At 43.3% G+C, this 72,089-nt stretch overlaps 1 protein-coding gene across 1 annotated transcript; it reads right to left on the bottom strand.

Annotated features, from left to right (window-relative positions):
- Positions 1-37,660: 37,660 nt before the first annotated feature.
- LOC128309373 (neuroligin 4-like) lies at positions 37,661-64,894 on the bottom strand. The gene is made up of 11 exons (XM_053045741.1): positions 64,461-64,894; positions 64,052-64,215; positions 52,137-52,298; positions 51,865-52,062; positions 49,872-50,114; positions 49,600-49,750; positions 49,324-49,536; positions 49,029-49,167; positions 40,043-40,194; positions 39,377-39,483; positions 37,661-38,610 (listed from the first exon to the last, which is right to left on the bottom strand). Exons 1-11 carry the CDS (start codon positions 64,892-64,894, stop codon positions 37,661-37,663), a joined length of 2,913 nt encoding a protein of 970 aa, XP_052901701.1.
- Between the last annotated feature and the right edge of the window lie 7,195 nt (positions 64,895-72,089).

Genomic DNA, 72,089 nt, shown 5'->3' with positions numbered 1-72,089 from the left:
AAGTCATTCATAGTTTCAGTGATTCTGTCGCATGCCAGTCACGTATGAAAGCGATCTTTGCGTTAAACTTTCCTGCTTTTCAATTCATAATACCAGCAAGCTTAACAGGTAGTCGACAAACAAGAGCGTGGCTACGCCTTTGAAAGCCACTTTTGGTTATAAGATTAGCTGAAATTAAACAATGGTAAATGTATCTGGTTTGCGTTTGATGGCAATACGTTCCATTCATTTAAAATAAATTACTTTATTCGCGGTTTCTAGAAACTTCTCGTGAGGCATCAGAATCATGGTAGCGTTTCCATTCGATACTTAGCATTTATTTGATGGGAATGGGTTTGTTTTTAAGGAATAGTGCTATTTAGTTTTAATTAATGATTCCATAAAACGTGAGTACGTCCATATTTGTGCAGGATTAGCGTACAAAACTAAATGTTTTGGTCTGGGCTCTTCATTAAAAGTTCTACGATAGGAAAATGCATCTTTGACACTTTGCTCCAAAGAAGTCGGGAGAGGAATACTACACAGAGGCACACTTTTCGAACTCTAATTAGCTTTAGTCTGCATTTCTTCAGCGGTCGCTGCAGACGGAAGAGAGTAACCGTACAACTTTCCATCTTTGGCTGCTGTCTTTTGCTTTCGTATTTTGCTGACAGTTGAAACTGAATGAAAAATGATGGAGTTGTTCAGAGAGTACTTGCTCGAAAGAGGAAAAGCAGAAAAGAACTTGTATAAGAATACGGCATTTTTCTTATGAAACTTTCGTTCGTTGAGTAAGTGTTATGAAAAACACAAATAAGAAAAAAATGTGTTCCAATTATGGAATTAGTTTTGATCTATTTATATTTTTGCATGCTAATGATGCCGCATTTCTATTCATTTGGCTTTTATGCTTGTTTCCCTGCTGGCATGGCAGACATTAGGCCATTAAAATAGGCATTTGACTCTTTGTTGTTCAACAAAAGCTATGGAACACTAATATATCGAATGTTGTGTGTCAGGAAAGAAGCGATCTCGGTTTTCTATTTGAAATGCATTCTTAAGACATGATTCATTCAATATGATCAGGTTCATCAACACCTAACAACAAATATCATAAGTTAGAGGCGTTCGAAAGAAACACTGAATAAAAATCAAATTTGGTCTCATTAGCAATAAAAACGGTAATTATTTCAAATTTTTCAGGAATCAATGGAGACGCCTGGTACTTTTCGTGAATGAATGGCGTTTGAAGATAAATAAATGGAATGTAATTCGCACAACGGTAGAAATCATTTTATTATGAATGGAGCTCTTTAAAATATGACTGAAATTTCCTTTCCAACAGTCCACAAATCTAAAATCTGCAAATGGTAATATAATTGCGGTAAACTGGTTGTATGCGAACAGGTAATCAACACACACAGCGATCACAAATATTTCGAAGCGAAGTGTTGTGTGTCAGGTAAGGGACGATTCGGTTTTCTACTTGAAATGCATACTTAAGACATAATTCATCCAATATGATCAGGTTCATCAACACCTAACGACAAATATTATAAGTTAGAATCGTTCGAAAGAAACGCTGAATAAAAATCAAATTTGGTCTCATTAATTACACCCAGCATTAGCTAATTTCTTAACAACGAAAGACGTCGTAATCTTTCGGACAAAAGAAATCGCTAGACACTGGGAAATGCAAACAAACTTCCTCTTATTAATGGGACTTTTTTGATCCACCCATGCCCAACCCTCGGGCCACCTCGGGCCATGCTCTGGGAGGCATTATTTAGCAGAAATGTTTAACGTCGCGGATAGAATAAAATTACAATTATTCACCTTCAGAACGGTTCCGAAATCTACCACTTCCGGTGCATGCTATTAAATCGAGCCCAACGGAGGCCAACGTTACAAACCGTACTTCCGCCTGCCACCTGCACGGGTTGCAGGAAGTCGATTCGGTGAATGGAAACAACAAAAAAAAAAATACATGCTTCGGATACCTTGAGGTTGTTCTCACCGCTTTGCATTGTGCGTTGACGGGCGGTGGTGCTGTCGGTGGTACACACCTTATTCGGTAACGGTAAGTTTAATTTCGTATTCAAATTGGCCACTTTGTTACTTACCGGATGGGACCTTTTCGCTTCGATCCTCCGACCAACCCAAAACTTGGGATCTCTCCCGCGCAAGCTAGTTTGATGGCCGGTGCGAAGGTGTGAGGCATCGTGAATTTCATCTCGGTACCCTCGGCCGGTATTGTTTGGGAAGGGAAAATTTTGTAATTATTTCCAAGTTGTTTCGACGGTGTTCGTGGCCCCTCTCTAACCTAGACGGTCCTTTAATACGCTGTATAGAATTTCTCATTCCCATTCTTAACGAGAAACCGTTCGTGTGGTTGCCTTTTGATTGTCGGCACCGGTAGTTGGTAGGATATGGCTTCCTTTTCTATTGTTTGCAAAGGTGATTTTCGTTCACTCTAGTATATGAAGAGTAATTTTAAAAGTTGCGGTTGGAAAAAGTTGTCCTGGGCAGATTTAACATAGACGAAATAGAATAACCATTAGATTGAAATTCATGATCTTAAGAATGGCGTTATGTCTAATTTTAAAATAGATTTAAATCTTGTTTTGGTCGACTTTGATGATATTTTTGGAGTTACTGCATCGAAAAATGAAAGTCGAAAAGCTGTTGAATATCTTTGAAAGCATTAGACATTGAATTTCGAGAATCTCTTGGTCTAAAGATAGTATGGCTGCAGGAAATTCTCAGCAGTGGAATTTGTGGCAGAATTTAAAACAAAACCTCTATTCAAACCTATTTAAATAGGATTTGAATGTTGTACGTTGAGTAGGCTAGTAGGCTGCGCTATGTGTCGTCTATCGCACAGTGGTTGCTAAGAAGCATAAGCCGAAATTCTTAGGGTGCATGCTACTGTCAGGTGGCTAAGGATTGTGAATCGATAGAATATGTGCTGGATAGACTCTACACTATGGGATGTTAGGCCTTGATTTAAATGCTTTCAAATGCATACTATAGTAATGAACGGACGACACTATCGCATCACATTAGAAGTTACAGAGAGTTTCTTAAGGATACAATTAACTTGATGAAATTTGAAAATTATTTAAAACTTGTCACTTTTAAACTGAAAAATAGAAAGTTATTAATGAGAAAGGAACACAAAACACTGAGTCTATTCGTCCAAAATTATTAAGCATCAATAGGTTCAATACGCAAAATACAATGCTATTTCTGATCAATAAAACCATTCGATACAAAGCCGATCCGGCACTAACATCGTTTGGGTAGGTTACGAAACGATCTGGGTAGCTTCCTACGATGGTAGAAGAATGGGGCATCGTTCACCATTTTTACAGTGACCCGGTACTATTCAATGGATATTCGAGCCTGTTGTTGTTTTCGCCAGAGGGTGGCACGGGCCGGCTTCTGTTGCCAACTTGCAATCGTAACGTTTTCGGCTAAGCCAGGCTAAAGTCAAACAGTTTTGCAGCAACGGAAACTATTGGATCCGGAGGCATCGGACCGTTTACGAAGAAGTGGTATTATCTTTATTTCCTTTATTCGGGTGCATTTTCTCCGGGCTTACGGTCAATCCCGTGTCGGATTGAGTTGGTTGGGGTTGGATTGAAGTTTAACAATGCTTTCTAGCCCTGGTACTGCAGTAATCGAGCATTGTTGCGCTCAAGTAAATCGCTTCCGAAAAGAAGTCAGTGTTTTGTTATCGTTTTGCGGTCGATTCAACGTTCTGATGGTTGATGGTTATGGAAATATAAGCTTTTTAAAGTGGAATTTTGTGAAGAAAAAACGATTTTAGCTCGGTTGCAACTCGGAAAGGAAACTATCTGCAATTTTTTTCTGTATGGTCATTCTCACTGGTATACATTTGTAGGTTTTTATCTGTTCGAGTGTATAACTAATATTGATGTTAGATAGTGCCCATGGTCCAAAATGTGAGTACTTCAATCCAAACGATGATGAGTACATGGATTGCAGATAAAATGCAGAGTAAAGGTAAATTCTAGGCCTTTTGGATAAACGCATCTCCATGTGAAGTAATCATTATTGATTTGGTGCAACCATTTATTCTGTTACTTACTTGATTTTTGCCCTGGTAATTCACAGTACTTTAGAGCTCAAAATTTGGTATACGTTCGAGAGTTATACTCTAACTGCTTTTTCCTCGCTTACTGAACCTATAATGCTTTATTCCGTAATTCGTTTTTTAACGAATTATTGCTGAAAGGGTGTCGTGGTTGCGACTGGTTCTGTTGTTATGCGTAACTATATTGTATTTTTTCGGGTACTATATGGATATCATCTAATACATAATGAACGATAAGCAATTATGCAATAATATTTTGAATTTGCTTTTGATTATTTTGTGATCTGCATAGAGTGGTATTGCGCATTGAATAATATAAAAAGTGTAGTAATCCCAACCTGCAAACAACCATTGAGCTTACTCGTTGACAATGGCAGATCGTTTGGTTTACAGAATTATACTGAAAGCTTTCAATTAAAATTGCTTCCATCCAGACAAGCGTTTTATGCAGTAGGATATCGAGGCGAGATATCCGTGCTATCATCACCACGATTTTTTTATGGCAATAAACTTTACAAGATCCTTTACTGTATTAAAACAAACAAAATTAAGCAAACATTTCTGACGAGGTAGGCGTACGAAGGAGACGCACTGTTAATAAGTGTCTTTCCTTTGCTACTTGGCCGGTTTCAACCAAGTACATCATAACAAAACCGTCGATAGCCTCGAAGGCCCCGGTCGGCACGAGACGGTTGCCATGGCCCCTCTTACCCAGCCACAGATTGGTGGTAGTATGATCTGAACTTAATTGAATTTGAAACGGTATTTTAACAAACAGCAACGTACGAGCTTCTTGGTCGTCGCCATGGCCAACAGCACGACTGTGTGTATGTGTGAGGCAACGCTGTCAAGACGGACGGCAGGCAGTGGAGGGTTGCGTCCGAGCTGCTTTTTCGTTTGGGAAACGATGCACGTACGTTCGAAGGGAGGCTGTTGCAGAAACCATAAAATTGTAATCTAAAATCTAATATATTCTGTAATGAGAGTATGCCGCGGGTAGTCGGCCTTGCAGCGAACGCTGGGTGCCGCCGGTTTGGAAAAACCGATTACGTCAGGTGACGGTGTCACCAGTGCCAGTGTATCAAATTACGAGATGAGTAGAAAAGCTAATGGCTTAAAATGCTGGACGGAAAATTGGACCAGCAAATTGGAATTCATCTATCCTATGGTTGCCTTCATTCTCTTGTTCTTGTCCCTTATTTTTTCCGTACGTTACCCAGTTGAGTTGCAGTTCACCGCAGAAGAAATGATGCGAAGTCTAACATTAAAAAAAGACATCGAATGGGAGTTTTATTTTTCAAATTAGGGAAGGCAATGTTGTATAATTTATTTCAAAAGTGATGCTAGCTTTAAAGTATCGAAAATAGTATTCAAATTAAAATGAGTACTTCTGGTGAAGATTATAGAATTAAATGAAAAACTTAAGACACAATTTTGTTTGACCTTCACATTACATTCACGATTCTTCATCATGAGCGCACGATTGATTGAATTTTGACGTTCGTCGCAATAAGTGCAGGTATTCATGAGTTTTTCGTCTTTTGAAATATATTTTCCCAAGCTACTTCTTGCTGCCCAGTGTGTATGGGTAATGAAATACTGATGTGAAAGGTTTTTTTTAGCTTTCATCCGTTATATATAAAGCAGGCAGATATGAGTTACGGTTCAGTTAGATGTGTCTCAAGCGTGTCGGGTTCAAGATCGGGATAAGAACCAATCATGGCCATGCATAATCAGTGTATCCGTATGTTTGCCAAAATCAGTCACCCGAAGAGATTTACTGAGTCGAACAATTTTGCCCAAGCGATGGGTACATTGCTAAAATAAAAAAGTATCTTACTTCTTCGTTTATCAAATCACGCTTATGAATCGAAATCGAACCGGTCGAATAGCGGATAGGGAATAGGGTAAAAGTAGCAATGGAAAAATGAAAAGAAGTAAGACATGGCTGCATGATTTCACGTGCTTTGTACAGACTGAAAGCTTAAGCAGCGCTTATGCGGGCCTGCTTAGATTGTCTAGCCGATTTGGTTTGTTTGCTCAGTAAATGACGTCATTGCAACTGGAGAAATTATGTTATGTTTTTTTGTTGTTGCTTCCATGCCTATCGTAATAGATAGCGAGTGCTCGCTTTGACTGCCTTGCCTTGCGGGAAGAATACCCGTGCCGGTTTCACGTTTGCGTAAGCCGCCCTAAGCGCTGGTGAGGTTGACAAATAAGATCGCTTATTCTCAGATAATAAATCGTCCTGACCACCCTTTAGCTCACCTTTGCAATTTGCAACGCGTAAGCACTTCCGGTGTCATGGCGTTGCGCTCGAACGGAAGCGACGGACAAACGTGCATGCGAACCTTGACGGCAGGGCCAGCGGGGGGTGAGGGCGATGGGGTTTCGGCACGAGTGAGTGTTTGAAAAATTTCTTCGTTAAGTTCCGCTCTAACAAGCTTCATTTATCACTTACCGGTTTGACCCGCCGGTGGCCGTGCGCCATTCGTGCTGGTTCCGGGCGACCGAGTGAAAGGTTTGCGGCCCCCGACATGCAGCCCGTGACGATGTACGGCTTAAGCAGTCAATCACTCTGACAGAATGATTGTCGTCTGTGGTCACTTTATTGGAAGATGGTTCAGCCATGGTAGCAGCAGCAGCAAACGTACGGCCAAACAGTTTTACCCTTTTTTGGGCTATAATGGTCGGTATAAATGTGGTGTGAATGTATTGGAATGTTTATCAAATGGTACCACATTGAACGAGGGAACGTCACAATCGATCAAGGACTTCCCGGACTTTGTACGAAGTGTAATTTTGTGTTAGCTCCGGGTAAAATTATTCACCGAAAACTGACGAAATAAAAACTTAATTGTTTGAGTGAACAACGTGACGCGTTCAGAGTGGTCAATGATTTCGCTTTAAATTAAGGTTCATATGTAAACGAACGAAATTGATTTCAGCTGGGGCCATTAAAATATAGAAAATAAATGCCAACACAATTTACATAATTTATCTTGCGTAACACGCTCCGATTGGGAACTGATACGTTGCATCATTATCATTTAAAACGATTTGATTTGTAACGCAGCAGAAAAGCAAACAGCGAACGAGTTCAGTTTTGCATTCCGCGCACAATTTGAATTAATCGATCAACGATCGCACACATACACAAAAGCGCTGGTGAAGAACTCCTTGCGTGAAGCAACTGCTGAGGTACAACCACCAAGCCCCCGGTGATCGAGTGTGGATGAATTTATTTCACGAATGGAATAAAACGTGTCTCTAAACGTGTGGAACCGGGAAGCAGGCGGAAGGAAGCAAATAAAATAACAAAACGGAAAGGACATCGAACCAGAGGTGGCAGTACTGATACCAACCACCATCTAGCCGACCGTATCTCGCGGAACGGGTTTGGTGTTTTACTGGCACGAAAACCATAAACCAAATTGAATGACTAACTAATGTTGTGCAAAACAACACGGCCTGTCGGTGACTGTTTGTGTGAGTGTTTTTTTATACAGATCTCCGTGAACACCTTTCGGTGGCTGAATGGAAATGTTACGCTTCCGGTGCAAATGTGTGCATTGTGTGGCTTTTGGACAGGGAAGTGTGTGAACATTAGGCATAGCCCCGCACATGCACCGATGCACATTTCATGGTTTTGTGAAAATTATCTAAAATTCCATCGATAGCGTTGTGGTTTGAGGTATTCAGTGACCGCAGGGTGAACCCACAACTGATATTAACCCTAAAAATTTTCACCAGGTATTTTTTTTGCATTTTTAATCGATTTGTGTGTGTGGTTATATAGCCTATTTATTCGTGGTTTTCCTTGACTTTATTGGCTAGCAGCTGGATAGTCATTCGAGTTCATGTACGAGGTCACAGTTCGGATGGGATTTTATATACATTGTCTTGTGAAAGATTGGCGCTGCCGCTGGGAATTAAAACCGTACGACGCAACTTTCATGAGTTGATCCGTTAACTATTTCACTAATATTCGTGATGTTTAACGAAAATGTGTGTTTGCCACACTTCTGTTATTTATGTTACGGTGATAGCCTCAAGATTTTATATCGATCCTATTTTATCCACCAGGTGCTTCCCAGCAGAGTCTATGTCATAAATAGACAGAGCAACATATTAACATATTGTTCGCAGAACGTTTCAACTACACGAGCTAAACTGATGCTCTTGTCGGCAGAGCTCAGACGGCTCTTGGAGTTGACAACCGTAATGTCCAGGCGAGATCCTCCACTTCCTTTTCTTGTTGTGGTTTTTAGAATGCCATTGAACTGTTATTAAATCTTAATGAAAGAATCGCAATGAAATGAAATGTAGAACCCAACGTGTAGAGATATTATTTATATTATTTGACTTAAGTACTTACCCTGTAAGACTTGCCTTCTCAATTATTTTTACAATTTAACAATGTGGAAACGAACTCTTGACTTAGTTCACTTGGTTCAACCTTGAATCCTAGCATTTATTTTCGCTTCAGAATGAAGAGATTTCGTATTTCCGTTCATTTTCCATTTTCCATCTTGGATGTGAATTAATCTCTGCAGCCCTGGAAACAAATTTATTTCTTTTGGTTGTTTGGGACATTGCTTCGCTTTTCTATTTTTATTACGATGATTCGCCATTTACAAAATCAGTTTAAAAGTTTGTAATTCAGCTTGCAGAGAAACACCTTTGCGGAGAACATTCGTTTTGGCAATATTTATTTGTTGAAATTGTTATAAAGAGAGCTTTTTGCAACCTTTTAAAGTTAAGTTCATCCAATCGGTGTGTATTCTAAAGTGCAACGTTTGAACTGGTAGTGTAAAATCCATTAAAAGTGTTCAGTGTAAAAGCTTCAAATTTCGCTTCAAATATCATTGAACAACTTGGCTACGTTAGATTCCTGCCTGCCTTGTGATTGATATTCCAAACGAAGGATACCGCTACTCGCATTCAGGTCGAACGAGTTCTCAAACACGAATAAACAATAGCGACAAAACCCGTGACAATCCTTATCCAATCATAGTTTTGCACCAATGGTTGGTACAACTTTAGTTTCGACTTCTGCTTTTCCGGTGCCGCACGTGCTTTATAGGGCGGTTTGCGCGGGCTGAAATGTAGCGCGTTTTTCAAGTCTTGGATCGATACTTTTCTCATTTATTTTCCTTTATCACGAGGACAATCCGGTAGTATCGGGCTACCGGCCGTGCCTGGGTCTGCTGCTCGACGAGTTGCTCTCCTGTTAGCCTAAATGCCCTTCAGCAAAACTTTTCACCGATCCTGGTACTGTTTTAGTTTGTGTGTGTGTGTGTGTGTGCGCTAGCAAATGCCCACAAACCGTCATTCCAGCTCATGAATATTAAAATGGCAGAAAGTAGGACTATTGGAAATGGTTGACAAAAAAAAAATACAGTGAAAGAAAAGAAAAACATTACCGACTGTTCGCACATAGCAACACTTTCTCAAGTTGCCAGACTCACGTGGCGCTGCATATGTATTGAGAGCGGTAAAGAAAACCTCGGAAAAGGAAATACAGGAAAGACCTCCGGAGACGAGCGAACGCAAGGAGCAGGATGTGAAGTGTTATTCGTTCAGTTCTCATTTCTTGTTTCCAGTGCTGCAGGCCCTTTTCTTTCCGGTGTACATTTGCCTTGCAATCGGAGCACAATGCAAACTACTTCCGACGCAACAACGAAGCGCAGGGAATGTGTATGTGTTGATAGCTGACAATCAGCACCACTGAGAAGTATGGAAATGCCATGGAAAGCGATCCAACATGGTTGGTGTATGGGCGTTCGTCAATACCTCAACAAGCGAAAATGGTTGTGGATGAGTGTTTCTTTTGCAATATTTAGCCTATTGTTTTGATATACCTTGCTAACAAATGGGATTGTGACCACAGCACAAAACGATCTCATATCTCTTACGAAGCATAAACGCAACATTATGTGATGAAACAAAAGTTCTAAATTTATAGCATTACATGATTTCGTAATGGCTAACATCATCAAATAGTAAATCAAATAGTTTAAATTAGAATGAATTAGGAAGTGTCTGTCTTTTCCCGCAGCCATTTTATAAGCGTACCATTAACGGTAAGTAAAGGACGAATTTTAGACGACGGACTGTAGCTACTGTTGCTACTGTAGGTGTCGTTGCATCGTAGATGGTGATTGACTGACAAATGAATCACAGACTTGTGCAACGAACATAACAACCTCGAGGGGCAGTAACTTCTCGCAGAACAGCAACATTGTTTCTACTTGGGGGTAAAAATTCAACCAGCACACCAGCACAGCATAAGGACAAAAACAGATAATCATCATTCACACAAAAACACGACCACGTGCAGCAGTGCAATGGCACACCATCCGGGATTATGCTGGCATTCTGCACTGTTTCAGTGTGGTAACGGAACCACCACCCCAGTCGTGTCTACAACCCCATTCACCATTTGTGCGGAAGTGAAACCAGAGATGCAACCGAAGCAACAAAAAAACACAGCACCAACAATGGTATATCATTTCGGTACGCCTTGCGCCAAACAAAAGAGCGCATCGAACGGTGGCTGTGCGGTGCAACGATCGTTCCATCGGATGTGCCGGTGGGGTTGGGTATTGTATTCGTTCGGATTTCTGCTCTGCCCCGCAATGATGCACACACACAATGGGTCGATTTTCATCTGGTTGAGTCTTAGGGAGCCTTATCACCGCTTCACTTGCCCGTGCTGGTAAGGTGTAGCTCATTAAAGGACGCCGAGTTAAGGATATGCAATTTACACATGTTCCGGATAAAGTTCCTGCCGGTTTTAATAGCTCATTGTGGATGATTATTGGGGCTTGTTTAAGATTCGCTCACAATGGAGAAACCAATAAATATACCGGAATGAAGCGAAAGTAATGGGTTTTATTGCTGTTTAGATACGTTTACTATGCAATTGATAATTGAAGGTATTTTTTTTTATTTATTCAGGGACGGCCAGGCCGTATTGCTGTAATTGAAGGTATTAATTATAAATTTGCAATTCAGGTAATTGTTAAAAGTGTCATAAAGCTGTTCGAAGTTTCAAGAAACGTTTCTTTTATTCTCACAAAAAATACTTTTATAATAATGAAGAAAATACTAAAATATCTTTGTGACGATCTATCATCAATTTTTTTTTATCAACTCAAAGACGACGACTACGAAGGGGACTTAAAAGCTTCCCATGAAAGTTCAATTATGTATTTACTGTTTTAATATTAACGATGTTCTTATATGTGTTCATTTAATGTTTGATGATAATCTGCTGGTTACGTTTAAATACTGTTCATATGAATGAACCGAAATCTCAACCCTGACAGTATTGCTTTGCAAAATTCGTAATTACTCCGTTAACTTCTTAAATTGGCAGAACCGAATGGAACGGGTAAATAGAGAAAATTGAAGAAATTAATGGAAACATCTGAACGACCTCTGGCTAGGTACGTATTTCTCGCAAGGCACTGCCAGAACCGATCCGTTAGCACTGCGTTCCCGTTCGTCCGTTCATGCTCAATATTTTATTTCATTAGTTACAACCGGTACCGGAGGCGGCCTTTCTTCCCCGGGTTAGGGCGTAGCGGACTCCAGTGCCTCCAGGGAAATCAAGCCGGCATGTGCAGAAGGCTAGAAAAAGGGCACGGAAACGGTTCATTTAAAATCTGTTCGCAAACGGTTGCGACTACGGAAACAATCTGCTAAATTATGTATGCACTTCTGATTTTATTTTACAGTCACCGTGCCTGGACGTAGTGGACGATGCATAAGTTGGCGGGCGGTAGTGGATGCCATCGATGGCGCAGCACTGGCAAACCGTGTTGGATGGGATCGTCTAGTGTGTCGCCAAATTTATTTCACCTCGTTGAAAGCACCATAAATTTTTACGAGTGATGGTACAACGATGCTGGTCGTGTTCTTGAGCGGTTCCGAGATGTCATGTTGCGGAAGAACCCCGACCGTAAGGTGCGCAGATTGAAAGTGCACGGCACGACTTATCGGGATCGATTTTACCCGTAAAGTGGCACCTTCATACCATACACCATCATAACAGGCAGCTTTGGAGTAGATGGGGTTTCGGGTAGCTCGAAAGGAAATTCATTGCGTTCCGATTATGGAACAAAACGGGTACTGTAGTCCTTGAGCTAATGCATCGCCCGGGCACTGTCGCTCTGCCAGACCCAATTCCATGGTCTGTCATTAAAGCTCAAAATAATTTACCGGGAACCGCCTCGCACATTAACGCAATAAATGTCTGTTGAAAAGGTATCCATTAGAACACGAAGCATCCGGCCTGGCAGATGCATGCTGGCAGCCGAACCGAGTTGAAGAAGGATTAGGTCAGACGGGCAGAGCTTTTTCATACGGTATGCTCGCAAACCATGATACACAGGAATTGAATTTGTGAAGCATTGTCGGAAGGAGTTGAAGGAATTGAAAGGTGAAAAGAACCATGCTAACAGAGTGTTGTTCTCGTCTTTAATGTGATCAAACCATAGGGTATTGGAAATGACAAGTGTCACCGAAACAAAGGATAGATGAACTGTTTTAGCAAAAACTCGTAGGAAAATCATGAAGGAATATAGAACATCTTATACAAGCTTCTTTGTGCAGCTTTGTAAATCTCTGACAATAATTTGCCAAAAACATTATTGAGAGGGATCTATTGTGAAGCAGGGAACGAGAGTTCCAATGATTTTTATGCCGTTTGAAAATTATCTACTGTACAATATCCGTTTGGTTGAAAGACGTACCATATTCCAGCGCGTAACACTGATATCCGCCACCAAATAGCAAAGTTAGAGCATTAAACAAGTGGCACGTACCCAATGCGAACACAAATCACTGTAATCATAGTTAATTTTAATTTATGTCACACTCACCTAGCAGCCCACGTTTGGACATGGCTTTGAAATTCCCCGGTGGCTCATACTATTATCAAATATAATTAAAATTGATTATCAACCAACCGTCTTACCGGTGGCGTTGCGGAGTATTTCGATTTCGGCTGCTCGCTGTCCCCAAGCGGGAGTCGGGTGTTGCAAAAGTTAGATCAGCAGCTCGCTCCCGGTGGTATCAGCATTGCATGCCATTTGTGCTAGTTTGTGCTACGCTTTCTTCCGGCTCGGTGGAAACCTCAAATAGTTAGCTGCTACCAATTATTGATTGCTATGGGGTAATTTGGACACTTTCCTGCTTTGATTGTGGTCATACCGATGACGGATGTTATGTGATTTCAAATACCCAAATTAAGAGTTTGTCATTGGTCACATGGTCACGACAACAGACATCGATGATGTTGTTAAGCGAAAATTTAAACATTGAATTAATTTGCATATGTATATATTTTTTGCATGCACGGAAACATTAAATAAAAAAGCCAACGATAAGCATGGAAAAGCAAAAAAAAAATACATTAATTCTGCTCGCCGTTAAGGTAGAGCTCGCGATAAGATCTATACCATTTTCGGTTGAATTTATAGGCTTTATAACTTTCACAACACACATACACTCACGCACACACACACCCACACGCCAAATATCAAGGCCGTTTGCCGGAATGAAGCTTTCGGTGGATATGCGTTGGCTGTGGTAAGCCGAATGCAAAACGCACTTACTTTCACGACTGTACTAAAACTGGCGGACTTTATGTGCGTATCATAAATGGGAACGTGATATACTGCGCGTATCGGCATGCAAATAACACAAATTCCACCAAACTAAGATGTATGTGGTACTGTACGCGGTATTACACCAGTACACTGATGTGTGGCTTTCTACGTCCGACCTTGTTTTATGGCTTTGGCTCAGAAACAATTTCTGCAAAAGCTTTTTTCCTTTATCTCATTAAGTTTGCTTTACGATAGTGACTTTAAAAGGCGGTATGATGTGTTTTTACTGCTGTGTATTAGATGCAGATCCAGTTTCATCGTGCATAGGTTCAGGTTTGGGACATAATCTTGCGCAAATGTACCTGTGCTTCAAGATCCGTCCTAGCTGGTGCTTCTTGATTCCAACGGTCAGCGCCGAACCGTCCGGCAGCCGTACTTTAGGTGGCGTACGATGAACAAAACTATTCAGCTGAGCTATGCATAATAAAAAAATGCTTCCGATGGATGGGATGGTTCGTGGCTCTGTATAGCAAGTAATAATATTCCGCATATTTAAAAAAGTCTCTCAGCCAGGAGCATTTTTTGCTCGTTTTTGGAATGTTGCAAAATGAAAAAAGTGGGAGGTTGGTACAGTAAGCTCGTCATAGTAAGCCCGAAAAGGTTTGGCAGGTGGGATTAATGCATAATAAACGATGTTTTTAATTTAAGGAAGTGTACATTTCACTGGGTACCCAGAAAAAGCTTATAAGCTTGTACATGGAATGTAATATATAAAATTTTGTCAGTAATGGGTTTTTCAAAAATATTTCATTACAATCAGCAAATTTTGTTCCTATATTCGCTAATAGCACTACACTATAATATTAAAAGTAATTTAAAATTATTGCAACATTTTTCTTCGGTCGATTATTAAATCGGTATATGCTAAGCGAACCGCTCACACTCGGATGCTCGTCCAATATTATGAATTTAAAAATCCTTCGCCCTCGAAATGTTCGCTCGCAGCAGAAAATAAACATTCGTATAGATCTGGTATATTAAATCCGAAATGTACCCTTCGCGTGCCAAAAACCTCTAGCATCGATTATATCGCCCGTGTCTGTTGCTGTACGGCGCACTGGTCGGAAGGCGAAGAGTTCTTACGGTTGGGAGAAATTGCTGCTTCCAACGTATTATTGCTAACGACCCTCATAACAACTTTCATAAGTTCATTATAGCCAATATGATGAGGTCGTTGAAGTAATGGTTGTAAGGTACGCGAGCAGGTAAACGGGTAGTAAGTGCGGCCAACATTTTGTGGGCTTCGCCCATTCCGTGGGAAAGGTTATGTCGTTCATGATCCTTTCGAAAGAGGACTGATATTGATTTTTCGGATGAACACTTCCGGGCATAGTGATGCTGAAATTTATGAAGCTTTTCGAAAAGCTGTTCCAAAGCTTTTGCACATGCAATGAATAAGTGGGTTCAAAATGCATGGGAAAACTTTTCTCTTTGCGGAATGGTATATAATTCTATACATAGAAATTTATTTGTCTTTACATAAATTGAACAAAGAATATGTAAAGTTGAAAACTCAGAAAATACTTAACGGTAGTATTCGATGGAAGCAACATAAAAAAACACACGGTTATGCAGTAGTAGTAAACTTTCTTTGTACAAGTGTTACCCTTAAAAGTAACCTGTCAATTTGTAACTCACTATTTGGCACCAAGCAGACCATGGTGTCGTGGTGTGAAATTTAGGCAACAGCTGTAAAAAGCGTTGATGGCTCAATTTTTAACATATCGTTTCCCTCGCCTCGAAAGGGATGGTTCATTAAATGCAGCATTCCACGGTACGGTTATTGTGTAGAAACGTGCTAAGGCTTCACTCGTTAGTGACAAGCAGCTTAGCGGAGGTTGCTTACGGGATGGCTATAAGCAGTTTCCAGCCTTAACCATGATAACACCCATTCCCATTCGACTTGAGGTTATCCCAATTTCCTATCTCTTCCTTCCAAAACCCGCTGTTCCTCCGTGAAGTCGATCAATAGTTGTTTCGGGTAGGCGGATGGTTCGTGTGCATTCCACGGTCGTCGAAACGGATCACACGGCCAAACGAGGGAAAACCTTGTCACATACCTAATAGGCGGCACAGGTAACGGCATAGAGCTCGGTGAACGATAAAAGGACGAAATGAAAATTACCAACCTCACTCAGTCGGCTTCCGGTGCTTTTTGAACGGTTGGTCCCATTCTTTCATCGAGGATGCCGATCCCAGAGCCGATTTGAATAGCCTACAAAAGGTAAACGAAAATGGCTACATCCGGTCGCAGCTTGCGACAAGGGCAAGGGCATGTAATCTTGGCTAGGTCCAAAATTTCCCATAATGTTGTACTCCCTCCCCCTTCGGAATGCTGCTGCGAGAGATCTTCCTTGGAGTGGCTGTAGGTTTGAGTGCTTCCCATCAGTGATAGGTAGGGCCGGTGCGTCATTTTGCGTCTTAAAGTTTATTTTTTGCTCTACCGGACGTGCGCTTCACACATAATAACCTAAATATGACAAATGATAATTTTACCTTTCTCTCGCTAGTTTCAGCACGCTCGAGCCCTCTTTTAGGTGGAGGCAGGTTCACGGAGATTTTACATCTCCATGTTTTCTAAGTATTTGAACAAAATTCCACACTGCAAGTGAATTATTTTGACTGGGAATTTTTTTCTCCTTCCCACTTTTGCTCATAATTTTAATTTGTCATCGTCATCGCGCCCGACCCGCAGCACACAAAGGATGACTCATATGGAATAGAAGAAAAAAAAAGAGCACCCTCTAATACCACCGAAGGTTATTGGGTTGCATAAATCAAGTGGGTTATTGTGCGGCCATATCGAACGTTGTCAGACGCGGTGGTGAATTCGTAAAAGGTGTGCCGAATTAGCGCACACCACCAGCAGGAATAGAGGTACACAGCGAGTAGAGACCATGAAGTGGAAAGATATGAATTAAACCCGTGCGGACAGGTAGTTAAGTCCGGCATTGAAGGAGCTGAAAAACGTTATGAGACATTATGAGGCATAACAATGAAGTGATTTATAGCGGTGTTAATTTTCACCCTGAACTGTGCAGCTAAGAGCAGGGAAAGAAAAAAATAGTAAATGAAAATGTACTTTAAAATCCAGTCAAAAATTGAGGAAATTTTAAAGCACGCCACTGTTAGGTTTGTTGAGCTTGTTAAAAATTTAGTAAGAGGAACTGTTGGACTGTGGGTGCTGCCTTTAATATTTCTTTGAGTTTCTTATCCTCATAGATTCTTTTTATAAACCGGTGAATAATCGTTACTTTTTGAGACTTTTCTTAGCTGAAATCGAGTACTGTTCACAACATTTCCTTGTAACTTTACAAGCAAATGCTTTATAAAAATGTCAATCTAGAAGGCGTAGAAAAGAATCGATTTTTCCTTGTAAAGTGGTTATAATTCCAGATCTACCTTGAAATATTCCATTTCAACTTGAACAGAGTCGCGAAATGGTTTTCAATTTGACAGTTGCACGTTGTAAGTCCTGTATTTCATTACAGGTGTTGACAAACATCAACGTCGATGACAGCCGGTTTGACAGAAAGCGCGGGCGTGAGTGAATCTAGCCCTGAGTGGAGAAAGTCCGGCGCGCTCACTCACACACGAAGGAAAAGGGATGACCTGTTGGCAAAGGCGATGACCGGAGGACACGCGTGCAATCAGGCGAACTGGGCCCCAGTAACAAGCCAACCGCGCTAAAGAACACGCTTGATTTTTTAATTCGTTCCCGTGAGCCTACTATTAAGGTATTAAATAAACGTATTAAGAAAAGTGAATTTTCTCGTGTCGCGTGTTTGTTGCCCTGTTGCGTTCGCAACATTTTAAAAAATCAAGCTCGTATTATACAAGCTAATTATCCAGTTCGAAAGACTGCCTGTGTCCTCGCGAGAGAAACTTAGGTGCTGTGAATACGTGTGAAAATCAGTTCCACTCTTGAGGAAAATCGGAAGAGCTTGCTTTTCACTACCACGGTGTCAGAGTTCAATAGTTACCGCGTTGCAAGTCATTGTAAGATTCCTGAGGAAATTCGGAACATTTACTAATCGCGGAACGCTCGTGATCGGACTGAAAGTAGGATTGAACAATGGAGAACCAAAAGCCGTGCGTAATCTGTAAGGCAGTAAAGGAAGATAAGATGGTCGCGTGCGACGCTTGCGAAGATTGGTTCCATCTTCAGTGTATCAAAGAGGATGAAACAATTTATGATCGCGAGTGGATGTGCGATAACTGCAGACCAAACCCGATCGAGCAGAACGTTGTGTCAACCCCGGCCGTTGAAGGCCAACCCGATTCGATGAAGGAGATAAGCCGAATGTTCGAGGGGATTAAGGCGTGTATGGAAAAGTGTACCGCCCCGTTTGGCAGTTTACCGATCGAGGAACCATGCGCTTCCTGTGACCGAGCATTAGGAGGCGAAACGGCGAAATGTAGTGAGTGTGCCCGAAAACATCATGTAGCGTGCGTCGACGAAGGCGAAGCTGCGCTAGGAAGAGGATGGAAGTGTTCCAGGTGTAAGTCTCAGGCGGCCAGTACAATGCTTTCCAGCACGCTTGCTACCATCATGGAGAGACTGTCTTCCATGGAACGCAAAATGGAGACGAACCGAAATGGAGCCGACCCACGGGGTGCAATCGGGTTCATGCATCCGTGTTCTACCGCATTCGACCACACGAATTTCACCGAGGGCGAAATAACGCGCAGCCAGGCTTCAGCAAGAAAGGTCGTAAGCGGAAAGCTGCCCATATTTTCCGGCGATCCCGATGAATGGGATATGTTTTGTGCATCGTTTGAGGAATCAACACGGTTGTGCGGATAAAGCGATGGCGAAAATATGCAACGCCTGCGAGAAGCGCTGAAGGGCCATGCACTGAAAGCTGTAAAGCGTCGCCTCTATTACGGGGATAACCTCTCGGAAGTTCTAGAAACGTTGAGGTCGATGTATGGACGACCAGAACTCGTTATTGCCACACTACGAGACAAGATACGACAAGCTCCGTTACCTAAAATGGAAAAATTAGAGACGTTAGTTGAGTACGGCCTGGAAGTAGAGGAAATCTGCGCAACAGTGAGGAAAAGCGGTGTGGAGAATACGTACGATGGGCCTCTGCTTGAGGAGCTAGAAGCGCGTCTCCCACCAGTACTGCGCCTCAACTGGGGTATGCACTGTGATGCCCTCCCGAGTGTCACTCTAGCACAGTTTGCGCGATGGATGACGAAGGTTAGAAATGGTGCGTTACGGGTAAGCCCAAGACCAGCCGCTCGCGACGAAAAGCAATCTCCTAAACACGTCAACGTCCACTCACCAAGCCATACAACCACTCAGCCTCGCCAGAAAGTCTTATCGACTGTAAGACAAGCTGAATCGAGCAAAACCGAGCTAAGAAAATGTGCGTGTGACGACGAGTGCAGTCGCCTGACTGAATGTGATGTGTTCCTGAGGATGAGTGCCGAGAACCGTTGGAAATACGTGAACGATCATCACGTGTGCAAATGTTGCTTAAGACGACATCAAAACCAGTGCCGGCTTCAACAACCCTGTGGAAAGGCTGGATGTTCCCAGAGACACCACACGCTACTTCATAATTATCAAACCAAGGAACATCCTGGCAAGTACGAAAGCACTAATTCTCATTCCGTAGGAACTCATCGCGAAGTATTGCTGCGATATATTCCAATCACCCTACGCGCCCATAAACGAGAAGTAAATGTGATCGCGTTACTGGATGAAGGCTCGTCTGTTAGCCTGATGGAACACACTCTAGCCCAGGAGCTTGGTCTTAGCGGTAATTAGAAACCTCTCTGCCTCAGTTGGACCGGGGGCCAGCACCGCGATGAACCGGAGTCGGTTGAAGTCAGCATCAACATCTCGGGCATTCGAGGCCATGATCGCCATTATAGGGTACCGGCCATCCGCACGGTTCGTAGACTAGGACTACCCACACAAAGCCTCGATATGGACCAATTCGGCGCAAAATACGTACATCTATCCTCCCTGCCGATTCCATCATTCAGCGCTGCAGCCCCTCGGATACTACTAGGTATGGATAATTATCATTTAACCCGTCCCCTTAAAACCGTAGAAGGACTTATCGACGAACCGGTCGCAACAAAAACGCGTCTTGGATGGGTGGTATCAGGCCTATGCAGCAGCAGTGGACGTTATCCCGTTGTACGCGAAACAATATCGTCACATCGTGCCCAACTATGCGAGTGCCGAGACATCGAGATAAGAATAGATAATGCCCTGAAGGGAAGCTTTGCTTTAGAAGCCCCGCGAGGGGTGGTCAATGACGTTATCCGGTCCAAAGAGGATGAACGAGCTTTGGAACTTTTGGCTAAGCATACGAATTTAGTGGAGGGTAGATACTCTACGGGGCTACTATGGCGATATAACGATACCGTACTCCCTAAAAACCGAAGCTTAGCGCTGAAACGAATGGACTGTCTCGAGCGAAAAATGAGCAAAGATCAAAAGCTCAGAGACGTCATGAATGCAAAGATGAGAGAGTACGTAGAGAAAGGCTACATCCGCCACTTAACCGTTGAAGAGAAGCTATCAAACCATCCACGGGTGTGGTATTTACCTATATTCCCTGTGTTCAATCCGAACAAGCCTAATAAAGTTCGAATTGTGTGGGACGCCGCTGCAATCTTTCGCGGACACTCATTGAACTCCGCCTTATCTACAGGACCAGATTTCCTCGCGCCGCTTTCAAGTGTTTTACAACGCTTTCGGGAGCGAAAAATAGCGGTGGCAGCGGACATATCCGAAATGTACCACCAGGTCCGCATAAATGAACAAGACCTGCAAAGTCAACGTTTTCTTTGGAAGTGGAACCCCGAGCAAGCTGAACCGGACGAGTACGTCATGCTTAGGATGACGTTCGGAGCCTCATGCTCGCCAAGCTGTGCCCAGTACGTGAAGAACCTTAATGCGGATCGATTTGGTGAGCAATACCCCGAGGCAGTGAAATGCATCAAAGAGGACCATTACGTCGATGATATGCTGGCAAGCGTTGAAGAGGTAACCGAGGCCATCAAATTAACGGAAGATGTGACGTTCATTCACTCTCAGGGCGGGTTTCCGCTTCATAATTGGATGTCCAACTCAGTGGAAGTTCTCCAAGCCGTCGACAGTAGCGAACACCAACAAAAGGACCTAACCTTGGAGCCCAGCTCGACACCAAATAAGGTCCTAGGTATGTGGTGGGACTCGCGGAGCGACACCTTCTGCTTCAAAACTCCGTCATCGCTCGAAAGCTTCCTAGACGGCAAAGCAGTACCAACAAAGCGCCAACTATTAAGTTTGCTTATGTCGATTTACGACCCATTGGGATTGATCGCCGGATTTTTGTTCTACCTCAAAATCATTCTGCAAGAAGTATGGCGAGCAGGTATAGGATGGGATCAAGAGATCCCTTCGGTACAGTATGAAAAGTGGCGGAGTTGGACGAAATGTTTATCGGTGCTCGAGAGCATTTCCATTCCACGATGTTATCGGCGACAAATCGAATTGTACGAAAATAATCTACAGCTTCATATCTTTGTAGATGCGGGGATTGACGGATTCGCTGCAGTCGCTTACTTCCGTTACGAACAAAACGGGAACATCGAAGTCATCCTCGTAGGTGGGAAAACAAGGGTAGCACCTCTTAAGTATATGTCAGTTCCAAGACTAGAGCTACAAGCAGCAGTGTTGGGTACTCGCCTAGCACAGGCGATAAAGAAAGCTCATCGACAGAAGGTGCACCGTACCTTTTTCTGGACAGACTCTAAGGACGTAATCTGCTGGCTGCGGTCGGATCACCGAAGATACAGCACATTCGTGGCCCATCGTGTAGGCGAGATTCTAGAGGAGACTGATGTAAGGGAGTGGCGCTGGATATCAACGCATTTCAACGTGGCCGATGAAGCAACTAAATGGTCCAAGCTCAGCGCACATCTAACGGCAAGCCACTGGTTTACAGGTCCACAGTTCTTATCGTCTGCAGAAATAAGTTGGACTTACGAATCATCCCCGACGTCAACCACCGAAGAGGAGCAACGGAAGATCATCAACACTCATGTGTCTACCGGTGCGATAATTGATTTCGATCGTTTTTCGAGGTGGAAGCGGTTGCTAAGATCAGTCGGGTACATGTGGCGATTTCTCAACAACGCTCGACAACCGTTGAACCGTCAGACAGGTCCCTTAACTGCTCGAGAAATGCAACTAGCTGAACGGACTATCATCAGAGAGGTGCAAAGGTGTACGTATCCCGAGGAATATCGCTTGCTGATGGATCAAACCACTGCCACCAGCCACAGAAGGGCATTGTCTCGCAACAGCCGTCTGGTGAAACGTAGTCCTTATATGGATAATGATGGAATACTACGCGTCAAAGGCAGAATCGATGCCTGCAGTCATGCGTGCTACGATACCAAGAGACCGATCATCCTACCAAAAGATGGCAAAGTCACCGATCTCATTGTAGACGATTATCACCGTAGGTATAGGCATCAAAATCACCAGACGGTTATCAACGAAGTACGACAAAGATTTGATGTCCCCGCGTTAAGAACAGCATGCCATAGAGTGAGAACCAATTGCCAGTTCTGTAGACTGCGTAAAGCTGCTGTATGCGAGCCCATGATGGGAGATTTACCCGTGGCGAGATTATCGCCGTTTTCACGCCCGTTTAGCTACACCGGAATCGACTACTTTGGACCGTTCATTGTGGCTGATGAACGGAAGACGCAAAAACGATGGGGGGTACTGTTTACCTGTCTAACGGTGCGCGCTATCCATATTGAAACAGTTCCGTCGTTGTCGACCAGTGCGTGCATACTAGCGGTGAGGAATTTCATAGCTCGTCGTGGAACGCCGGTGGAAATCTACTCGGATCGAGGAACAAATTTTGTCGGAGCGAGCCGCGAACTTCGAGAGGCCCTAAAAGAAGTAGACATGGATGAGATGATCGAGACGATGAACTTACCGAACACTCAATGGGTCTTCAATCCGCCAGCCGCACCACACTTTGGGGGAGCGTGGGAGCGATTAATCCGGACGGTCAAGCAGACTTTACACAACATCCGATTCACGCGACACCCAACGGACGCGGTACTCAGCAGTTGGCTGATCGAAGTCGAGCATATAGTGAACGCTCGTCCGTTGACGGATGTGCCAATAGTGAGGAGGATGAACCAATAACCCCAAATCACTTGCTTTTAGGTTCATCAGCTGGAGTAAAGCCGTTTGTGACTATAGACGACTCGCCGGACACGCTGCGCAACAATTGGAAAACGTCACAAATCTACGCGAATATATTTTGGCGAAAATGGGTGGCAGCCTACCTTCCTACCCTGACCCGAAGGACAAAGTGGTATCAGCCCCGTGAACCGCTCAAGGAAGGAGACGTAGTCTTGATTGTGGATGAAACTCTCCCGCGCGGCTGTTGGCCAAAAGGGCGAGTAATACGCGCAATACAATCGAAGGACGGTGCGGTTCGTCGAGTACACGTGCGTCTAGCGAACGGAACGACGTGCGAACGACCGGCGGTTAAGATAGCAGCTATTGACATCGACAGACAGGGAAGTGCTTTGACAAGTCAAAACACTGGGGGCCAGTGTTGACAAACATCAACGTCGATGACAGCCGGTTTGACAGAAAGCGCGGGCGTGAGTGAATCTAGCCCTGAGTGGAGAAAGTCCGGCGCGCTCACTCACACACGAAGGAAAAGGGATGACCTGTTGGCAAAGGCGATGACCGGAGGACACGCGTGCAATCAGGCGAACTGGGCCCCAGTAACAAGCCAACCGCGCTAAAGAACACGCTTGATTTTTTAATTCGTTCCCGTGAGCCTACTATTAAGGTATTAAATAAACGTATTAAGAAAAGTGAATTTTCTCGTGTCGCGTGTTTGTTGCCCTGTTGCGTTCGCAACAACAGGGTTTTCGAGATCCAATTAACTCACATTATCAGAGCCATTTCTACCCTTTCTTGCAATTGAACTGGATTGTACCGTGACCAATTTGGAAGTGTTCTTAGTAATCAGCATTACTGTAAACTGTAGTAAACTGAAATACACATAAGAGTGCATGCTCTAATTTGGTCTTACATAGGAAGATGAAGGTGTAGTCAGTAATATAAACATATTCTTTGCTTTGAAGAAGGAACATACAAGAAGGTATTTGTATGCTGGTAGCCTAATCATTTACCGTGGTACACTCGTACTTGGAGCACACATTGAATAGGAGATCAGATTGTCTTGCACAGATTGCAGATTTAAAATTGCCACAGCGGATGTGCAGGTCGGCCGTTTACTTACCGGCCTGTGTTTGCAAGCTCTATTGTTTGTCTTTATGTGGGTCAGCCCCATCAGTTCCTAAGCTGAATTCCAACCACAAGGAAGTTTGAGCAAATTTCTTCAAAGGGCGTGCCTCTGCATATGATGCATTTCAACTACATATGCGATCTGTTTTGTTTATTATTTATAAAGTGTTTCATGTCTAATATTAGCTTTAACTTATGTCCAGCATTATTCCCAGTAAAATGAGACTAAAATAAAATGCTGTTGGTAAAAAACAATCATCTGTCATGGAATTAAACTGTTCCTGCGAAAACAGAACATTCTCCGAAACGCAATTATTTAGCGTCCAAATGCGTCCGTTGTTATTAGCATTTGTATTATTTATAGGGAAATTAATTGGCATATCATAGCGACACTTAAAAACGCTACGACTCCACGCCTGGTTGCAGCACAATCCTTTCCCCTCCAGGTATGTTGGCGGCAATACAACACTGACAAACATTGCCAATGCACGAAAACGGATAAGTCATGAGATCGTACGAATAAATCATCCATATTAGTGCTAAAGTACAGTGCACAACCGGCACGGTATGATAGGCAGGCGTGTACTGCAACACGCAGCAGTAATAGAACCGCTTGGTGCACGATCGTCGGTGTGTACCCCTTTGTTTGGTGCAATCTTTTTCAAACACCAGCACTGAAACGAGATTTTAATTAATACGTATCCCGACCGAAATGAACTGTAAACCACATTATTAAGGGCGGGAACGGGTTCGTTCGTTCGTCACAGTGTGGTGGGTTTTGTGGTGGCCCTTGCAGGCGAGAGGTGCAGGCGAGACGCGCGGTCGCCGGTGATTGAAAATCATGTACCGGTTACGATTTAGGACACTCGCAGCGTTACATCCTGACACCGAACACACGGGAAAGTGGCAGATATGCATGCATACAGGCATGCATACGTGCGTTTGGCATGGCATGGCGAATATGGCAGGTGTGCTATTGTAATTATGAACAGTTTAATTAGATTGCACCACCTGGCCCGGTGTGCCGGAGAAATGAATGCTAAACATGCAAGGCTGCGTTAGGTTATACTGTTTCTGGTGGTTGATACACGGGCGAATATGGATCCGGTACAATGTGTAGATAACAAACATGATTCTCAATTTAGCGAATATAAAGCATAAATTGCTCAATGAAGATAATAAAGCAATCATTCAATGGTGCATCGATCGCATTACTGTCATATTGCTCAGGTTGCTACCAAAAGCTTGAAGCGAAAAACACGATGTTTTCGTCTTGAAATTGTGCGTTTTTTCTCGAAAAGGGTACTTTATGTGTTTTATTGAAACCAGATATTTGCGATTGGTTTCTGTGTGAATGTTTTCTTGTTTTTCACACTCGTTCGGTTTAATTCGGTTTAACACACTCGTGCATTGATGAGTGCAGTAGAAGGAAAACTTACAGATCAAAACCATAGCATTCAGAGGAATAATAACAATTTATGTTATGTGCCTGCCGAGTTTCGTTGAATCATAATGAGCACCCGCCATGTGCGTGTATCCCCCATTGGGCCCACGTTTGATGATATTGCGCCCGTCCGCGACGTTGAGCTGCGGCTTTATGGTTGCTAACGCAAAACGGGACCCGAAAGGGAAATTTTTCATCCACACGCAATGTAGAGCTTCACCGCAACGATGCACAACAAAATGGCGCGGGGGAAAAAAGAAACAAATCAAAGCAATAAAAAAGCACGATAAAAAGTCGAATGTGTTTGAGTGTGTGTGTGTGTGTGTCATTTTTCGACGAATTAATTCCTGCGGGAGGCCACAATGTGCCGGGCAAATTCCGGAACGTGGTATGCTTTTTATATTTTGCGTGCTCGGATACACATGTGTGCTGTGCTGATATACGCAGAGAAACCACACAAAACCGTTGGATTTCAGGCATAAATTGATATCCGTAAGGGGAAATTGGAATGCAAAGTATTAAGCGCATTCGATGGAAGGCAATTGCTTAGGGATACAGCTTATTGTTAAACTCCTTTCGTAACTTTTTTTTTGCAATTAAATTAAGTTTTCAAAACATTTTAATAAAAATCTGCCTCCATTAAACCGCCCACGACAGCTCTTCAAGATTCGAATCGAATTGAAGAATTTGCTGTGAATTTTCTAATAATATTGAAGAACTTGCTCGTTCCAAGTATGAAACTTATTGAAACCGAGCTGAACTTACTGCCCGCCGTACGAGGCATTAAGCGACGGTACAAAAATGCAGCGTAGAGACAAAATTTGACGATATTATCCAGAACTCTGCACAACCTGTCGCCTCCTGGGATCCATAAAATTGTTGAGTGTAATTAAAACTGATTCTACGCTGTGCTGCTGTTTACCGTGTGACACGGGCTACGGCTACGCCCGTCAGAAACCGCATGCGGTGTCTGCAAAAGTGCTTTCATCTCCGACTCGTCGTCGACAGCGCTGACACACACGCTGTACGGTAATTGAAAATTACAATCGATCTTATCTTACCGATGGGCAATGATTTAATAGGTGCTCTGAATGGCTTGCCATGTTGAAGTGCCCCGGGTCCCTGGTTGGTAGTAAAATTAAACGCTCTCATTTTGCCATGATAATGTGAAACTAGTGTTGGATGGATTGATTTATGGGAACGGTTAATGGTGCTAGAAAAACTGGCTCCGGTCACATATAATCTTTGTTTATGGTACCGGAGCACCCACCGCTGTGGCCGGCGTGGGGTGTAGCATGTGACGGATGGCGTTTTTGCTGCAAATAAAACTAATCCGTCCGGTTGCTGCTGGTTTGCTAATGTTCACGTTGGCAAGGTTAGTGAGATAATGTTAATACGCTTCTTTGTGTACATCGGTTGACCTATTCCACCTTATTTTGACCAGCGACCTTAGCTGTCCATCATAGGTCAGCCGAAAAACAAAACCAAAATTCACTATAACGCTGCTGACAGCAAACAGCGAGCGGGCCCCACCTGCAAGGCTGGTCCTGGCTACTCGAGGACATAATTAATGATATGTTTATTACCTATCAGAACCAACGCCTCTCAAAAGCCTGGACAACTGGGCGCCCGCTTTGGCACCGACACCAGATAGGGTAAATGATTGATGCCAGCGGGTCGACCTTTTCGCTGTTTTCCGACACAAGCAACAGGCAACCGGTTCATGGATTTTTCGATGTGGATGTGGCGAGTGTTTGTATGTGCGTGGGGTGGGGTGCTATTAGTTGATCATTTAGCAAGCTAGAACAGAAGCCCCAAGCCCATCGGGGTATATTACGTGACACAAAAAGGTGGAGCAAACGACAAAACGTCGTACAAGATGAGAAAAACTAAGTTTAGCAAGTTGTTTCTTTTTCTGCACGAGCTATTCTAGCTTATAATTAAGCCAATCGCTTCGACGAGCGTCTAATAGGGGCTGAAGTTACAAGATTGATTTTTCGATTGAATGCCTGCTCGAGCGTGGTGAGCTGGTAAAATTTGTCTGAAGCTGTAGATAATCGTTACCTAAGCAACGGCTTTTTCTATTTTTTTAACGTAAAACGCTTGTACTTTGATCTTGATGCTCGCAAGTTTAAACAACGCGTTTGAGTACACTCATCAGTTTTGGTGATTTCCATCCACGGTTTTGCGTAGCCGGGTGCGGTTAACGCTAAATGGAAGATAAATCTGTACCGTGCGAAGTGTTCTATCGGCGATATAATCTGCACGAACGATGAGCCAACATCAAGCAAACACGCGTACCACACGCTGCACCAAGTGGCCGTGAAGCCGTACCAGAAGTGCGTACCTCTTGTTTGATATGATTTTCAATCCGCTCACGCTCGCTGGGCTGGTTGCCGGGAATGGAAATTTTGCAGAAAAGGAAGATTAATTAAACATCATTCCTCCGGCAGGCAGCTTTCGACTCCCGGCCGGATCACGAGTGGGAGCATCTTATCGTCCCGGAAGCGAAACGAGTGCCGCGGGAAGCTTCGGCTTTAATTAATTGCATTATACAGATCGGTGGTGGCCGGGTGGTGCCGAGTTTATGTTTCGAGAGAATTAGCGCTGAGACGAAGCATGAAATTGGTCCCACGCAGATGCGCCACGATGGCGCAAATGACATTCGCGCGGATGATACATAAGATGAAAATATGCGATTTTTTTTTCCTGAAAGTGAGACTGGGTATGTAATCACATACCTAAGGTAATAGTTGGTATGTATTTTATGTTGGTGGTGATTTGTAAAATTTCTGCAAGAGCGAATAACATAATGTTTGTAAGTATCTACTTGGAAAGGAACTTGATACATCGGACTGGTGTGAAACTTCTTGAAACAATCGTCGCATAAGATAGAGAACTGATGCACGGTGTGATCTTTCCAAAATGAAAGGGAAATAAGCAAAAGTTACATCAAATTTTTAAATCTTACCGCAGTAAATCAAGGTCTGTGTAGGAACGAGCTCAAATAATAAAAAATAAATAAATGGTCAACATAGAGTTTCGCCATTTTGGATTTCATTTGACGTTTGGCCGCCCTTGTAAGATGCTTTATATGCTCACTCACACTTTCTTATCGTGTTATTAGTGTCACTTTTTTCTTGCGACTTGTTTTCCATATTGAGAAGTTTCGCAATGTGCTTGGTCGTTTTTAGTTTCCTTTCGTTTTGATTGCCTTTAGTTAAAATAGCAAACTGTTGATGGTGTTATAAAGTGGTGCCAAGGGTTGATCACCGGACATTCACGACGTAATGTGAATCGGGAGATATGATAAGTCTCATCCTCATCCTCAAATGTGAAGAGTCTCACCTACTCGTTGCCTAATGCTCACATTACAAAATCCGATTCTCTGCCTTCTCATGGCGCTGCTGGTGAACACCAATCATACCTAACTTCAATCACAAATAAGATTTGCTGATCTTATTCCGGACTAAAATTGAAAAACAGAGATGCTTCGATTTAAATGTAAGCTACTCTACTTATAATCAAAATACAATATTACTTCAATCATAAAACATCGCCAAAAGGTGACACAATTTTCCAATCAAATCCCGGCCCATTTAATCAACACAACTACACACAAAACATTTGAATGGTAAAGTGCGTACAAACGTCAAATCACGTGTAACGAACTTTTGGTTACTTGTCAAATCACTCTATATTACTCGACCTCGTTCCTACAAAGCCCTTGGGAGTAAATATAGAAAACTCTCGATTAGTCAACACGAATAAAGGCTGTAATTTGATCTCAATTAATCAGAATAATTGTGTTTCATGTGTGATATTTACTATGGTCTATTATTTGTTTGTTATTACTGCTGTTACTTAGCTGTTACTGCTGTTACAACAAAGTTTAGAGAAATCTTTATAGTACCAATGGAGCTCTACGGAACTAGCCAGAATACTTTTCGACGCACAGGTTTGCAAGACAGCTTCTCATATTGGGAAATCTTTTTTTTCCGTTCACTTTAAGTGAAATGCTTTAGACATTGTATGGGGCAGTTTTTAGTAACTGTTAGATAATCCTGGGCTGCACTGGGAATAATTATTATATGACAGAGTTGGTATTATGTAATAAAGTATAAAGATAATATTCTTAGCAGCCAAAGAGCTGTGGAATTATCGTGTACGACAACAACATACAAGACATTTTGATTAGAGAAACATAGAATAATGGTAAATATTGTACATCTACTATTTCTTTTCAAGGTGCATCCTGTGCCAGAGAACGTGTAGATTATTGAAACTCCAAATGTTTGATTTGAGAACGAAGAACGAGAACAACAGTTTGAGTTATTGTTACAGTTGTATAAAGTTTGTTTTTGGAGTTATTTATTACTGCTAATTGTAACTTTACACAGGGTTCGAAGTGTGTTGATGATTCCCTCCATTGATTAGTCAGCTAGAACAATGGTTAGCTGAATTATCTATTTGAGTTTAAAAGAGGTTAACGATGGTAGAACGATCAATGCATGTATAGCTGTTATGGCTGACATCTTTCTTTATTTAGCATCATTCCACCCAACCGTGTCTGCTAACTGTGAATGGGTTTAGCGCCGCACGATACATGCTCAATGCCATGCTGGTTTGACGATCCCATTCAGCGGATTTCATCCATATAACCGGCGTCGCTCAAAACAGCACCGTGCGAACCATGCACTTCGGGGGACATCTCGGCAGGCGGTGCATTTCAGACAAACGAACAATTTGCACTCGCTCGCTGGGAAGAAACGACCGGCTTACAGCCGTTTCAAGCTCCTGGCCATGGTTCCGAGAGGTAAACCTGAATGTTGTGGTGCGATCGATTTTGCGTCTGTTGCTTTTACGTAGCCTTGCGCTGTTGTGCCGATGTATCCGCTGTAGCCGTTGGTAAGATGCACTTTGGATCTATGTTAACCATGCTAGACACTGCTGGTCCGAATGCCGATCCATCGTTTCGAATCGGGTTCGCATGTATGGGATGTGTGGGATAGACAAACTTTGGTGCATCATTCAGGTCGACGCTATGGATGCCATCTTCAACAATGCCATCTGAATTGGTTATTGTTTTTCGTCTCCGAATGCAACGTGGTAGCAATATTGCTTTTCCATCTCACCGTGCTGACGGGTTTTTACTGATGCACCGTAGCCATTACCTATCGCAACTGCAACCGGTTTCGGTGGGAAATGTGGCACCTTTCTTATTCACCGCTTTCTGGATGTGGTTATGTCCGTCAAACTGCTGGAAAATATTGAAATCATTTCACAGGTCAGTGGCACGATTCTCTACATGAGTTTGTATGGGAGTTATTTTTTGTTGTTTCCGATTCACTGTTCTGCGGTGGCTCTAAGCAGTGACTCAGTCCTTATTCGTATGGCGTTATTTGTACACCACAGTGACCACAGGTGTGGATTTAAAAATAATTGACCGACAACCTGCGGCGACTGAAGTAAACAGATCGCATGTGTTTGTGCGGTTAATGGTCATATAATTAGCATTTTGTTACGAACAACAAACAGGCTTGAAATTGCTTAAATTGGTGTTATGTTTTGATGGGCTTGTCAACATATACTTGGAAACAGGATTTTAAAAGTTGGAACAGCACAGCGCGGACGTTGTTACCGTGGAGCAAACATGCTTAAACGACAAATTGAAGGCAACATTGTGTTGCTATCTTGGCGATAGCTTCAGCTTCAGGATAACAAAAATAAAATCAGTAAAAAAAACATGGATCATAAGGTAGGCCCGAAAAACGAAGTGGGGCGAAACACAGCAATAATTCATGAACAATGCTTCCCTTCAATCTCCCGGTCGGTTTATCGTGAATTTGGTACCGAAATAAAACAAACATCTAGAGGGAAAACGTAGGACAAATTTATAGCCGCTTGAAATCACTCACGCGTAACATATTGAAGGGTTATTTCATTTGTTCGCGTTACATAATTTAACTGCACTCACAATACGCAAACGGTGCGCAACCCAGGGAACATGGTACGATAAATTGCGTAATCGATTAAGACACAATGGAAAACGTTCAGGCAGAAGAACCACCGCAGCCACAAACCGGGCATAAAGCGAGCAAGAGAGTGAAGTTCCATCCTCCATGCCACCCGTGGAAAACCACAAAACACCGAAAAGACACGTTCTTTGTCGAACGCCGAGTTTCCAGGGGGGGGGCCGTTTGGCGCAAGAAAGTTGAAAGCATGACCGGTTTCGGTAGCGGGCTGGGAAGAATACACCAAAACCATAAATCATGGTCACTTCACCCGAAGCGACTCACGGCCGGAGAAGATTTGTTGAACAACTGGAATCAAATCCGGAATTTAGAGTCTAATAAAAAACGAATAAAACTTCGTTTCGCGCAGCCAAAACGCTGGGCGGACCGAACATCGGGTTTCGGGTGAAAGTAATTTACTTTTACTTAAGGGTTTTGCTTGTCGCGGAAAATTTTGTTTCCTTTTTATTTTGCGAACCAACCAAATGCCAGCGTGCGAAGCGTGGAAAAGGTAGCCACGATTCGTTCTCATCGCGCGACAGTCCTGCGGGGGCCATTGTTGTGCGTTGTGCGTTGTCATTTGGGCGTGGGTTGTCAGTTTGGTTACTGCCATGACGGTGGGGCACGATGGAGACGCTGCCAGCGCTGTGTGGCAAATTTTGGATTCTTTACCTTTGCCGTGCGTTTGGCAAACTTTTATTTCCTCGTGCTTCTTGCCCGTTCTTGCGCAACGCTGTTTGATTGTGTTTGCGTTGTGGGATGATGGGTATCAAATGTAACGCCACCACCTGTGGGTGAAAGGTGTTTAAATTTTCGCCATTCGCCTGTTTGATGCCTTGTCGCCAGCGAACGAATGGGCCACGCTGTTAAATTTACGATGAAAACCAGAATAAATAATTCAATGGGCCGCGTAAGGTCAGCAAAGAGCATGGTAAAGTTATACAATTTACCAGAGATGAGCTGCTAATGGTATTATTTGTTCGTGTGATAATGGCAACGTGGCGTGGCGTTGTGTTACGGTTTGTGATACATTTTGATTGAACGTTATGCTTGAGTCAATCGGTCCCTTAAGAGTCAATATATTCAACAATCATTGCTCGGCATTTTGTGTAAGTTTCGAGTCTTGCGAACATTTGGTAAAAATGTCAAAATCTAAATTGCAATACAGTTTCACAACACATTACGATGATATAGAATGGCTCCAGCTAGTTGCCACTGATTTTTAGGCGATAAGAGATAATGTTGAAGATAAAATGTTATGATAATTTTAAGTGATATCGATATAGATAAAACTAATACGCACCCCTGAGACAAGGGATATGTCCAGAATTGACGATACTCTCTTAGTTGTGCTCTGCACAACATGGAGGACGATGGTCATAAGGATTTTTTCTCCATATTTGTGGAAGGACAATGCCTCCAAGAAGGAAACTGTACCAGAGTAAGCCTGGTGTGCTTATAATGCATGTTGATTGAATTTAATGAAATTTTTTGCTGAAACGATTTAAAAATAATGCTTATATAATAACAAAAAATATATTCGATATTCGTCTTATATGTGCCCAATCATCCGTAGCTGCAAACTCAGCTCCTCGAAAACATCGATGCCCCTTCTCGACACTCCCCAATTAATTTTTACAGAAGCGAAAGCAAATCATACAAAAACAGTTAAATTTGAGTAATGCTATCAACCACCGTTTTGTTGCAAGCTTAATTTATTTAAAATAATGAAAGTATCATATCTTACCGAACGTAATGAACGTAGTCTTGAAAGTAAAGATGATTGTACGTAGCTTAAAGTATCTGCTTGAAGCCGAACGCTTTTAAATTTTTAAACAAGTTTGAAATACACCAGTTAAAAGCTTAATCTTAAACTCGGCTTAAAACATAACAAATCCCAAACGAATGTGCTTTACAAGATTACCAAGAAAGTTAAACAATTATCTGCAAGGTGTCTACATATCCTATCAACAACAATTTCTTTCGAAAGATACTTACCACGTGTCATCGTGCTGTGGTGTATGTAAATATACAAATAAACGCTGAACGTAATTAAACATCTACAACAAACCGTTTCCATCTGTTGTCTGGCTCAATTTTCTCCGTGTACACAATAAATACGCGATCGGTTCAATTTCAACGCTTTGTGTCGCTTTGTTTATTTCGAGCATCCATTTGCCGGTTATTCGTTTCGTTTGATTCTACTAACTCTGTTCGCCTTGGTATCGCAAGTCGAATGCATTCGCCCCACCCCCCAAAACTTCCTGTGTGTGTACAGTACGCTATTTGTTCTGTTTCACTTTTCGGAATGCGCGCTTCTCCGTTGTGCTTTACATGTAGTTTAATTTCCCATCAAATTTGTTTTGTTACCTTTTTGTTTAAAGTGGCGCCATTTTGTTTCTTGTCAATATCTTTAGATAGCTCATTAATTTCAGAAATATTTACACTGTTAAAAGTACATTATCTTCCCCGCTTGCGCATCTCTGGTCTGTAAGCGACTCGTTTACGGCAAGTGCGTAGCGATTTGCTCAACATTTTGCCTGTTTGTGTTGTTTGCCTTTGACGGGCGGATACTTCGCACTGGGTATGCCGTGCGTAAGAAAGGATGCTATTCGTTTCCCGTACGTTGACACACGAGACGCGTATGCCTGTGTTAGTGCTTAGGTTTAGTACTTGGGAATGAGTTTGAACGACGACACACAATATTAGCTAGTTCCTGTGTTTTTTTTTTGTTATCTTTCGACCATCCACGCGCAACAACCACGAGATTGGATACAACAGAACAGTGAAGTGGAAACTTTGCCTAATAGTGTCGATAGAAAATTAAAGCTTCTCGGTGTACGGGCAGGGAAGGAATGTTTTTCCGGTAGCAACACGAATGTAGCGATACTATCACTTCCGAATCAATTCCATATTTGTGTGTAATGTTTGCTGTTGCCGATGCTTTGCGGTTGGGATTTTTCTCCCCGCAACACTACCTCGCCCAGTTCGTCAGCTGGCCGTAAGAACGCAAGTACACGCTTCAGAAAGGTCAGTCTTTAGAAATTCTATTAAAATTAAACCAACAAAGATAAAATCTTCCCGTCACACCGCACAAAACTTTGCCTTTGCGTTTATACTATTTTAGCTTGTGTAATTGTCCGGCGTATCTATGCGAACCGTTTTCCCGTGCTTTACATGCCCCGAACCATACCTTTCCGGTAGATGTGTTTGGTTTTCGTTTTACGAAAGTAAGAGTATAATTTTGCTTGTCGTGCGTGTCGCTACGAGCAGCACGCAAACCGATAATTATCCTGCGACTGCGGTCGCACCGTTATACCGACACGTCCAACGATAATTCCTCATTAATCTTGGCGCGTTTTTAAACAGAACGTGACACCATTTGCCTTAACTTTATTGGGAGCGAATAATTGTATTTTTGTAGTGTTTCATCATGGTTTGGCATGGAATGAAGCTAATCAACGGTTGTTGAACAGTTTTGCCTTGTGATCCTTAAATAAGGTTCGTATTTCGCAACAGATAGAAATCAACCTAAAGGTGAACTATGCTGAACCAATGCGAGGAGAAAAAATAAACGCTCCAAAAATGATTAACCATAATTAAAAACCCTCATGTTTTGTCCTCCACACTGTCTGACTCTTGGGTTATTAATAATGAAGGCTGTTGCTCATTGTGGCCCATAATTAAAACTGGTTGCTTTATGACGATGGTACCGCTCTCACTTCATTAAACGTGTTTGGGGAGGGAATTCGGATTCCTATGTCGAGCATGAGGAGCTATGGGAGCGAAATTCCATGAAAACGCACAAATCACAAGTCACCGAAAAAAAAAACACACAAAGGTTTTTTTCCCATTGTCCTGCAGTAACGACGATCCTTGACGAGGACACCGGTAATACCAACAATGAAACAAGCAACAACAAGGGTAAAAAGACACACAACAAACCCATCCCAAATAACATTCCATAACCCCTTATCTCGCACGCTTATGGCGGCTTATCAAATACTTAATCAAAGATACAACTGTGTCCGGGGGAAAATGTGTTATCATACTCGACCGGTGTTCTCTATCTCAGCGGCTCGGGGTCTCGCAACATCCAACACACAAAACCCGGTACCGGATAACCGTGCGCGCGGCACATTATGTCCGGCAGCATGCCCCCCTGTCGCCCGGAACTGGGAAGGAGTTTATTATGTACAAAGAGATTTTTATTGTTATTGTTATTATTTCCTAGAATTTATGGTGCCGCCTCTTTGGTCCTACATTCAAACAATAGGGCATTATTTCTGTCCCGTTGCCCCAACCGTACTTCCTGGGGTGCCAGGGTGTGCGCAGTAACGGTGCGGTGACTGCAGGAGCTGGGGAAGTTCGAAGCATTTCGAATGGAAGTTTGGAAGGGATTACCGGCGGATGTAACAGGACGCAGGATGATTCAAGGTAATGAACTGTATGACTGAACCGGAAAAGAAACCCCCGTACCGGTCCGTGTCCCGGAATCGGGGGCCCCCCTTTTTGCATTCCGCCCCATCCGGCGATGCTATCAATCATGTGCGGCAAAAACAATGGAGGTGGAGCAAATAAATTGCCTGATCAAACAGTCAAAACATCGAGCAAAACGCGTGAGACAGCAGGTTTGAGGTCGGAGCAAGATCACAAACCAACACCAACACCGCTAACAGTATGACAAAGTGGTTGGTAAGTCCAAAACGGAGTTGCTTTTTTTGTTTTGTTGTTATTGAGAAAGACAGAACCAGAAAGACTTCAGTTCTGGACAATAAAAAACTGCTTACAAACGCACAATTTCCACCAAGGCGGAAAGTGGAGCGCGTTGGGTTTGGGGTTTCGTTCCATTTACTGCCTATCTGCCTCGTTGCTGTCTGTAATGCTGTTCGGTCGAAAAAAAGAAAAACGGAGCACCTTCAGGCGGGAAGGTAAAATATTTTAACGACCTTCCAACCGGGACCTCCGGAATGGAATGAATGAAGCGGCATTTTGGTGGCTGGAAATGGCACGAGTGGGATGCCGTTAATGGAAACTGTCAACGGTTGAGCGAGCTTGGCAAAAAACAACCCCTAAAATCAAAATATTTTCCAATTATCAGAACGCTTCCAATCTGCCCGAACGCGGGAGCCCTACCGTAGACGTACTGCTATAGATGCAGACGAAATGTTTTAATCATTAATTTAGCTATTTCGGCGGCAGGCGCAGGTTGAGGTATGGCGCTGATGTTGGTTCTTTCAAGGATGGATGGAAAATTAAGGCTCATCCTTCGTACTTGAGCTCGAGAGCACTGGCCCAAAGGTGACCTTTGACTGGTGCTATCGCACCATTTGATGCGAGAAGAGAAGGACGGGGAAAACAAAACGGAAGCCCACGAAGAACGACGAGGCAGATAATTTAGCTCAGGAAGTGTCACTGATAAATCATAAGCGAGAACCGTTCGGCTGGCAGAAAATGCAAAATTAATGTTTTAATTTTACCACCCTGCGCCAACGCCTTCACACTTCACCGGGGAAGGGAGGGGAATTGGGAGTCCGCGGAGAGGAAGGGCGAGGCTGTGGCGGTGTAAGGGCCGGAAGATGGAGGCTCCATCCTCCATCATTATTGATTAATTACAACCTGCTTCTAGCAGGACAGAACACGCTATACAGTGGCGTGTACCTTACCCATCGCCATCACCGACCGCCATCTTTCAATTCCTTGGGAAAAGTTCACCCACACATACACACACACTGTTTGTTTGTGCTGGCCATGCGCTACAGCTCGGCATGTTTTTCGGCTAAAAATTGGCTTGCCTTGCCGCTGCCTCCGAGGGAATTGTGTGGGAACACCTGCCTTTTTGCACTAATTATTCATAACCTATTGAAATTCATCATTAACATCCGCTCTCTTGGGCTTTTGCGCGGCAGTGACCGACCGGGTGCTGACGAGCCCCCCCCCAAAACATCCCGTTTGATGTTGGGTTTCTGCCCTTGCGATGGGGCAAGCGTTACCTCGCTACAGGGCAGTCATAGCGCCATCGATCGCATGGTTCCTGCTGTCGCCCAGACTCATCAGGTGCATGTGCCCATTGTCGGGGGCCACTACCGTTCGGTCCTCGAGAGCGAACGACACTTAACGTCACACGCGCAGCTCATCCATGGTGACGTTCTGGGACGGGTGGCCGACCACGCTGCCACCCATGCCCGCCGCCGTCAGGTTCGATTTGACGCAGCTCTTCTTGGTCAGTGTGCCACAGTTGCTGCCGATCAGCTGGAGTGCGTGTGCGGGCAGCATGCCACCACCGTCCCCGGGGACCGATTTCAGGTGCTTCGGTGGCGGCGGCGCACGCTGCGGCAGATCGGCAAACTCGGGCGGTGGCATTTGATGGTGCTGCAGCGCCGGATGATGGTGGCCGAGTATGGTGGAGGGGTCCGTTTTGGCGTGAATCGTGAGACTCTCCAGCTCGCCGCAGATGTTGTTCGGCATCTGGCCGTTTTCGTTGCGCTTCTTCGTTTGCAGCGTACCGTGCCCACCGGGACCCATCCCGGCGCCACCGCGCGGCTCGTTTAATCGCGTCTTATCGCGCTGGTAGTACACGCCGGCAAAGATCAGCACGTTCAGTATGAGCAAACTGCAGCCGATCGCGATCGTTACGCTGAGGGCGGTACTGTACGCGGCAAACCCGTCCTCCTGCGAGGAAGACATTCCACCCGCTCCGATACCACCCGCACCGGTACTGTCATCGTCGCCACCCTCGGACGATTCGGCCGTCACCGGATGGATTGGTCTTGTGCCCGGATGATGCCGGCTACCGTTCGGCAGGATGCCGTACGCGGAGAAGTTAAGCAGCGAGAAGACCTGCGTGGTGAAGAGCGTATAATTCGACCCGATCGCTGCCGGATCCCGCTGGGGTGGGTTGAGCGGTTTCACCGTGGGCATCGCAGCCGGGGGTTCCTCGTCGTCCGCTTCCAGCTCGTGGTGCCCGCTGGGGACATCGTCATTGCCCGGCTTATGCAAATCCGGCACCAAGTTCAGCCAGAAGGATAGTCGGTGCGCTCGGTAGTGGTTCTTCAGTTTGGGTTTCGTGTCTGCTTGGAAAACCGGCACAAAGAATACACAAAGCGTCAGGAATGGCATTAGATACAGCGAAACCAAAGTAAAAAAGAAAATAGAAAAAAGAAAGGAAAGCGTTCCCCTGCACCATGAATAGTCACGAGGCGTAGTGGCGAATGTGAAACAAAAACCGAACCGGCCGAAACGGGTATCTAACGCGCGCTCACGCAGTCACGAATTCGCGACGGGAGTTCCCATATCCTTGGGGGATGCTGACTGGCAGAACGGAATATCTGACGAAAGCCATCATCAAAGTGGCGCTATCGTTCTAATCGCATTCAGCTGGCCCGGTCGCCCGGTGAAGCATATTTGACACTGATTGGTATGGCCTCCCCGAGGGAACCGGGAACAATCGCCGGATCGATACGGAACGGAATCATTCAGCTTTCATTGCACCGTTTGATCCACACGGGGTTTAGCAAAACCAAACGAGCTGCCGGAGATGCTTAGCGTAAGGCCTATAAATCCTCCACAAACACAGAGTAAAACACTCGCACACACACAAAAGCGTAATGTGAGTCGAGTTCTCATCAACCTTCATTTTGGATTGCATCTTGTTTTTTGTTTAGCTCTACATATGCTCCCATTGTGCGCTTTGTTATGTTCACTTGAGATGACATTTGTTCTGACGTTAAAGTTCGCCATTTTTTTTTTGGCTGTCAAATCAAGTTGAGCAGCACAACAAAAAAAACCCAAAGTTTAAAACCCAAAAACCTACGCAGTGGTGGAAATGCTACTCACCGAGATTGAGATATTTTTTGTGCACACTCTCGTACGGCGTCCATTCGATGTTCTTGAAGCGTGTCCGGTCGCGTACGTGATCATTTTCGAGCTGCTCGTTCGGATTACTGTACGAGAGTAAGAAGAGAAACGTGTATGCGTGCGTTATAAAGGAGGCAAAAAAGCTCCATTAGGAAAAAAAAAATACATCAGCGATAGGGGTACATTTTTAAGGGATAAAAAGTGTGCGAAAACCAATCCGACTAAGCTAAGTGGAAACACCGCTCCATAACAAGCAGGTACTTCCGAGGTTTTCAAAGGGCGAGTACGAATCGGTCGTTTCCTGTCGATGGAGACGCACGGCAGTGTTACGGATGGACGTGCCCACATTGACAGGGCCACCAGGGAGAATTGGGACCGGATTTGGTATTTTTTCGGAACACGCGGTTAACAGCCACGTTGGGATAGGGGATGGGGAAAAATACCAATACAAAAAAAACTCTCACACACATACAAATCACACACTAAAGGGAGATGAACAGTGTGGAATAGGGAGACGTGAGAATTGAGTAACCAATGAGGAAAGTAGTTTTTCCAGTAGCAGGGAAAACATTTGGAAGGCACAAATGGTAGAAGGAAAACCAAAAAGAAAAGCTATGGCTACGTACATACGAAGCCTGCACTTACCCGGTGCGGATGAAGTTTGACCAGTAGATCATAACCGCTTCCGAGAGGGCGATCTCGGACTTGGTGTAGTTGCGCGTGAAGTGATTGAATCCTCCGACCAGTGGTGCACCGAACAGATACGGCAGATCCTCCCCATGGATGCATCCCTGTCGCTGGTGTGTCCGGGCAATGTTGTGGCGTTCGGGGGGAGGTTTTTTTTTGTTTTGTTTTGGCATTCGCCATGTGACAGGAGCAGCGGCACAGAATAACACAAGAGAACGCAGAGTTGTGTGATTGAGAGCAATGTGATAACAACAGGAGTTCAGATTATGTTACGAGCGTGCGGCGCAAAGTTATGTGTTCGTGTGGCATGTTAGCTTTATTTTTCGTGTTTTCGTTTATCTTTTATTTCTTTCCTGTTTAGTCGTTTTGAGTTTGCGGTGCCGTGCCGTTGGTTTCTGGTTGAACTCGCCAGGCCAGTGTTTTTTTGTTTTTTGCCCGGTTCGGTTTCGGACGTCTGTGCCCCAGTTCTGTTGGTTGATTTCATATTCCCACAGTTGGTGTTTCATGTTTGTGGTTTTGTAGGCAACTTTGCGAACAAATCCATGCTTTACCACCGCGCCGTGCACGCCCGCAGGTTACTGCTGTCCCGCAGTTTGCCCGTTAAAATTTGGCGGATGGGACGAAAAGCGCATGGCTCGGAACCGAGAAAACGCAAACAAATGTTTTGGTTCAGTCGAAAGTTGGTAATATAGAGAGAGAGAGGGAAAAGAGGAAAAAATAATATAACATGTAACCTGTACGCACGCAAACATTCCGAAAATTGTTGCAGTACGGCAACAAAGCAAAACGCGATTGAGGTCACGATTGTCAGACAGCGAGCGTAGCTGCCAGAGCATTTTGCAAGAAGTTGGCGTGCGTATTTCTGGTTTTGCACGCTTATATTTGCCAACCATCGGAAAAGGATTACGGAATTTCCTCGAACGCTACCGCCGGGATTATCAGCGTTCTTTGTCGCGATTGTTTATTTGCCTTCTCATTTAATCTGGCAACCGTTTGGTTAATGTTTCTGTCTTTGGAAAAACCGGCGTGTCGAAGTGTGACCACCTTAAGCAAACGGTTGGTTGTCTCCGGTTGAAATCTAGCTTGTATTGTGGTTGTGAGAAAATACGTTTCTAAGTTCTGTTCCATTATTTTTTTATGTTTCGCGTTTTTTTAGAACAAGAGTAAATGTAGCTGTATAATGTGATGTGGTTAATTGTAACGGAGAAACAGAGCGCAGAGAGATGGGATTTATTGTTCGTATTGCGTTCAGGAGGGTATATTAATACTTGCAACATTTAGAAGATTCAAATTTTCTATAAATCTTTAAAATTCCGGAGATACTTAAATTCTCGGGTGGCAACAAAATAACGGGGTTTTGTGAAGAAGTGATGCATAGATAGCTGATCTCATCTTTTGAAGTCATTTACAATTTATCCGATCGTACAACGATCAGAAGTAAATAGCGACTAAAAAATAGAATAAAGCAATAACAGCATTGCCATACCGATCGTTTCACTGTCCGATGTATGTCTGCTCTGTACAGACCTTCTAATCATGTTCGTGTGGCTCAACCGAGGCCTCGCTTCATTCGACTAGCATTAGCCACAATTGACAGGGTAGGTAATTGATGGGCTGTCTTTTAAGGCCATGACTATCTCAATATCAGAGAAGGAACAGGAGTTATCGAGTGAAAGTAACGGTGTTGTCGGGCATAGAGCAAGTAAGCAACTTTGATTTTAATTAACAATTTCAAAGAAACAATTATTATTAATTTATTGCATTATTAAAATTTCCTTCAGTTGTTGTTGTTGTTTATATTTTTAAAGAGATTTTGGGCCGATTGGCCACTTTCATCTCTTAGGATAAAAAAGAATGAGGTTAGGGATAGTAGGGAGGGGGATATTGAGGATAAGGATAATTTAGGGTATTTGAGTTGTTGAAGGTAACTCAAACCTATATACCTCAGGGTCATCAGACCGAACAGGAGAGGAGAAATATACCTCCCTTGCGGTCGAATATGTCCTTCGGTGAGTTGTAAGGTAACTCAAACCTTTTAACCATGTAAATCAGTAGACTATATATAATATTGTCAGTTACGCTACATGGGTATTTTTAAATTATTCCTCTCTTTTTTTGTTTGGTTCTATAAGTGTTATAAATTTTTTAAATTTCTTTGTATAATTGTGTCTTTCTGAGAAACTTCAGTATTTTCCTTTGGCAATTTTCGTTAGGGGACAAAATTATATCTAAGTTATCGTCTAACTCACATAATATCTTTATATTATTGTATCCATAGCATTCCGTCAAAATGTGTCGGATTGTGTTTTGTGTACCACAGTATTTACAGGTTGGTGGAGGATCTCTTGAAAATAAATGACTATGGGTTAACTTGGTATGTCCGATTCGTAGCCTTGATAAAACCTGTTGGTCTTTGCTGTTTGGTAAATCTATCCAGGGTAATGTGGAAATTTTGATGGATCTAAGTTTATTGTCGATGTCTTTTAGCCATGTTTTTTGCCAAGCTTGTCTAATGGCTTGTTTGCATTTATTTATTGTGTCTCTTCTGGATAAGGGGTATGAGTTTATGTCTGTTAAAATTCGGCCTTTGTTGGCAAGTATATCAGCAACCTCATTACCAGTAATGCCGGTATGACTTGGTATCCAACATAATGAGGTGTTGGTTCTGTTGGTTGTTTGTTCTATGGATTGGATGTGAGGGTCTCTAATTTGTCCGTGTTCTAACGCAGCTAGTACGCTAGCACTGTCTGAAAAGATTACATTTTGTTTTTCTGAGTCAATAGCTTCTTGGACTGCTATAGCGATTGCAATGGCTTCGGCAGAGAATATGGTAGTGTAATCCGGTAATTTTATTGCGCTGTTAATGTCTGAATTTGTGTTTTTGGAATATATTCCACAACCTGCCTGTTTTGAATGTACTGAGCCATCTGTATAAATTTTGTGATAATCTAAGTATTTACTGTTTATATGATCTATGGAAATTTGGTACGATTGTTTTGGGTTAATTCTAGAAAGTTGGTGTATGGTCCAATCTATTTTAGGGGTACTTTGTGACCATGGACGACCTGATATTCGTTGGATTTTTAGTATCTCTGGCAGTTTTTCTTTTGTGATTTTTTTGAATTCTTCGTTCGCTTTTTGTAGGAGTGACTCGCACTCAAACTCCTTTTCAACGCACCGGTATGCAGCTCCTATTAATTGAATGGTTATTATATGTGAAAAAGGAAGTGTTCCGCTTTCACATAATAAGGAATTAATTGGGCTTGTTTTGAATGCTCCAGTAGCCTGTCGGATAGCTTCATGATAAATGGGTGCTATATTTTTGTAAAAATTGTCAAATTGAGAACTAATAATTTCTGTTCCATACAGGATTTTCGGAAGAAGCCAGCTGTTTATTAATCGGATCAAGATTTCGCGAGAAGCTTTAATTCTACGGGAACCTAACATTTTGAAGAGACTTGTGCAAGGTTTTGTGGAGGTTTTGATGTGATTAAAGTGTGATTTGAAAGACATCTTGGTGTCGAAAATAACGCCTAAAATTTTTGCTTTAGTAACGTTAGGAATCGGGTTGTCGTCTATTGTTATTTTGCGATGTGAATGGAAATGGATTCGGTTACAGATATGCAGGATTTTACATTTATCCGGTGCCACATTAAATCCGGTGACATTACACCATTTCTGTAATTTGTTCATGCCAGTTTGTATTTTATGTCTTGCTGCTGTGGCTGAGGAATCGCTGGATATTAAAATAATGTCGTCGGCATATATTAGAGGAGTAATGTTTTGAGGTATAAAAAGAAAAAGGGATTCAACACTGATCAGGAAAAGTGTAGGGGAAAGGATTGCACCTTGTGGAACTCCATTATCAACTGTTTTAATTTGTGAAAAAATATTGCCTAATATAACTGAGAAAGTTCGGTTTTGTAGGAAGTTTTGTAGGAAAATTGGTAACTTTCCTTTAAATTCCCATCTTTTAAGCTGCTGTAGAATGCTATGTCGCCAGGTCAGGTCATATGCTTTGGCAAGATCTACTATGGCAAGATCAATGTGTTTATTATTTTCCTTTGCTATTGAAATTATGTTGTCTAGTTTTGCAAAATATGTTTCTGTACCGTGTCCACATCTGAATGCATGTTGGTTTGGATGTAATAAATTTCTGCGCTCTAATTCATGAGTGAGTCTTCTATTTACCATTCTTTCCAATACTTTACTTATACAATTTAGCAATGATATTGGACGGTAACTATTGATTTCAAAAAGAGATTTTTGTGGTTTGGGAATTGGTATGACGTAGCTGTATTTCCAGTGGTTTGGAATTTTTCCTGATTCCCAGATTACATTATAAATTTGTAATAAATATTCCAAAGCGCAATTGGGAAGATGTTGGAGCAGTGGGTAACCCACACCGTCGGGTCCTGCGGATTTTCCAGAACACTTTTTTAGTGCGTGGTGAAGCTCTTTCATTGTAAATGGTTCATTGTACTGTAAATTCTCTGATGTAGTGAAGGATATGCTGTTTTTTTCGGCAGAGGATTTCAGTTTTAAAAATTTATCGGAATAACTGTTGTTAGAGGATATGTTTTGGAAATAGTTTGCAAATTTTTCTGCTATTTCGGAGGGATTGGTTATGGGATTTTGAGGGTTAATGAGGCTAGGAAAGTATGAACTGGATTTTTGTCCCGTCAACATTTTCACTTTACGCCACATTTCTTTTGAAGATGTGGATGGGCTAATTTCTTGAACGAATCTTTCCCAGGATTCGGTTTTTGCCTTCGATATTGCAATTTTTGATTGTTTGTGTGCCTCTTTATACTTTTCTTGTATGGCTTTGCGAGTGTAGTCATTGCTATCTGAAGGTGCCAGTTTCTTGAGTTGACGCAGGTATCTTCTTCTAGTTTTTATTGCTTCAGCTACCTCTTTATTCCACCAAGGAACAAATCTTTTTGATAAAGTCCCGTTGGTTTTTGGAATGCTTTTCGAAGCGGCTTCTAAGGTCAACTCTATGAGTCTTTGTTCACTCACTGACATCGAACCCCATGGGAAACTACCCATTATTGTTTGAAATGTTGACCAATCCGCTTCCTCGTACTTCCAACGAGGGCGGAATGCTGGGCTTGATTGGTTTGGGATTGTGGGTGTATGTTTGACTATTAATGGAAGGTGATCACTGCCGAAAAGATCTTGTTCAGATGAGAAGCTGAGATTTGAAACTAAGGGATGGGAAATTGCACAATGATCTAATGAGCTTGTATGGCCGGTAGAAGGGGCAATGCGTGTGGGAAAGTTGTGATATAATGTGTGTATTTGGCTATTTACGAAAATGTCCTGGATAATCCTTCCACGATTGTTAGTTATCGGGCAGCCCCAGTCTTCGTGTTGCGCATTGAAATCACCTATGATAAGCAAAGGATGTGGTATTTTATTGATTATGTTATTTAATTCGTTTTCAATATTGTAGCTGTTGTTTGGTGATAAGTATATGCAGATAATGTTTATATTTAACGGGCTTTTTATTTTGATGCACAAGGATGGGATGGCTGAATTCATGGGAATGCTTTTATAAGGTAAATCTTTTGAAATTCCTATGCAGATGCTGTGGGCAGAAGTATGGGAGTTTTTGGTAATCCATGAATATTTATTTAGTGGCGTTCTATTGAGTAGAGTCGAATTGGTGTAAGCTTCTTGTAAAGTGATTATTTTTGGTTCGTGTTTAAATATTAGCATTTTTAGTTCGTCTAGGTTTTTCGAGAAACTGCGGATATTCCAATTCAAAATTAGTTTTGGTTCATTTTGTAGTTTTGTGTTGTTGCTGTTAGTTTGTGGACTCACTGGGATTAATTAATTATTTCTTTGGCTCGTTTAACATAATCATTTGAAAGAGAAAATCTAGTAAAATCATTTTCGATGGCCTTTCTTTGCTTTTTTGTTTGTGGAGATTTCTTCATTCGAGGAGGTTAACGGGTGTTTGAAGTAGGCTGGTTTGTCTGTGGTGTTTGGTGCATTATTATATACGAGTGATCCTTCTGTGTCTGAATCTGATACTTCCGTTCGTCGTGATGTTTTGTTCTGTTTCACTGAGTTGGATAATGTTTCTATTGTCTTGGTGAGCGAAGCAATTTGATCTTTCAACATATTGACTGTTTGCGTAAGGTTTTCGATTATTTTATCTTTCTGGTCCGTTACTTGTGCGGCGGCAATTCTCTGTTGTGCGAAGCTGTTTGATGTTTGTTTGTGAAAGTTTTGTTCATATGCTAGTCTGGCGTCACGGAAGGAGTAGTTACAGTCTATTTTAATTTTGATTATTTCGGTTTCTTTTATATATTTTGGGCAATTTTTGTCAAACGTATTGTGTTTATCATTACAGTTAGCGCATTTTGGTGAGACTGTGCACGGTCCATGTGAATTGTTCCCACATGTTGCACATATCTCATTCCCCTTGCAATTTTTCGTGGTATGACCGAACTGCAAACATTTATTACAGCGCATTGGACGTGGGTAATAAACTCGGGTTTTTATTCTCTCTAGTCCAATGTATATATATTCCGGGATTTTTGTGGCTAACATTGTGACGACGTATGCATTTGTCTGGATTGTTTGACCATCTACTTTTTTTGTGAAGCGGTATATGTCGGTAATTTTTTCTGGTGATAGCTGTGTTTTGATATCTTCTAGGCTCATCGTTGCTATTGTACCACAAGTGAAAACAAATTTGACGGAGTTCAACGTTGGGTGTGGAGTTATTGTTACGGTGTCCCCATTTGTTAGCGTGTTAATTTTCTGCAATTCGGTGAAGGATTTTTCGGATCGAGTTTCGATAAGGAAACTCGTTGTGTCTAATTGTTTCCCTATTTCTATCTTACCGATCGCCCGTTTAATCGTGTCGCTCAATACCCACGGATTGTTCGGTAGTTGTCTTCCTTCTGTTGTGCGAAGAACCAAAAACCGTTTTTCGCCGAATTCATTGTTTGTATCGATGTACGTCGGCAGCGTTCTCCCTCTTTGTTCCCTAGAAGGGAGGGGGGGGAACCCGGCGATGAGGGCCGGAGGACCCGTCATGCTCACCCCTTTTGTATTACTCAGTGGTTTGTGTTTTTTTCTTTTTGGGTGCTCCTTTAATAAAAAAGGTGGGTAGGGGGGGAGGATTTTTTTGGAAATTTACACCAACACTGGCTTGGAAAGAAAAAAAGACTGGCACTTGCACTGGTCTAAAAACACGTCTGCTTGCTTCGAGCTCTCGGTCGCGACTGATTTCCTTCAGTTGTTTGTATAAACCACATAAGCCATAAACTAACCGTGCTAAGCCATTAAGTCACTAAGCTTAATCAGAAAGTAAAAATCCTATTTCACGATAGGTTTTAAGTTGCATCAATGAATCGCCGGACTGGCAGCAAACTGACATCTACAATTGGTAGCAGGTCAATTCCACTAACTTCCGTAAGAAAGTGATTTCGCACTGGAACAGCTTTGGGTAAAGGCGCATTGTTTGGTTCAGTGTGGTCGATTGTACGGGAATTTGATCACCGGCAAGGTTAAGCTAGGAGGTAAAGCTTGAAAATGTAGCCCATCGGATGAGATTGACAGAGTAAAGCGTTGGCCACAACAGGATATTTAATCTTTGACCCGTCTCGAGGTGCCCAGGGCGCTAGCTAGCTGACGGAAGCGCTGAAAAGGATGTTTATACTGCCCGAAGGATCGAGCCAACTACCGGCGAAATTTCCGACGTTACATTGCCTGATGGACCATTGCGCTTTTTTTAACAAACTTGCCCGATACGCTTCTCATTCGAAGCATTCGCTGTTATAGGAAACAGAATATGGAATATGGAAACAGAAGCACTAAGAACGACGACCACCATCCGAGCGAGAAGGAGAAAGAAATCTAATCTGCCGAAAGAGAGCATTATTCCGATCCTCTTGGTTTACGGGCGGAAGAATTTCAATTGTGATTTGAGTTCCTTTTTTTTTGGTTGAGGTGTGTGTGTGTGCCCACTTTCTGCGTTATGCTTCCTATCAGGCAACTGCAAACTTGAGCAATTTGCAAACCTCAAACAAATCGGTATGGAAAGAATGTTTTTATTGAAACCACCGAAAGCTAGTTGTTGGCCGGGGGTGGGTTGAACTGTTCCGTACGATAAAGTTTTACCGTCTAGGGGTTGAGCTAGACGCTGCGCAGTACGGCCGGGGTGTTACCAGCCGGTCGCTTCACAATCTGCTAACTCGAGTAAAACAATCACTGAAGCATTTAGAAATAAAGCAAACCCATTGCTAAAAAGTACCACGGTAGTAAAAATGTTTTAAATATACTTTTTGGAAAGAGTTGATTGGACGTATTGATTCATCTTACGTTTACGTCATTGTGCACAAACTTTTATTGCCTCTATGGCATGTAATCGATAGAGGAGGATAAAGAATAAAAAAAGAAACGACGTCATCATCTCCACATGGTGTCACACACTTTGCAAGCTGGCACAGAAGTTTACAACATTGAGAACTTTTTTCGTTTACGTCCTTTTTGCCGCCATTTTAAAGGAGTTTAGAGAGAGGGAATAGGGAGCGTTTTGCTGTCGCTGTTCCAATCTCTAGCTAATAATAGGATGGTAAAAAAGCAGTGCAAAAGAATGTGAAACAAACAGTATGGTTTTGACATTTTATCTGGGTGGGACAGGAAATTAATGGATTTTTATGTCCAACAAAGGATTGGCAAACGGATGTATCTCGTCTCAGGGCAGTTAGGGATTTGGTAGAGTAAGCCAATTTAGTGTGTTTTTTTAGGTAAGTCCCCGACACGATGCGAACCGATTCGCTTGTATTTGTCACGATTGCAGCACACATGCAGCCACACACACACATAAAGCAAAAACCGCACCGCACGCTAATGGGGCTGATTACGGTGTTGGTACGTTAAAGGGTAAAGAGAGTGAAGTCATCTGTTCGTGGTAGCTTACCTGGGGAAAATCGCCAAATTTTGTCTGATAATCGAACACGTACAGAAACGAATTGCGGTGATCAGCGGAATGTAGGTCGGCCGTTTGTACGGCAGGCGCCACGATACGTGCATCGCTCAAGGCTTCCAGCGTTTCATCTCTGCGCCCCGGGGAACCAGCAATCGCAACCATCGAACGGGCAGGAATCAAAGTTAAACAAAGGCACAGAGAGAAATAAATGGTCCGTATCGGATGCTGCCTTCGGAGCAGCAACGTGGCAGCATGCAACGTGCTGAGGAAACATTAACCCCCGTACCTTATATTGATGGGATGCTGAACCGGACGTTCCCAGTCGGTGTACTCGTTCACGATCGTGGCCAGTATTTCGTTCAGATGAAAGCTGTACGTGCTTCGGACGTAGTTTTTCAGTATTTTCGTCCGCCGGTCCGCCTCGATGCCGTACTGGACGTCTTCGGAGTTGAAGGCAAAGTACGCTTCGGCTCGCGTTACACCCACCAGTAGATCGTACCTGAAACACACGCAAAAAGGGGTTTTAATTACCAGCGAGCGACGGTCACGGTGCTATACCTACTTGGACAATTTGTTAATAGCTAGTTTGCGCAACAGTATCGCATTGATCGTGTTGAGCGTGTTGTGGATATGAGCGGATGGTTTCGATGCCGAGGGACTGCCATTGTAATCGCTGTAGTGCGTCCCATCCATCTGCTGAATTTCCCCCGTGTCTGGGCAGTGCAAAAGGAGAAGGTGTGTGATTTAATTATGGTGGCGAAAGAAAGCCCTCCGCTTTCTGGTTTTTCCCGGTGGGCAGCAAAAAAAACCCCCCCGATGGGGTTTGGTACCTACCGATTACAACACCGTCCACGCTGGGGCCGAACGCGTTACCGAAATCGGGTGCTCGCACGCTGGTGGATAGAATGTCCTCGAGCGGTTTGTCCCGCAAGCACTTGAGTAGCAGCTGATGAGGTAGATCGGGTGAGCAGTTTACGTGGTGCGATACGTAAGCGGCAAACTTGGCCGGTTCACCTACTAGCGACCACGGTGCTAAACCCGATCCGGACATCATGATCGCCCGGTGGAAAAGAAGCCCTGCGGTATATCGAGGTGAAACAGTGGAATTAAACGCATGCGATTTGGGCGATATGATGAACTTGCGGCAAACTTCCATGAAGTGGATAAAGCACGAATTGCTCTACCTTTCCGCCCAGCATGGGAACGATTTGAATTCATTTTCGGAAAATGTCTCCCTAAGCTTCTCGACCGTGCAACGCTTGGCCATAGTACCTGGCTGGATCCGTTCGCTGGAGCTGGCAAGTAAATTAAACTCCCGCGTGCAAAAATGACAGCCCAGCACGATGATGGGCGAAAAGTGAACTGGAAATCTAAACGCCACTCAAGCGTCCACTCTGGTACGCTTGGTCTAATGTGAGTCCATTGTGAGCGCCTGCAACAACTCCACCAACTGTTTAGTGAATGTTGCATTAGCTCGATGCCAACGCGCGCATGCAGTAAGTGCGCTTGACGTTCGCCGAAACAAACCATAGTCAAATGTGCGCCAAGGGTTCGCAGCTGGGCAGCGAAATGGTTATTACCTAGAACTTAATCATTCCGCTCCAGTTCACTTGTGGCACCAGTTTCCTTTACGGGCAGTCACTGCGGTACTGCGTACTGCAAAAATGCTGCTCTCCATTCGACATTCTGGAGTCCGGGTGCTTTCCGTCGGCACACAATATTAGCAAATTGGATGCCAACTGCTGCTATCGACATAAATCAAAATCAACAATGCTCGAATGGGAAATGTAGTTAATAATGGTCGTTCAGTTTCCAGTGTGTGTGTTTTTTTTTTTTGCTCTTTGCAATTCAGAATTTATAGATCTGATTGCAAATGTCATGTAGAAAAGAACAATTTTCCATAAAGAAAAACAACGAAAAAAAAACACCAAATATAAATCATAAAAATGTTCGCAAATTTTTAATGTACCATGCACGTGGCGGTTCTGTCACTCAGCAACAATAATGCGCCGCCAGAAGCGAGAGAAAGCGAAACAATTTAAAGTGCAGCATCTTGGATAAGGATGTTTATTGATTTTGACGTTTCGTTTATTTGTGTCGAAACGTGGGCTATGGAGCGTGGCAAGCTGGCATGAATGGCGGCATCCTGTGGAGCGTTACCATGTACGGGTAGTGAGTTTCCAGGCATTTCCAAGCAACCGAACGCGAGAACAGAAATTTCTCACTTAAGAATCTGTTCGTTTTTTTTTTCGTTGTTGTAGCTACTATCGTTTATTCTTTCTTCGAGACTTTTGGACGCCTTTGGCGTGTTTTCTTCGTCTGTGTGCGGCGTGTCTGCAGCCGTGCCGTGGCTTAAAAGCAGCCGCGCAGCAGTAGTGATGGATTTATTCATTCCATTAGTGATAGAGCCAGCGACTGGAAATGGTGGCACAGTAATTGATGATTATCAAACAAAAATTTATCTTTCCCATAATGGAAACGTGACAAGCGAGCGAACGTGTTGGATTCGTTCTATCTGGCGTATTCTGAGAGCCGTAGAACACACAAAGGCTTCCTCGCCCGGTGCACAGTGCGGAGAAAGTGAAAGTGGGTATTTTGTTATGTTAATTCCCTAACTGGTAGATTGAAAAATGAAATCTGAATGCTTTTAAACCAGCGCAAGTGGTAGAATATTTAAAAGAATGATGGCTATTAGTGTGGAATGAATTGATTCCATTCGCTTACAGCTATTGGTTCTATGGTACAAGCAATTCAATTAATAGTTGAAGGGCATTTTACTTTACTCCCCTGCAAGTGCTTTACAAGCACGGTTTAGATTAAATCATACCTTCTGGAACAGCTGCCGAGGCGATCAGAAAATGAACACAAGCGGCGCCGGTACCGTGGCCCGCAAGCGTCACACTTTTGGGATCACCGCCAAAGGCCTCGATGTTTTCCTGTATCCAATGCAGGGCGGCGATGATATCCATTAGACCGTAGTTTGCCGGTGCTTTCGAGAACCGGTCCACGTTGGCATTTAAAAATCCTGTTCGGAAAGGATGTAAACGTTAGGGTTACTTAGGGTTGAAAGGATGAAAGTCAATATCCCACTGTACTTACCTAATATTCCTAAACGATAATTGATTGTAACTACTAAAATTTGTCCATAACTTGCTAGTACAGATCCATCGTACGGGTTCCCACTGTTCCACTCGTACGATTCTCCATGGACAAACACCACGACGGCGTATTTGGAGGAGCTAGAGCTTTCCCGCGATCCAGCTATAGGGAAGGAAATAAAATATCGTAGATACAGACATATATGGTTTGAAATGATGATGACACCGCTGCAAAAGGCAAAAGAAATTGTATGCAAAGGAAAGTGGCATTTCAATGTTGTTCCTTCTTGCGAGTTGCTAATAATGCTTATGTGCTTTTTTATACTTTACGACGTTCCACAAAAAATTTCAGCTTAAAATTAAATCAGCCTGTAAATACAATTGTCTTGTTCTTCTTTATCATAGGGGCTAACGTCTGGCTAACTTGACAATTCATTCTTCCTTCCAATGAGATAGAATTCCGATGAAGAACGGCTTGAAATGTCTCGTAAAGAAGACTTTTTCTGTAAAATCCAGCTTAAAAACTGCAACGTGATAAGCTGCGAGCATTAAACTGTAATAAATAACAAATATGATTTCGTTGATGTGCAAACCCCCATCCAAAAGATTGGAGTTCCTTTCGTGGAAAAGGGTATCGAGAAGGATTTGGGTTCCATTCGTAGATCGCTTCTTAATTTATCGGAACCCTCGAGGTATCACTTAATATTCTTCAGAAAACATAATTTTGCTAAGTCTTGTTTATCAAATTATGCAGCTTCTCGCAAATGGTATAATTTGTTCTTTGCAAATTGTGCTCAAATGTTCATTGTTCATTAGAAACTGAACAATGAACGAATTCTTCCGCCAATCTTCATGAACAGCTCCATAGAATACTGTTAAATTGAAAGTTCGCTTAATTATCTTGAGTGATGAGGCGGAATTTTACGCCAATAGTATTTATCTTATTTTGTTGCTGGTAGATAAGTTTCATTAAACTTATCACGATAGTTTCAAGAAGTTCATTTACGATCGAGTTTTCGTCCTATTTCGTGGAATGCTACACTTAAAACCAAAATGAAAAACCAAATAAATATAAACCAAAATGTCCAATTGTTGAAAACAGATCAACAAAAGATTGAAATTAATTTATTTTGATAAACGTTCTTAAAAAAAAACTAATTAAAGTATAGTTCATAGTCATGTCACTAGCGAATGCTAATAGTATATATCACCGTTCACCATTATTTAAAAAAAATATCACCATTCTAAACAAATGAAAGAGTCTATATAAAATGGTCATGAAGTACAGCTTAATTAATATAATAAAATAAATAATTACAATAATTAAGCTCTGTACACTTGAAGCGACAGTCAAACCAAAAGAGCTTTGTATATGATGTGGCTCTGTATATGAGCAGCCTCCAGTTTTTTGAGTAAAATTATAACTTTAAAAGATATTATGTTCTTCTCTATTTGTTTGTTGATGCCATTACTAAGCTGCGAAATGGAAACAACAATTTCCGAATTGAAGCGTTGTTGAATAAATCTGTCTAGATTTTATATTGTGTATGATGTATTAGGACAGCTGTATGGGACTCAGAAGTGAAAAAAAAAACATTTCCCTGCAATTGTTACGGGGAAATATCATGTTTTAACTCACTCATAAGAAACTCAACAGCAGCTCAAGCACCAGGATTTCCTGTGTTGTGTTTGTCGATGTGAATATGCCGAAAGAGAATCCGTTTTTGGTTGTGACAAAACACTTGTCGCAAATGAATTTGTGTAATCCTTTTCGAGCGAATGCTTTCCAGAATTCGTTCGAGAGCGCTTTCGGAACATTGGCAGGTATTAGAGATTTAGATCGTTATTGTAGCATCAAATTGTGGTTGTGGAACCGTACATACTTAAGGGAACGAGATATGGCCACGTTTAAAAGTACGCTTTTTTGCGATTTCGATGTCAAATAATCTTATGTAGACACAATGTTAAAAAAATGCTTCTTAAATGTCGTTATACATGAAAGCTTGGAGGAATTCTAAGCCATGTGTTTACATTTCTTGTGGTGAAATATTACCCTCGTTTGATGAAACTAAACACACGCCCAACATGTTCGATTGCGATTACAAATCTCGACAGCTGCTAAAAGCCGCCCGAATAATCGTTTCCTTCGGTCTAGCACTTCCATCCGGGCGATGCTAGATTAGCAGGCAGCCAGCTTTAGCACATAAACCGTCCGGCTTGAAGTTTCCCCCGTACACGAATCATCACCGTTCAAAATGGGAATCTGTATCAAAGCCGTACGCTTAAAAGCTGGTTGCCATCGATGCTAAGACGAATGGTTCGCTCCAGCAGCATTGCGAGACGGTGGCGAGAGATTGTCTTCGAACGAGCTTCATCGCATTGCCCCGCCAGCTGCTGCGTAGCACCGTAGCCGAGTCCAACGTCCCCGTGTACTGTCAACCTTCCGGTTCCGGGACCGACGAGGAACGGATGGAAAATAAAATCTATCTGTCAAATGAGCTCCAAAGGTATGTGAGTTTCGTTAAGCTTCTAATTGGATGCTTATGTCATATTGTAATCTTCTCTTTCCGTTTTGCTCCATTGGGAGCGGATTTGCTACACGTTTAATCCATTAGAATCCATTCCTTTGTTGTTGACTGTCGACGCTCACTTTCCGACTGTAGTGTGTATGTCGGTGGTTTTAGTTATTTTTTCCGTTCCAAAGGTTGCCCGCCTTTTTCGCCATTTTCTTGCCCGCTAAGCTGCTCGCTATCGTTCGTGTAAGTATACTAAGGCGATGCCGTCGGTAATTCGATACCGTGCCGTATAGGTTTCTTTTGTCGTCTGCTACTTCAATACATCCGGACAAATGGCGAGTTGTTTAAGCGGGCGGTAATGGTTATGATGGTACCGTGCCGGTAGATATAGTTGTGGGGCTTCGGTATTTTGAGGCATTGTGCTTGTTTGGATCATGCTTTTACCGTGACACATCGACGTGTCTGTGTGATGAGTTTCCACCAAATTCCTGGAATCAGTTATGGAGGATTTATTTTTGGCTTCTGTTGGATGTGTAGTATATTGCAGGCATTTGGCTGTCAGGATGTAGCAACATTATTTCATGCATTTTTAACGAACACTGTTGACAAAATAATTTCTGAACAGGTAAATATTGTAACGAGACGAAATGATAACCACGGGATACGGCCGCCCAACGATCGTTTCAAATGTTTTTTTTCCATTTTGCGCTATTTATATGCGTAAATATCTTTACGTTGCGCACGAACACACGCCCAATCCTATTCCCGGTCGGCTAAGGTCGGATAAGGTAGGGCAAAAATTACAGTGCATAAATCACGGCGATTGGGATTTGTTGAATATTTGCACAATAAATTTCAATATGCCTTACATTTTTCATACACCTTACGCGCGTGAATACGCTAGGGCTTCGAGTTTTTCGCCCGTTTGCCGTCCAATTTTCGTGCGACAAAATATGCTTCAACGCTAACACAATAACCGCAGGCTGCGTTAGAAGTTTTTGGGTAGAATGATTCTGCTTGGTGCCTGTGTTATGTCGGTCTGTGCCATCGGAAACCGTCCCTTTCTCTCGCACCTCACACAGCGATGTTTCGTGGTAATGGATGGGAGGTATTGGTAAGAATTTATGATAGGTACCGTGAAGGACGAACAGCGCTCGATGGATGGACCAATCGATTGGCCAACGACGGGCGAACGGGCCGAAGAGCGGAACACACACCGCCCAAGGTGGGTACTCACCCAAATTCAATTTATCTCAATTCAAGTACGAATCGCTATCCTCTGACGGGACCAAGCGCTACCACTTGAACACGTATCGAATTTTCTTTGGCGACCTTCGCTGCTTTGGGAACTTACGGCGGAGAGAAGAGACAGGGAGATAGTGATAAATGTGTTCCGGGGCAAAGAAAAGGACGATGCTTTTTGGACCAGCCAACGAATGTTGGACACTCGATGCAGGAATTTGTTGGGGCTTTCCGAAATTTCTATCCTCATAGTTGGACCCATCGAGCTGGGCAGTTGGGTAGAGGCTTAGTGTTTTGTATTCCGTGCTGGCCGTAGGTGTAATCAGAATTCATCTTTATTAAATAGGTCCATTAATAAGATATCCCACCAGATCGAATTCAATTGGTTGGTACCATACGGTAACGGTTCGTGCTATGTCTCTCAAGGATTTCCGAAACCGTTCGGCTATTGAATTCCACCGGTTGAGACAATCTTTGCACCGCATCAGCGTGGGTTGTTGTATTTAATTTCGCACAATTTTGGAGGGCTACAAACCGACCTAGTTCCTTGGGCGCGCCTTTTGCGAGTAGGTTTTTATGTGCTGTATAAAGTACTTGACCGTACACCGTTTCCGAGCGAGACTAAAGGAGCAATTGAAAAAAAATACAATACAGCTCGACCCTCACTCGAACTCACCAACTCGTGCTACCACTAGGATGCATGTTTCATGAACCAAATGTGGAACGTCCGAAGCAACCGTAAGCTTTGGAAAGGATGCCCCCGGCACCAGTTGATGGGAGTATTTAGTTTCGAGCTTTATCGATGCCCAACGGGCTGCTGCAGAACTTGATCGAGTTCGAGGTGGGTGGTACCTTCTCCGTTGGGTATGGAGCTACCTTCGGAATATATATATTTTGCAGCAGCCGCCTTTCGTACATTCAAGAACCGTGCTGTACAACCATTGGGAAAGTCTCCGCTGGGTAGCGTATTGGGCCAGCCAGTTGGTCAGTAGTTTGATTCCGGTTCAAACGAAGGTGCTCATTTCATATTTATGAAATGCTGCTGTCCTTCTTGCCTTTTTTTTCTTCTCGGTTACAAACCTTGTGCAGGATGCTGAACACTGAGCTCATTTTGATAGTATTTTAGAGGACAACCTGCAGAGGTGACTGCTGCATTTGCAATGAGTACCGGATGGTTCTGCAAAATTGTAGAGAATTGAACATGCCGGAACCCTTTGGCAGATGATACACATATGGTACTACGAGCAAGGGTTGATTAATTTTGAATTGTTTACGAAGGATAATTGCTGTTTGGCTGGAACGAGCGTGTCGTAGGACAATAGTCGACACTGACTTCAACACTCGTAACAAGACGTTCTTGGAGGCCTTTTGTACGACTTCATAATAGAATTCTAGTTTATGGATTAAAGAAACATTGTCTCTGCAACATGCTCATGAAGCATACGCCTGATACAGCGAAATAATACGTAGACTGCCGCAATTAGCAAATATACTTATTTTGAAAGTTGGTATAATTAAGTCTAGCAAATCATTTCAATGACATGATAGCTCATCGAGCCATGGATTTTACATATTTTTGTGAAAAAATAATATTATTTATTTAATTAACTGCCACGGAAACTTGAGTATAAGAAATTCAGAAGCGCTCACAACCATTATAGCTCGTCTTCACGTCGAAAGGAAAGGTACTGATATTAGTCCAGATTTTTAGTAGAAGATTGTAGTAATTGTTTGTACTCTCCATAGTTTCGTTTGTCTTTTGTTATCGTTGCAGGCAGAGCAACTCGCTGGAGGTAGTTTCCCACAGTGGTTTTGTGCTCAAGTGGCTCGGTTGATGCCATTTCTTTATTCTATTCAAGTTGAACTAGAACATGCCGCGATAGATTTAGATTACGCTTTCTGAAACTTGCTCAAAGGGTAACTGATTTCTATCGGAGCTTAATCGATTGATGCACTGAAAGCTTGTCAAATGTGTGAAAAAAGCATTCAATGTATCAGTTGGGAAAATTTTAAACAGAATTAATTTCCATTTTCAGCAATTCCTGGAAATGGGTTCAACTTTTAACTGTTTTAGCTTTTTAACTCTAACTTTTTTCTTTTTGTATTTATTCCGGAGTATCTATCATGTGTTACTGCGTTATTGATTGATAGATCAGATAGGTTTTTATATTTCAATATTATCAGTAGTGAGCTTTTCTAACGTTCATAGCTAACTGTTGGAACAGCAAAGGTTCTCAATTGCGGTTCCCTCCATTCGTAAATGTTTGCCGTAAAAGCGATTTGACCCGATATCAGAATTGTTCCCATTGGGATACACGAATCAGAATGACTAATTTTACGTCCATGTTTGGAAAGTTTCCAGCCACCGCCCGTAACGACCGAACCGTATCAACCGGATGAATCAATCAAAGTCAATCGTATGTAGCCGCATAGAAGTGATCCGCACCGTAAACCTCAGTACGTAACCTTCGATTAGCATTTTCCATGCATGCGGGTGAAGAATGCGAAGCACTCCGTACGGCTCGTGGCGGCAAAATATGTAAACTATGCTTATTTTTCGACATTCATCCACAGCCGGCGACGACGGACCAGCAGGCACTCATCCATCATTGCAGTTCTCGAATCGATCCTGATCTTCGTGCGTGCGACAGTCCACCAGTGTTGGCGGAAATGTGAAGCATTCGGCGCTGCAGACACGCAGGACCAACTTTCCACGGGCAGCGCGGGAGCATGATGGGCAACAGCGCTGGTGTTGTTTGTGTCGTCGTCCTCATCCGTACGGCGGTCCGGAATTGGTAACTCGCGAGTCGAGCCCAAACGGAAGTGTCAAGTCACGCTTCAAACCGGCAACTGGCGCCTGGTCGCTTTCGTACGGTCGCTTGTTTGTCTAGTGGTCCCGGGAGCCTCGGGCTCGCTCGGTACATGCGGCACTGCATAACGCGCCGGCAAATGAGTTTGTGTTTTGGGGTGCGGCTGTCGGCGATTCCTAAGCTAGTCCCAAAGGCTTCACATACACAGGCTAACACACACATGTATGTGGGCGCGTGTGTGCTGTTTCGAACCGTGCGTGGAAAAGGATAAGACGCGTGAGTAAACAATGAAATCATTCCACTCGCCGTATCTTTCACCCTCGTACAATTGAGTACTCTTGAAGTTCAGAGTACGGTGGAAGATTTATTGATCAATCAAACAAATGATTAATTGTTGGTGGAAACTGTCAGTTACGGGCAAATGCGTTTCGCCGTCATGCTTGTCGTCGTCATCGACCACCGACGAGTAAAGTTTTCGCCCTGCCGCGTTTGTTGTTCTGCATTCGACGGTCGACGGCTCGGCGCTACATACGCGCTCCAGCAAGAGGGCCAGGAAATCCTCCTCCTCCGCAGGGGTGGTGGGAAATTTAATTTATGTGAGCTAATAAGATGAGACGTCACTATTTGACCCGTTCGTTTCTTTGCCTGCGACCCGGAGAGAAAGTAAGTAACGTCGCTTCGTACGGGTACGGTTCACATGCGTGTGTGTTGGTACGTGAGAGTATTTGGTGGGAAGATTTGCAGCACAAGTAAATCAGTTCATGATATTTCAGACCAAGCCGATCCCAATGGGACATGGTTTGGGCGAGCTGTGCTGAAGAATCCCTGCACCGGAACAGTAATATACACATACACATTTATTACGAGGGATTACGTGACAGTAGGTAAGCTCGTAAAAAAGCACCCAAAGTTAACAATCCTCCCCTTCTAAATGATGTATATAATTAATGACGGGTTTTATGGGTGTTATGATAAGCTGTAACACCACCAAGCGGCCGTACAGTAATAGGAAAACTCGTAGCATGAGAGGTACCAACTCGATTGTGTTCCATAAAATATGTCGAACATGACAATCAAACCATGCCTGGGCTATTTGTGTGACCGGTAATCATGTGATTGGACTGGCGAAATGTTGTGGAATAGTTCTGCATGTAAACGGCATGCAATCCGATGCTTTATGTCGAAACAGGAATGTGCGATGGATCATGTAGCAGTATGCAAATATTCGTGTTTCAAATCGTTTCACGAATAACATGGATGTACGATACATTTTTACCATGTTCCAGGAGATGTTTATTGCATCGAATGGAAAAATAAACGATTTTTTAATCACCAGCGAACGTGTAATGGACCATAATTAGCAGTGTGGTGAGGAAAATTGTTAACACAACGTTCGAAAGTGTGTAATTATTATTCAATTATCTTCATATATCCGGGTGCCATTTAACCGGGTGTTTGATTATCCGTGCTGCTCGGATATGACAATTTTAAAGGAAATTTGGAAAATTCTAGGAAGAATAGAAAGACTCAACTGTATACGATCAAATGAGCTCAAATTTGTAAAGAAAATAATTGCAATAAACAACAATTGTTTTGTAACAATAAAACACACATGGAAAATAAATTATACCCTAAAAAAGCCCCAGCAATGACATATTATACGCTTATTTTATCATATGTACGATATGTGTCTATTATTCGTGTTATTCGATTATCCGGTAACCGTCAAGTCCCGATGAGCACGGATAGCCGGCGATCCACCGTATATTGCTTGTTTAATTGAAATTGATGCAGCAATTTTATGTGTAATTTGACATACATTTCATGTTTTTTTTAAGTTTGGAATTTTAATTGCTTTTTTTAATATGTACGGTTTAGTAAGACTTACTTTATACTTATGCTTTAAGTTTCACATGAAACCATTTGTTGTTTTTTCTTTACTTAGGAAAGAATTGTTGTTTATTTACTTTAAATTGCATTATGGTTTTTTCTATCCCTGTCCAGTATTGTAATCTTGCAACAATACTTTAAAATTTTGTCACACTCTTTTATTTTATTTGTTTTAAATTCTAACATATGATTCCTTATGCTGTAATAATACTAACCCATGCTCGTATTTCTCGCTAATTTCGATACGTGTGTCTCCAAACATAGTTTTGAAACTTTTATCTGCCGTATGATTATATGGCCTAATATTAGACATTGAAATGTTTGGAATTAAATGAATTAAGCTATGGTTTTCCAAATTTTACTGTTGCAACTTACTAAAAAAATTTAAAACGAAATTCTTTTCAATCCAATTAGTGTACACACTCAAACGGAACCAAAACAATACTAGAGAAAATTATCCAATACACACTCTTGACGCATGATCGAGTGAGATTGTTGACGGGGTAGAGAAAATTCATTGAAGAACTTCACAACCATTGGTTACTCGAAACTTCGAGCTGTTTTAGATTTTAATGAATTGCTCAAAATCCAATTGAACAGTCTATCACTGTTCTGGCTAAAGAAAATGAAGAACCACTGAAGAAAGCGATAGCTATGGACTGTTAACGTGTTATTTTTTTATTTGATTTACACCACATTTCCAACAACACAACATCAAAGCCTAAAAAGGGTATGATTTAATTTTTTGGAACTTATGCCTTGTCCACATTTTGCCAACAAATTTCAGCAGCATGTGCTGACCACGAGCTGGCACCGCCGATCCCACATGATTGAACCGAAACCTCCGGACCGTTCCTCCGGTAACAAGGGCTGGCTATCCGGCTACGTGGTAAAATAAGTCCAGTATATGGCCAACATAACCGAGTGGGTCGTTATGCCACGAAGAAGAAGAAGAAGACTCCTTGATCGTTCTTGTCATTTAAAATAGGTCCAGTGAGAAACTTATTTATAGCAGCATTCGTTTGATACATCTTTGATCTTCGTAGAAATATTTATCTTATTTGGAAACATAGCGTTGAAAATTGTGTCTATAACCATACCGACCCGAAACAGTGGCTGCACAACTTGTTCGAGCACCAGCAGTCCTTTTTCATCATGCTTTGCATGCTTTTTTTTTCTTCCACCACTAAATCGAGCACGAGCATTTGATTGACGGTACCGTTCTGGCTGATTAATTTTCAACGGTTTTGTGTGATTTAAAGAAAATGTATGCGAAATCGCGCATAACGCTTGCTACGCCTGAAGACTCATTCTAGTGCGGTGCAAAAGAGATCCTTCGTGCCTCAAAATCAAACAAACTCAATCGGAACTGCTTTAAATTACGTTTTCACCGAAATTTCAAAGGTAGGGCGAACGAAGATCAAAGCATCGAACGCTTTTCCTTTTCAGCTACCTGAAGAACCGACCAAAGGTCAAAGCGGTTTCGAGATGGATCCTCACACACCAAAACAAAACTAAATAAAAAAAAATACCTTCATTTTCAGATGCCCGGAAAATGTTGTTCATTAGAAGAAAAGTGGGTTCATGGCTGACCGGTCGGTGAGTCTTTTTTGTTGTTGTGCTCACTTCGTTCCTTCCCCGGCCGGAAGGTGCTGCGGGCTGGAATTCGTGAGTTGATTAAGAATCACCGGCATTTTAATGGCGATTGAAGAATGTGGCCAACAAAGACAGACTACCTTTAGATTTTTTTTCCCCCACCCGAACGGACCCGTCGGTACGTGCCGCGTGTAGTCTGGCGAACGTCGTAGATATAAAATATTGTGGCTCGTGCGCCTTTTTGCTTCGCTGGCCTCCGACACCGGACCCGGGGTCGATCTGCACTAGATTATGATTTCATCGAACGAAGACGAAGGACGAGAAGCCATAAAAACAGGCACATGAACGAAGCGTTGAAGCGGCTTTGCCGGCGACCATCGAAAGGTCGCGACGACCGGGACCATCGGGAGGTGCGCGCTATCAAAAAGGGATTTTATTTTATTCGTTCCGAACTTTGTGTGAAGGATTTTGGGGCTTGTACTGGCTTTTTTTTTGCTTCTGTCAAGTTCTCTAGAACCAAAAACCATAGCATCCCTCTTCTGCGTGTCACCATAATAACATGCGTGTCTCATCGAGGCCTGCGGGTGTTCTCACCGCTCCCCTCCGGCGGTTTGCCCTGAAGCATGAAAACGGTCAATCCCGGTCCCGGGTGGATTTGCGGTGAGGGCGTAGATTTTGCAGCAAACCTTCGCGCTGTTTGCTAATCCTTCACTTACGAAAGCTACTAAAAATGGGACCACAGTAAATGCTAGCAGCTCAAGGGCTTGAGCTCCCCTTTCGATGCGTACAAGCGAGACAATGAAGGATGCGCCCCAAAAGAAAAAAAACAGGGAGCAGGAGAGGAATAAAAATACCCTCACAACTAAAATCCCACTTGGGACTCGTCCGGTCCGGTCGTCTAGTATTTTGTTTTTTTTTTGTGCTTCGCTCATTGTTATTGTCTTGCTCGGTTCGCTTTCTTTGGGGCGTGGTGATGATAGGAAAACGAAACTTCAGCGGACGCCCCGAAGCACACACACACACACACGCACACAGAAAAAGGACAAAGTTACGATCCTGCACCGAGAGTGCCGCAGTGTGGGTCGAGCAAAATGGATCCGCTTTTTTATTTCATTTTGATGTCACAAAATCGATACTTAGCGGGTGAATGTTGTTGTTGCTGCTGCTACTGGTACTGCTGCTGCGTGTTGGATATTAAAATATAATCTCACATCCTTCGGCCCAGCATTTGACGCCTTCGCGACAGGAGACAGTAGTCTGGGCAAAGGGAAATGGGGCAGCAGTGGGCGAAGGCGGATGGGTACGAAAGCAGGGCAGGAGAATGCAAGAGGAGCCAATTTTATTTTGCTCATCCACAGCCACAAAAGTTGCAAGCGTAATCTTCTTCCCATTCCATGGTGGGGGGGAGCGCTCCATAAGGATGGCGGCTCCCTCCCGTGCCCATATCTTCCACGCGTATGTCCTCCGGGTAGGGATATTCTAAATCTCATAAAATCTCGTGCGCTTTACGCTGGTGGGTCTGCGTGTTATTTTTTTTTGGTTCATGTTTTTGCCGCTCGCTATACGCTTCCCTTGTTTGTTTGTTTCGGTCTCGGGTCTTTGGGATGGAGGCGTTGCGTTTGTTTGCGCTTCTTTTGTCTCGGCTGGGAACCGCTCTAATGACACTTGCAATGACAGCCCCAAAAAAACACAAGCACAGCACACTTTGCAAAGGAAGGAAAAACACTGACACCGAAAGGAATGTTTCATGCTTATGGGGGTTTGGGGTTCTGCTTTTTTTTGGTTCTTCCTCCCATTCGCGCCCATTGTCTCGGCGAGTGCGTTCACTCAATCCGAGGCAGTGGCGTGGGCAGAGCGCGTACCTTGCGTCGGAACGTAGATGTTGAGATACAGGCAGTCCTCTGATTGATTGCGCAGGTACGGCAAGAGCCGCCGCAGGTATTCCAACCGGCCGCGCGGCATCCGTTCCAGGGCGGCCGTTTCGTTGTAGATATCGGGCAGCCGCTGCGGGCAGACGGGACTGAATCTAGAATAGTGCGATAAAGAATCGATCGAACGGCACACGTCGAAAGCGTACGGGAAAGGTGTTAACATTAATGAATGTTAGCAAAGTGAGGCTTAAAAAAATGGGAGTAGAAAAGAAAATTCGCCCCAAACTACTCGGTCCCGGAAAGGCTTCCGTAGTAGCCGAACTCATGCGGGTCTATTTTTAATCCAATTCTTTCTTCCCTTCCCCACACCCTCGCCCTCCCCCCAAACCACCATGCTAACCTGTCCGCTTTTTTTACGCCGGACCAGAGCGCCCCGGTTACCGGGGGCATGAACCGCAGAATGCCCACCGGGGGCGAAGCGTACGGTACACCGCGGAACGCCTCGACCGGATCCAGATGGCGCCCGTCCAGGTGCTCGATCGTGCCGGAAACGGAACCATACTTCGTGTGCACGATCCGCGAACTGGTGGACTTCTTGAGCGTTTCGCTTTCGTCCATGTTGCCGCCGGTACCGCCGCCGCCGCTGTTGCCGCTGCCGCTGAGACTGTTGGCGCTACCGCTGCTGCCAGATCCGGCGGAATTAATCGGAGCCACCAGCGAAACGGCGAAAACAACCACCGCAATAATCACCGTTGCTGGCAGCATGGTTACTGTATGCGAGTCGTTACGGCTGCCTGGTGCTGCTTCAGCTGCCACATTGCGGTGCACGCTCATACATCACACATTTTACACTGCACTTCCTTTTATGTATTTCGGCGCGGTACACATTCGCAATCGCGTTACACGGCACAGTGCACTGGTTGGTTGGCCCGATTCGAAACGGCTTTATTTACTTTTTCCAACCCAAACACACTTTTGGGGCAGCTTTTTGAAGCTCTTTCCCTTATCTATGCTTTACACTTTTTTCCGTTTCTTTGCTCACTATTCGTGCATTAAATTTGCCTTTGTTATGATGGTGTGAATTTGCTTGGAATCACATCGGAACTCACTGCGATATTCACTTCATTTGATAATTTGTAAGCTTGATTTTTGTAGAACTTCACTTGTTGTAAAAAGCTTTAGCAGCTTTCATTTGCCGGAACTGCACTAGTAGTGGCTTCACTCCTTTTTCCTTCAATTCTTTTCCGCTTCACTTCTGTACGACACATTTGTATTTGCTTTTTCATCTGCACTGCATCGCAGAAAACTTTTCACGTAATCCGATTTCACTGCTATTGACAATTCTGATGGCTTCCTCTCTAACTTAGACCTTGGTAAAATCAGCACAAAACTTCAGCGGAAGCGATTCACCAGCATTGATCGGGAAGAATGGTGCAGGGCGATGCAATCATTCATCACAATACACACACGCCCTCGCCCGCTTCTTGACTGCCACACTCGACTTGATGGAGCGATTCTATTTTTCCCTTCACCTTCACACTCTCCCTCACACTCGGTGCCCTTGTTCTTTGACGCCAGCCTTCCCAGCGGCGATGAGTTGGATAACTGGCGTAATCCCACCAGGATGCGGATGAACCGTGAAAACTCGACGACAAACGCTCACTACCCACAGCCTTGGGCGATTGTTGGCGATGAATAATCCACTTCGCACATACATCCATCGGGCACTCTGGGCCCGATGGCAACGATGGCTGGCTAACGAACCAGCTAAACAACCGCACGGATGCACTCTCGCAGGGACACGCGCACACATTCGCGCACACATATACACGCTTATCCAACGGTAGGAATGGAGTGCAGTTCAATGCCAAACCGTCACCATGAGCCGTACCGTACACTCGGCTGCTGTGTGTAGCAGCATTTCTATTCCTTTCGCTATACCCGTGCACGACAATAATTTGACATATTTCCTTACGCGAACGCGAAGGATCGTGATGCGCGGTACGGTGTCAAACACACTTCAAATCACTGCCAGTCACAAACTAGTTTTGTAGCGGTGCCACCATTGCCAGTGCCAACGCGTATCCATGCACGGTGAGCATAATCGATGAGCGATGCAAAACGCGCCGCGGCCGTGCCCGGTGTGCTGGGTGTATCGCGTGCGATGGAGACGCCCAGCCTTGCAACCGCCAACGACAGGGCGTGCGCCTGTTTACCGCACAAATGAGGACGACGATATACGCGCGATTAATTCCATTGATTCCATTCACCTGTGCGCTAAATCGTGGCACATTGTTTGCAGATGATTAGCGCGCTGCCATCGTTCGGCGGGTCTCCCCGACTGGGTGTGTGTGTGTGGGTGGGTGTGGGTGTGTGTATCTATTCTATTCACTTGATGCCATTCGCGGCATTCGAGTGGACGAAATGCGTGGCGTGAGGCCTATGCAATGGCACGATGACGCTTTTCGGTATCGGTAACACGTCACGAAACACTCGACCGCGCCGGGGGTCGGTCTTGTCCGGGTGGTCCGGGCGGAAACTTTGTGGAGAGGCAACAAATCACCACACGCGGTACAGCGCACATCGAACGCGTTTCACTCAGCGCTGGCTCGTGTCCTAACTCCGACTGAATGGGCTAAATGTTACGTTCGTCGGTCGATAGTGGTGTTGTTCGCAGGGTTCCTCAAGGGTTGACGTTTACGATACGCACCGAGCGTGTCGGTGTGTGGGTGCGCATGAGCGTCTGGTCCATGCAACGAGTTTGTGGCGAAGGATGCGAAAACAGAGCAGCCTCTGGAGGTGGGTTTGTGAACGAACGGCGTACACTCACAGTGTTAGCGCAGCAGTGCGCATGGCTAACATCAAATTTGGTGTTTGGCGTGTGTGAGTGAGTGCCGTTCAGCTGTTTTCGTTGAGTGCTTTCGGGCAATGCGTTTGTGCCATAATCGGCGAGGGTTGCTGCGGAAGTTGAATAATGTAACTGAAATGTTTCTAATTTTTTGAAGCGAGTTTCAGGCATCTTGAGCAGTATTTTGATGTTATCTCCTCCTCTTGATTATGTGAACTATTTTTTGAATACCACATCAGATAGACAAGGAAACTATACTTCATGAAAATCTTAGAAAATTATAGACTTCTAACAGCAAGGTGACAACTGTACGTAAATAGTGTTCAGATTTATGAGTTTTCGTTTGAGTTTTTCATGTTTCATTTTCAAAATTTCATGCCGTACATTGTTCAATGAATAAACCAGTAAACACTTAATTTTGATGTCAACTTTCGAACATGCCGATATATACACAAAATCAGCCAAGTTTCAATTTTTATCACTAAATAAAAAGTTTTCAGTTAAGTATCAACTTTTCGCAATTACTATATTCGCATGAGCGATTTCGAATGGTGTGTTTGTTTTGTGCTCTATATTGGAAACCCCTGCAACCACTGGAACTGATTTACATTTTCGCTATTGCTAGTTTTCACAAAAGTTGTTGTTTATTCATAACACTGCCTGTAAATTTTGGTAAACCTGTGATTAAAGGATCGCATTAATTTGAATTCAATTGAGGAATGGAAATTTACAATTTATATTAAGCAATATTTATTACTTATTACTATTAAATAAGTTTTATTTATTTTATTTTATTTATGGTTATAGTTGTGCGATATCCACGATCAAGTATGAAATCTTTCAAGATTCGACTGTTATGTTTTGCTGAAAATTGTCTCCGATCGTGTTGCAGGCACGAGCAGCCGAGAGCGTGATCTCGCGCCATTAGTGAGAGTTGTCGCCGTGCTGCGTCTCGGCCAGGTTTAGTCTACGATCGATCGCGGTGTTGTCAACACGCGCAGCACGAAATCGCGGATCAACGCAGTTCCTCGATCGCGGCCTTTTGCCGCCACTAGGGCCACCGTCCCGTGTGTCATTCGAAAGCATTATACGTTGTACATTACGAAAGAAGAACGAAAAACAAAATTCGAATCAACACAGTCTGTGCCGTGTGTGCGAGATGGAAAGGGAAAACGTTTAAAAGATTGTGATCGACAGCAACCACAAAAGCCAGTAAGTCTCTTTCGTCGATGTGTCGTGTGTGCGCCGGATTCATGGAGCGTTGGCATTCAAAAAATTTGAATAAGAAAAGCAACACGATCGAATGCATCTTTCCGGTTGTGGTGTGTGCGGCTGCAGTGCGGTGACGTGTTCCCTTTGGGTGCGCAGTGAGAAGATCGGGAGGATGTCTTTCTTTCATGGCGAAGCAATGAATTGTTGTGTACGAAGTGTGGCATTTGTTACGGGTTTTAAAAAACGGTTCAAAGTGTGCACGATTTAAATATTCAATCGTTTACTTTGTAGTCGGTTCCAAACTGATCGTCAGGCTCTTTATGAGAGTGAATGTTTGTGCCAGTGCTAGTGTAAAGATCACGCAGGTCAAAGGGCAGCTGCTACATTTTAGGACGCCAAATGTGATGGTTGTGCAGTTCAGTCACCTGGCTAAAAGAAGATCGCATCGCCTACTACTTTGCGCCCTGCGCGCCGAAGGGTGGTATTCATTGGGCGTCCCACGAGGAAAGAAATGTCGCGCAACGCAACGCATAACCAGCGCAACGGCAACTAAACCGGAGCGCACGAAGAAAACGATCTTGTCGGCTTCTTCCTCTCGAGCGTTTTATAAATAACGCCACGCTACGCTCTGTGTTGCTTCCTAGCCCATACCGTACCGTGTGTATTCTTTCGCGGCAAAAAGGTGCTGCCTTACACTAGCGTGCGCACATTAAGCTGAGCGCAGCATTAAACACGCAGCTGGCAGGCAGAGCCTTTCGCCGGTTTAGATCCGCCCTTCCGCCTTACCCGGGTGGACACGCACACGTGACACTGTGTGTATGCGTGCATGGTACTTTATTTTGTGTTTTCGCTCCCTCTCTCTCCTCCTCCTCGCTATCCGTACGATCACCCCTAGCGGATGAGCGCGCGTTTCGGTTGCGCTAAATTTATAAAGTGTCACGACGTAGCTTCGTTCCATACACGGTACGTTCGTGAAATTTCAACACGGTAAGCCTGCCCACGAAAAAGGGTAAGGTGGGACGGGGAAGGTGATCAGATCGAATCGGTGGGGAAAAGAAACGGAAAATGGCAGCGTGCTGATGTGGAGTGGAAAGTCATGCAGTTTACGCTCGAGAAAGAACACACCCCGGTGCGGATTGCCAGTGCGATGACGGTGTTGACACTAGGAAGTGGATTTACGAAAGGAATCCCGTACACGTAGAGTTCCTTGCGCAAAACCATACCAAACCGCGGTGCGGGCGAAGATCTGGTCGGTTGGGTGACAAATATTTACGGGGATCGATTGCGTATCTAGCAGGCTGTTCTGTATGATTGTGCTTTAATTTCCTTATCAGTATCAGTGTGTTTTATGTAGTAGTGAGATGAAGAAGAGTGAGTGAAGAAGAAAAAATAACGATTGAAGTTACTCGCATGCGGTGCGAGTTTTTGGTCATGGGCCATTCTCATGTAGTGAATGTGCTTCAACGCGAGAAGGGGGTTTCGTCACCATTAGGAATGCAATCACGCGGCCATCCACGATAAAATGTTGTTTGGTATTGTGTTGTTATGCTTTCTTCACTTTCTGCTACTATGTTAAAAAAGTTTTGCTCGATTTTACTTGTGATAATTATTTTTAGCTGCCGAGCGGAACTTTGTTTTCCTTTTCTTTTCCCTTTCGCTGGTATTTTGGGATCCTGCAAGTTGTACGTTTAGTGAAAGTGATAAGAAGACTTTGTCAATTATTCAGGTACTTGCGGATGTTAACATGTAGGATTTTTTTCAAAGGAAGTTCTATAATTCTTTCAACATGGATTTACTGTAAGGACAAGGCGCTTACGATTTGCACGCGAAAAAACATAAATTCTACGATCTGAATTGAAAATAATAGCATAGAATGCAGTGCAAAAAATTTAACCCTTAATTAAAGTAATGACTAAAAAATTAAATTTATTTTCATTGGATAAATATTCAGAGTTTTATAAGTGTACCGTAGTTGATGTATGATTTTTTAATATCTATTCGGTATTACAGGGTATCCTACAATTTTTTGACAGTTACCCAAGATTTTTTGATTGCGTCCCATGAATTTTTGATTTTTTTTTGATCAATTTTTTTGGTTAGGGTGCTAACAATCCGCAGAGATTTTACCGTCAATACTTGATTCATCTTCAACATCTTTCTTTCTTGTGTATCGGCACAACAACCTCAAGAGGCCTAGGACTATCATTTCTGGCTTTCTTTGTCTCTGACTATCCGTAGCCGGATAGTCTGTCCTGTGTACAGAAAATTGATCTGGATGGGATTTTGTACTGGTCCTGTCGTGTGAAGACTGGCGCCGACCATTACACAATAGGACCACCCCAATAAAAAAACCGTGGAACGAATTAAAAAATATATGGGAAACCGTCAAAACAACCTCGGGACGAATTCAAAAATTGATGGGATGCAGTCAAAAAATTGTGGGGCGGATTCAAAAATATATGGGAAACCGTCAAAAAAGCACGGGACGAATTCAAAACTTGATGGGAAATTGTCAAAGAATTGCGGGATACCCTGTATTCTATAGATACCATTTTACAATCTCCTCAACTCTGTAACAATCAAACGCGTAAAATAAAACATACGCTTGAAATGCCATGTTACGTATTGTATAACATATTAATCCGTCGAAATCGAGGTAATATCAATGTTTCGTAGTCGACATGCTAATATTTTGAACGTAAAGATAATTGAGCCATTGGCCAAGGGTTCCTGTAAGCTTACAAACATTAAAATAAAAACAAAACAATATATACATGAACCTTATTTGAAATATGTATTCTTAAACTTAACCTATAGACCGACGATGGTGAGCAGTAACGAGAGGAAGCCTTTATTTTTACATATCTTTAGCTTCCGACAAATGGATAGTGGCGAACAGATGTTGCCATTCGCACACCGATCAGCCGGAAAAAAGCCAAACCCTAGACGGGTGAGTTCCGCATTCGATTTGCCATTCTTCCGCACAGCCCCAACCACACCGTACCGTACGGAAGCACATTGCACATTCGGGCATGTCTTGGGCATGGCCCGTACACATTCCCTAACTCGTTTCGATTAGAGACGCCGCAGGTTAGGAAAAGGTTACCGGAAAATTAATGACCAACTAATGACGGTAGAAGTTTGGAAGCGACGTTCCATTGCGGCGTAGCAATTGGTTCGCTCTACAGTGCGTACCGTATTGACTGGGGCTGGGCCAGAGGGAGGCTACACTCGCCGAAGATGACGATGATGATGATAGCACACGAATTAATTAGCAGTTGCGTTGTACTGCAGTTTTGCAGGGTGCGTCCGGTTCGGCCGTGTAGCCGTAGCTCATGTCTTTTGCAAATGACAATCTTCGGAACCTGCAGGCCCGAAGTGTATGCCTTTTTGGCAAACAGGTACACGGATGGATTGGATGTTGTTTTCCATGTTTTTTTTCGATTTCGCACACTCTTCTATAGTGTTCTAGCTAAGGCATGTTCGTAACGTTTCAAACGCATCTGTACCATCTGTGGCATACGCGGGCAACGAAGACACATTTTGCCTTCATTGGCCACAAAAGTAAATCAATCTTCTTCATTCGTTACCTTACCGTGCTTTGCCACTGCTCAAATCCAACCCGTGCGCACATAAAAGAGAGTTGACTCATTTTCATGTTTTTCGGGGAGGGGGGTTTTGTTTTTTTTTTGCTCATCGCACTACCATTGACACGATCCTGGTGCAGATATGATGAATGCTGCACGTGCCCACAGCTGCACGGGTGTGCATCCCAAAAATTGGGGCTTGAGAAAAAAAAACCATGGAACCATATGGGACCAACCCGGAGTCTTTTCGCTTTCGAGCTCCGTTTCGGTTACGGTTTGCATCTGCAAATGGTGTTGCAGCTGCGTACGGCACGGAATGACCGAGCAGGGAAGTCGGGAAGACGGTTTTGCGTTTAAAGCAGTCCCTGCGATGCGATAGCGC

This window comes from Anopheles moucheti, chromosome 2, assembly GCF_943734755.1.
Source record: "Anopheles moucheti chromosome 2, idAnoMoucSN_F20_07, whole genome shotgun sequence".
Lineage (NCBI taxonomy): Eukaryota > Metazoa > Arthropoda > Insecta > Diptera > Culicidae > Anopheles > Anopheles moucheti.
The sequence above is the reverse complement of the archived record's forward strand: the minus strand, read 5'-3'. Positions and strand labels throughout refer to the sequence as shown.

Coding starts and splice junctions, on each gene's coding strand:
- LOC128309373 (XM_053045741.1), bottom strand. CDS start 64,894: ATGAGCGTGCACCGCAATGTGGCAGCTGAAGCAGCACCAGGCAGCCGT. Junction 52,299..64,051: donor CATCTACGTTCCGACGCAAG/GTACGCGCTCTG, acceptor CCTTCCCTATAG/CTGGATCGCGGGAAAGCTCT. Junction 39,484..40,042: donor TCAAACTTCATCCGCACCGG/GTAAGTGCAGGC, acceptor ACTCTCGTACAG/TAATCCGAACGAGCAGCTCG.